Source organism: Lycorma delicatula, chromosome 9, assembly GCF_047948215.1.
Source record: "Lycorma delicatula isolate Av1 chromosome 9, ASM4794821v1, whole genome shotgun sequence".
Lineage (NCBI taxonomy): Eukaryota > Metazoa > Arthropoda > Insecta > Hemiptera > Fulgoridae > Lycorma > Lycorma delicatula.
In genome coordinates, this window is record NC_134463.1 from 18,279,111 (window position 1) to 18,351,199 (window position 72,089).

Genomic DNA, 72,089 nt, shown 5'->3' on the forward strand with positions numbered 1-72,089 from the left:
AATAACATAGCAAACCAGCAATATAATAAATTTGACAATCTATTACCTATTGCAAAACTTATGCAAACAATTTTATTGCGTAAAGTATACTGTTCGCTTTTTATACAATAATATATACATATATATAGTTAGAGACAATATTAAAAATGCGTAAAAAAATTACGTTACACATTTCTCATGTAATTACATGATATAGACTATAAATGAATGAAAATAAACGTGTGTGTATATATATAAACGCGTATAAAGTATAATATATGTTTACACACAGCGACATGGCATTGTAGCGTGACCAGGAAATATGTTAAGACAGTTGGCTGCATCGAGGGCAATACTGCAAGAGAATTGCAATACATATCGAAATCTAACACAACAGGTACTACTTACTACTACTGCTCTATCTAGCACTACCACCTCACCTACACAAATATCCATCATTTAAGTTATATACCGGTCAGCTTCAGAACCAGTTTTGTCAATGAAATATGTTGTTATATACCTTGTATTTTTATCAACAAGTAACCCCATGTAAACGTAACATGTCTATAGTTATCCCACCAAGAGAAGTGCTAATGTTATATCTGGTTAAATAAAATGTTAGACAAAGAATTATCTAACAACATATATATATATATATAAGCTCGCGTACATATAAGAAAAAAACAATTTCATAGTAAAAATTTTAGTGAATCTCCTTATCACAAAAGAGAATAAAAAAAATGGTGAATAATACAAACCTCTGAAAAAAAAATTAGAGTACCGGGTATTCATAAAAAATCTGATGTGGACACCACATGACTTCCTTGTACGGCTATTAAATTATACATAGACATTTTTTATTGCACTTCATTTAAACCTATTTCATTTGAAAGTGAGATACGATCCTCCAATTCTTTAACAAAATGCTAAAATACACAGTTGCTAAAATGTTAATTATTAACATCAAATATTTATACAATTATTAATTCAAGAATCTTACCTAAAATATTAGGGTAGAGTAAAAGTCCCTTTATTACTCTAAATAAATGTGTGTCTTATATCTATATAATATTACTCTTACGTTTTTTAAATTATTATAATGTAACCATCAACATGGACGAAGCAGGAGCGATATAAAATGCCGAATAGCACAAGCTAAACGAGCCTTCAGTAAGAAATATAATATGTTTACATCAAAAATTAATTTAAATGTCAGGAAAAGATTTTTGAAAGTGTATGTTTGGAGTGTCGCTTTATATGGAAGTGAAACTTGGACAATCGGAGTATCTGAGAAGAAAAGATTAGAAGCTTTTGAAATGTGGTGCTATAGGAGAATATAGTTAAAAGAAGAGACAGACTTATAGGCCACATACTAAGGCATCCTGGAATAGTCGCTTTAATATTGGAAGGACAGGTAGAAGGAAGAAATTGTGTAGGCAGGCCACGTTTGGAATATGTAAAACAAATTGTTAGGGATGTAGGATGTAGAGGGTATACTGAAATGAAACGACTGGCACTAGATAGGGAATCTTGGAGAGCTGCATCAAACCAGTCAAATGACTGAAGACAAAAAAAAACCATCAACAAAATGAACAAAAAAACGAATAATCAAAATTTTCACCAAATCTGATATGGATACCACACGACTTACTTATATGCCTATTACATATACATTTTTATAAAATGAAAAATACATAAAATTTTATTTCATTAATAACTTATGATATTTTTCCATATTATTTGTTTTATTATTACTTATCGTAATTTCTTTTTTTACAATCAGAAGTTAATAATTATTAATAAATCAATATATTTAAATTAAAAACAAAAAAAAGTTAAAAAAAGGATATGAAGTCTGATTCGAACCGATGTCCCTTCACCATATAAGATCCAAATATTTCAAACTTTTATTTAGCTATAACTCTGGAACCAATGAAAATAAGTACCACTTATGATACATCGTTGAAAATCTCTCAATGAGCGCTTATTACTTCAGGTAAAAAACGTTCAAAATCCAATTTTCACGTCACGCAGAGGCTAGTCAAAATGGAAAATCGAAATTTTTCGCGATCACATTACTTCCTTTACTTCTTACAGGAAAATAAAAAACATTGTTTTCCCCGAATCCGAAAAAATTATATACAAAGAAACTGAATCCTATTTGCTACTCTCAAAGTAGTTCTTTGCTACAAACGCAGAAAAAAAGTATTTAATAAATTAAGTCGGACAAAAATTAAAAAACAAAAATTCACTCCCCATGCTGCTGTTTCAATTACAAAATAATATTATTCTAGATATATGTTGCTCGTAACGACTGAGTGAGTAGCTTACTTGATTTTTTTCGTGTTTTTTCTAAATCACTTGTTTGTTATATTTTGGATTATTTATATTTGCTTTGTTGCTAAAGAATTTGTTTCAATAAATTTTTCTCTAAAATATCTCCGAAGAAAAATGAAATAGGTTTTTTGCGCGATATGTATTAATTTATTTTCCCCTCCCTCTTAGCGAATTTTTGAAAAAAAAATAATAATATCAACGTCCCAAATACAGAGACATTTTATCCAAATTTGAAGAAAATGTGTTTGATCAATCTGAGATATAAGGTCAAAAGCAATGCGATACATTTACGTACGTACATGTGTTTTTCCTTATCTAGATGAACTAGATAGATCCTAAAATATAAATATTTGCGATCATTAATTTCTCCTTTAATATAGCTATTCTAACAATTTTTTTTTTTTGGCTGATGATTTTTCCACATAAGCTTGATGCTTGTACGTGGTATATGGAAATGGAATTTTGTATCATTTTTTTTTATCATTTTTGGAAAAATGTCATGCTTGATCGAGATTCGAACTCGGGACCTCCGGATGAAAGTTTGAGATTCTACCATTCCACCACGGATTTAGGCAAATATTCGCCGGTAAAATAAAAAAATTAGTATACTCCGTCTGGATAAATTGAATAAGAAATTGTTAACAATAGTTGAAAGTAAGTAATACAAACAGGTGAATGATATTTGTAAGGGATAAAGAACTTGATATTATCTATTACGGAATTTCCAACTTGCAGGTTCTTACATTTTTCTTATGATAATTACTACACATGGTTGTTGAGAATTTATATTTTTTTTTATAATAATTACTACAGATGACTGTTGAGAAATTACATTTTTATTCTTGCAAATAAAAATGTAATTTATCGACGAATAATGGTTGTACATTTACATTTTACAATTAAATATTTACATTTTCTTGCTCATAACCAAAATCAACAAACCACTGATATTCAAAAATTTCTGTTTAAAACAATTATTTCTTAAAAAAATTGCCAATATGGACGGTTATACAATATTGGAGAACTCATAAAAAAATTTTCGTATTTTTACTTGTCTTTCAAAACTTTTAATTCGAATAAATTTAAAATGGTATTCCAAAAAAGGATAATGTTTTAGTATTTTTTTTTTTTTTTTAATTTTCAATAAAAAATATTTTATACGTTAAAGAAAATGAATTGTGTAGTTTGACAAGACTATCACTATTATGAAGGGAGCTGTAAACACATCAGTAAAAATACCTATCATACGAGTAATTCAACTGCGCATTAATTCAAAAAGTAATTCATAGAAATTAATATTAGAGAACTATTTTTAAATAGCTATCTATGTCAGTGAAATATTAGAACATGTATAATATACATTTTATAGAGATTATTTAAAAATTTAATTTATATATAACTGAAATTTAATGAGGTGTAATAAAAATCTAAATTATGTAATAAATCTTTTTTTTTATTACATTTTCTTTTTTCGTTCTTGGAAAAGGATTATTTGTTTTACTGTATTTAGCCTCAATGACTTAATACTGTTTTAAGTTGAAATATTTAATGGCATTTTTAATATTGTAGCCACAAACATTTTTATAATTTTTATACAAAATGCAATTTTAGAATTGCAACACAATTACTCGTACAGTAAGAACTTGTAGGTAAAATATTGTGAAAATTTAAAAAAAGTACCATTAAAATCAAATTAGTAATTTCAATCAATTTACTAATAGATTAAAATAAAATACAACAAAATTTGTTTAAAACAAGTCTGATTTACAGGTTGTTAAAAAATTTCATAACCTAAAATATTAAAAAAATCATAAATTTTTATGTTACCTTATATCTTTCACATTAACTTATGCTGATATTTTATTTATTAAGCAAAATTTAAGTGAAATAAAATTTTTAAATACTTTACACATAGTAAATATGTACAATCAATGTTGAGAGAACTACTAACAGGTTTTTGTTCACCGTATGGCGGCGTTATTAAATTATTCCTCTCTTATAGACGAAATAATTTTTAGACAGTATTTTTTTTATACAAATTACTTTAATCATTATATCAGTTAGGTATTACTTCAGTTAATAGTTTTTCGAAAAAGCGTTAATGAGATTTATTGTTAATTAAAAAAATAAAATTTAAAAAATCTTAATCAAATGAAATTTTTAAAATCATACAATTTTTTTATATAAGTTTTTTCGATCTTCAGCCAAATAAAAAATTGTTTAGCTTATATTTAAATGTAATAATTAATATTTATTTTATAAAATAGCACAAAGTAATTATAATACAATTAAAGATACAACAGAAAATTAAATATATTATTGTTTTAAAAATGCATAAAACAATTTTTTTTTTCAATTTTTAGATTTCGTATTTCTGAAGGTGATAACTTTTTTTGTCTTCTAAATACTAAATTTAAAAAAAAATTCTTGTCATTATTTATTTTGGTATTACATTTTTTATAGAATTATTTCGTATAATTTTTTTTTTGCTCAAGAAATATACAAAACATAAATTAAATGAGAATAATAGTAATTAAACTATTATTTTTTATTTAATATTAAATTCTGTTTTTAAGAAAATTTAATTATTATAATTGTAATTTGATGTATAATTAAAAAATAAAACGAGTAGAGACTCCATTGGCGGATCCAGGGAGGCCATGGGGGGCCATGATCTTCCCAAAGGTCTAAGGCCTTGCATTTTCAAAACCTAGTTGAAAAGAATTGAAATATTTTACCAATACTGTATTGTCAAAATAACCAATTGCAACGCTGTAATTAATGTGAATATATATTTTATTAAGGGGTGCCAAAAGGGTGAGAGATTGATATCAGCAGCTGTCAGACTCATGAGGAATGTTAGAGGTCGGTCCTAGAGGTTCAAAAAGAAGGATTATTGCGGCTGCGGTGACTTTCGCAATCATGAATGCAGCACCGGTGTAGTGTGAAACCCTTAAAACTAAACGTAATAATAACGTAGAATTAATGGTGTCTATCGACGGCTTGCACTCAGGGTGGCGCAGGCATACAGATCGGTATCGTTGGAGGCGGTGCTGGTGACAACGAGCATGCCTCCGGTAGACATGCTGGTGGTTGAACGTATAAAAAAATATGAGGGTAGAGACGCCACGGTTGTCAGGAGAGAGTCGATCGAGAAATGACAAGAAAGATGCTCCGACGCGGTTACTGGCTGATGGACCTTCAGATTGATACCGCGGATCAAGACCTGGATCGAGAGGAGACATGTGGAGGTGGATGTTTGGATGGCCCAAAGGATCATGGATCGTTCGAGGTCTACCTCCATGTTAAGGGCAGGAGTGGCTCACCTCTATATCGCTACTGCAACGACGAGGACAACTTAGAATATACTGTTCTCAGACGTCCAAGATGAGCTTTTGAGCTACTCTTTGATAGGGCTTTTCACCTGAGAAGGTGATGGAGAGTATGATCAGCTCGGGCGCAGGTTGGGATAGATGCTCGAAACGGTGTAAAAGATTTCTATCCGTGAAATTACAACAAGATGGAAGAAAATAGGGTAGTGTGCAGTCCCAAAGTGGGGGTGGAAGGCCAGCCCTCGGTGGTGGGCGGCGGAGGTCAAACAGGATCGTCGCTGCTGGGTGCTTTCGAGGTCGCTGGAAGCCCTTGTGGAAGGATCATACTCGGAGTACCCGTAGGCATGCATGGTGACGATATTCGTATCTCACTAGGTGATTCCGCCATCAAGGCGAGGGATGGGAAGGGTTTTGAGTGGGTCCCCGCCTTACGCGGGAAACCTCACTCACCTAGCGGTGCAGACCGCTGGGCGTCTGACAGCAGATTTTCCCTCCTCCAACGTAAAAGAAAAAATAGAGGTAATTAAGAGACGTCACCTGCTCTAATCTATATTCATAACGACATGCAAATTGAGTTAGATCGCGTTATTGATCGGTATGCTAACATGCGTAATCATGAAAATGAATTTATTTTGTAAGTGCACGTAAATTATTGTATTATTATTGTATGAAATAATATGTGTAAAATTTTAAATTGTAATGGATTAATTATAAATATTGAAATGAATGAAAAAATAAAAATCAATTTAATTTAAATCATCATCTTATTTTATTTTTATTCCATTTTATTTTATTATATAATTTTGATTGTTTGCATGACAGCTTTGATTTAAGCTTTTTGAACTATACAGTTCGAGCAGCTTAATTTTTATCAATCGAATTAAAATTGAAAATACTTAAGCACATTTTTTGATTTTACCGAAATCTTTTGCCTCTTTTATAGCAATAATAATGATTGGTTAAACGATTTTTCGTGTTTAAAAAGTTCAGAATATAGTTTGTATCCAATAAAAGTGTATGAAATATTGTTGTATACCCAACCCAGTAAGAAGGGAATAGGTAAATATGATAGCTTGTTACCAATGCACCCCCCAAATTCAGTTATTGGATCCGCCCCTCGTAGACTCTGCACACATGCTTGCTAAGTTGAGTGTAACTCAACTGAACGACTCAACCAATCTTCATCAAATTTTCATTTGCATAATTTCGAATATACTTCTACAACATATCTAAATTTCAATGAAATTGATCTAGGTAATTTTGGAGATTTTCGAACCTCAACTTTTAAACATATATAAATATATAAATATATATATATATATATATATATATAACAACATTAATTACACTTTGATTGAATATTTTCGTAATCCTAGTACCTCAAAACGTAAAGAAAATTCAATTTCACTATGCGAGCGAAAGTAATTCCGTACTTTTCTTCGAAAAGATGGTAAAAAACTTACGAGAAATTTATCACCCCTTAGTTTGGTCCCGACTTCAAAAATTATTAGTGAAGTTTTTGTGAAATCGGTTTGATATTTTTTATTATTTTAAAATTAATCTTTTTTTAATGATCTTACCTAATTCTTCTATAACTCCTAACCTAAAATCTCATCCATTACAAATCGCGTAGAAGCATTATTGTTCTACATCAGCAATGATATTTGTCGATAATTTACAACTATATTTTAAAACCACTCACAATTTGATAAACATTTATCCGTTGTTCAACAACGTAAAAACCTTGATGACAAAAATAAGTACCAACAAATAGAAGTAATATCGAACTGACCCTATCCCTATTGTTTTTGTTTTCTGGTACAGTAAGAAATCTAACAAAAAAAAAAAATTATTATATAATACAATTAACTATCTTCCTGTTTAACTAGAATATAGGGGTTTAATTAAAAAACAATTATCATATCCATAATATTTATCAGTTGCATTATTTCCAAATTTTTATTTTGAATATCCAACGAAAAAATTTGCTATTTCAAAATTTTTACTTTCCTGGCATCATAGCTGAAGAGCTATGCTGCAAGAAAAAAAATGTGGTAGCCAGAAAAAAGGGACCCCCCCAAAAAAGTGGGGATATTGTTGGTACGTATTAACGTGTGTTGGCGTGTTTAAATTTTAATAGCTTTTGACTGAATAAATCGATTTTGTTCAGAGATTTGTGTGTGTAAGGCAATTTATTGCTAAAATATATAATATATAGGCTAGATAGTTTTTTGAGGTGAATTTTCTCAAAATTTAAAAAAAACATAACCCCATTTTACATTAAGCTTAATACATGCTTGCATGCTTATCTTACCATTTTAAAGTTTCAAGCTTATGTGGCGATATCATCAAGCAAAAAAAAAAAAAATTTCCCCCAAATTCACCTCCCGAAAAATCTATCTTTTTACCTATTAACCGAATTTTTTTTTAGGTTTTCCTAGACATGGTAATACTGCAAGTGACCCTCGAAAAAAAACTTTGGAGATAATATTGGAGCTAGGAGACTTTTTTTGGTTTATTTAACTTTTAGTATTATTAAAAATGCAAATAATAAAATTACTATAAATTTTCATCATAATTCAATGAAGCTCCCACGTAATAATTGCGTATCTCCCACGAAAGAAAGAAATTTTAGATAAATTTATATTGGTATACATTTTTAGTGGAATTTTTATTATTTTTCCATTTAACATAGTAAATGTAAAAAAATCAAAAAAGTCTCCTGGAACGTGAGGGAACAAAAAAATAAAAAAATACGATTTTTTTAAAACTATTTATACTTTAAAATTTTAGGAGGATATTTCATTGTATTTTGTACAAGGAAGTACTGTGTTCACGAAAATCGGTTATCAGATTACAACGAAAATGTCCATACTGACCATCCCTGAATTTATTTTGACTAGTTTCGGCGTGATGTCTGTATGTATATACGTTGTCTCACATAACTCAAACACGATTACTGGGAGGATGTTGAAATCTTGGATTTAGGACTGTTGTAACATCTAGTTGTGCACCTCCCCGTTTGATCGCAATCGACTGGACCAAAAGTGTCCAAAACAGCCCAAAATCCAAAAAATTAGGTTTTTGGACTTTTTCTTAACTGAAGTAATAAGCCCTCATTTAGAAATTTTCAACGATGTATCATAAGTGGTACTATTTTCATCGGTTCCAGAGTTATAGCCAAATAGAATTTTAATTCATGAAATATTTGGATTTTAGGGGAAGGGACATCGGTTCGAATCAGACTTTATCTCCTTATTTTTTAACTTTTTTTTTTTTAATTTAAATATATTGATTTATTAATAATGATTAACATCTCTATGTACATACATTTTTAGAATGAATAATAATAATTCAGTAATAACAAAAAAAAAGAAAATATATCAAAAGTTATTTATGAAATAAAATTTTATGTTCTTTTCATTTAAAAAAAAAATGTGTGTATGTAATTTAATTGGCGTACAAGGAAGTCATGTGGTGTCCACATAATATTTTTCAGGTTTATTTAAATATATAATGATAATTTTATAATAAAACTTCATCATAAATTACTCCCACCCCATAAAAGAAATCTTACTATGAAAACGTTTTAATATATCATTATTTTTCTGCTATATAAGAATGTCAGGAAAGTATTACAACTTTTTTGTCAGCTTTTTTTATTTATGTTTTGTATCATACGAGTATAATTTTTTTAATTTGTAAAATTTTAAATTTACAACAAAAAAAGAAATTTTAGGTAAGTTTTTTTCTTAAAAGTCACTGATTTCGATGATTATTTATTACTTTATTCCTCAGGTGGTTCTATTGTAATTTTTCTCACTATTAGTTAAGTTAAAAATTAAAAAAAAAAAAAAAATTAGGATTTTTCATAAACGATTTGAAAATATTTACTCCTTTTTTTTAAAAATCACGCCATATTATTTTTATAGCCTTATATTAAAGATGTCATTGGTTGATTTTCAAACATCTTTTCCAACAAAAATTATAGAAAATTAATTGAAAAACTTTTAAAAAAAATTAAAATTGAATAATAGATGTATGAATATATCAGACAACTTTAACTCAATCTGTGTAACAAATATTTTTATCGTATTTATACATCCTTTTATTACTTTTTTTTTTAATACACAGGTTTCTTCCCTTTATGATTATTGGAAATGATTTTTCTTAACATTTTAATAATAATATTGATAAATAATAATATGTTCTTAATATTTTAATTTTTCCACTCTACCAGGAAAGTATTACCACTTAGTTGTTAGCTTTTTCCAATAACTATTAAGGTATTATTAATACAAAATTATTCTGGTTATTACTTGATTTAAATTTAAACTAATCTTCTTTTAAACATATTACTTTTTATATTAACTGTCTTATAGCCAATGAAATAATATGCATCCCCGTTAAAATACTCTTGTAATAATGTTATTAAATGTACTAATAACATAAATAAGAAAAAATAATGAGTTTATAAAAAAAAATACAGTAATTATAAATAACTAATATGATATAATTGAAAAATTAAACAAAGTTATGTATATAAAGATAATTTTACCTCTCCCCCTCAAAAAAAAGGTTATCGGTTAATAATAATTTCGAATTATCACTTTACATCAAAGAGGATTATAGGGATTTTAAACAAACAATATTAAAATAATTTAATAAATGTTAAACATCTGAGATAAATTGGCAAAACCGTTTTCTAAAATTATATCTTTTTTTCCTCTTGTTTAACCTCCGGACCGCCGTTATGTGTTGCTTTAGATTAATGATTTGTAGCGTGTGTGAAAAAAGCTATGCCTGATCGGGATTCAAATCCGGTAACTTCGGATGAAAGGCCGAGACTCTACAACTCTAAAATTATATCTAAAGAATAATATTCGAAAAAAAAAACGATTGGTTAATTCAAAAAGATTACAAAATTTAAATAAAGCCTAACATTAGCAAAAGTTTTAGAAAAAATCTTTTGAAAAAGTTAAATTTTTATGAAATTAATACTTTTATAAAGAACTGCAATATCTTATAAAAATTAAATAAGGAGATTACTATATATGTATATTATTAACTTTAATAGTAAAATTTTGAAATAACAACTTAACGATAAAAAAAGTTATGTAAATTGATATTGAAATGTTCTTCGCTCTTTTTGTGGATTAGTTGCATTTCAATTACTTTTACTTTCCCGTCTAGACAGTGCTATAGCAGAGCTATAGCTCCAGAAGGGAAAGTATTATAATCGGTCCAATTTGGGCAAGTGAGATTTTCACCGGATCTTGAGAATTTCATACCTATGGAACCCAAAAATACCGAACGGAAATTTTCCGGATGTTCGTATGTACGTGTGTATATTCGGTGTTGGCTTTTAAATCACCTTATATCTTCAGAGCTACAGGGCTGATTTTGACCAAACTTGGTCAGATTACTTCTGTATAAAATTTCTATGATAAAATTTAATTTTCGACTTAAAAGATCAAGTGGGTGAGGCTGCAGGCAAGGTCACCCTCATTATTTCGAGATTTCGCCTAATTAAGATCATATTTTTCTTAGGCACATTTGTAAAAAAATAACAATATTTGCAAAAAAAGGTTTTTCAAAATCGCACCCCCACCCCAATAAATGCTCTTAACTAGCGGCTAAGTGGATATAATGCGTCAATAGTATCCACTGTCACCACAATGATCGCTAGTGTAGCACTGATATACATAGCTATACAAAAAATATTATATTTAAATAAAATAAAAATTTTAAATTAATTTGTGAGTGTATGCGTGGTAAGCCGTGCATCAGAATAAATTCGCGTGACGGGAAAGTCCTACAACAGTGTTGCCAGCTGTTTTTTTAAATCCAACAGAAGAGTATATAAACATTAAAGTTATTTCTGATCGATTTGTACGCATCTTTTTTGAAGGTTGTTAAATATACGGTTAATTTTGGATTAATTATTTATTTGTAAAAGTTTGACGGGTTATAATCAAAAAGAGAAGAAAACGAAGCAACCATAGATAAAATTTTACTGATCCAGATTTCAATTTAATACAGTGAAAGAGTTTGGTGATCCTTTAAAAGGTTTAATAGATAGATACACTGTGGCATAGCACGAAACCGTAAAAAAACATAATTTTTTTTTAGGAAAAATATACATTCGAGTACGTTCGGTAATATTACGTAAGATTGATTTCTTCTTTTTACACTATGTTTACTACTATTAATGTATTCAAAAATAATACCATTGATTTTACAGCTAAACTATTGTTACGTTGCCATTTCAATATTCATTGGAATAATACGGTGTTGTTAACCAATATCATTAAATTCTCGGTGAAAAAATTTGTTCACCAATGAACAAGAAACCTGATTTACCCCAGTAAACAAAGGAATGTGTATGTTACAGTGAAATACTGATATCTGGCAAATTTCGATACTTTCCGGTGAATGTCGATACGTACCAAATAGGTCGGTGAAAGACCGAAATATTTACTTAATCGGATTTTCGCCGGTATATGTCGACAAACACAGATAAGCTCTGGTGGGAGTCAAAACGATAGAAAGAAATTAAAAAAAATATCACCAAATACCTAAGATATACTCTAAGGTAAACAGATTACGAGAAACTCTCATAAAAAAAAAGTTTAAACTTAAGGCCAACATAACCTACGCTCGCTAACCTAGTCTAATTAACGTTAAATATAAAAATTATATATGTTATTCTCCAACATTGGTGGCGATTAATCAAATTTACCACATTTATAAAGGATTTAATCAAATTTTCAGCATTCTATAAATTGAAAGGACTAATCAGGATTTAAGGAATATCTTAGCACCGATGAAGATAACGATAAAAATAAATGGTCAGATTATTTGTACTTGGTTCAATTTTTTTATAAAAATCCTTTTATTCAGCTTTCACCATTAGTGTATGCTGAATGCGGTGAATTTGATTAATCGCCTACAGTATTGAAAAATTTAACGTTAATTAGACAGGTTAGCGAGCGTAGGTTATGTTTGGAATAATTTTAAAGTTCCTTTTTTAAGTGGTTTCTCGTAATTTATTTACCTTAGAGATTGGTATTGGGTGATTTTTTTTTTTAATTTTTAGTTATCGTTTCGACTGCCACCAGAGCTTATTTGTCGCCATATACAGACGAAAGTCCGAATGTATAATAATATAAACAAATATTTCGGTCTTTCACAAGACTTATTTGGTATGTATCGACATTCACCGGAGAATATCGACATTCTCTAATTTTTAATCCGAAATTCGAGAATATGCCTGAATATGGGCGAAAAAATTGCAATATATGAAACCCCAAACGTTCGATTATCATTCGATTTCACTGTGCTTTTCGAACCCTTGTATCAAATAATTCTTCATGAAAATGTTCACATGTATCCAAAATTCAAGATGTGGAAGCATTCATTTTTGTCACTGAAATTTGTGAATCTTTGAACGTTATTCGTAATATTCTAATGAGTGATAAATTATATTTTCAGTTATATAGATATGTGAATAAAAAAAAATTCCCGGCATAGGGCAACAAACAACCCTAAATAAACAGTATAAAAACACGGTACTATCATCTGCTATACTATTCTGAAGAATAATTGATCCATATTCTTGTAGTTCAGTAACAGGAAAGCAGTTGATCCTAAAGCAATATATCCTAATGATTGAAGAATTTTTGTCTCCTCAAGAAAATGAGAAACGTGAAATCAATTCAAACATGTAGTTTCAATAAAATGGGAGAGAATAGCTGGGCAATTGATGAATTCAATTAAACGATTTTTTACAGACTACGTTATCTCCAAACACAGCCATAGAGTATGCGATTTTTTCAGTGAACTAGTTAAAGAGTAAAGTTAAATCTTCCCTTACAAAACGTTATAGAACTAAAAGAAAAATCTTCCAAGTTATTGGAATTTTTGTAGATATATTACATCATGTGAAGCAAGACTTAAAAACTCAGCTTAAAGATGCTTTGAATTGAAATTGTAGCCATATTTAGGATATAGTGTTTGGAACGTAACATTTTTTAAGGTATAGCAAACACTATTAAATAAACTGTGAATTTTTGGTAATAGTTCTTATTTATATACTGAGTGTCCCACGAGGAAACTTTCACGACATATTCTACTGGTGAAAATAATGAAAATAGTTCATATAAACGTAGGTCTGGAAACGCCTTGTTTTCGAGATTTTTTTTGTGTTTTTAACCTCTGGGTCCACCGTTAGGTATTACATCAGAGGATGAGATGAATGACAATTTTTGTAGAGTGTAAAAATGCGATGCCTGACCGGGATTCGAACCCGGGACCTCAGGATGAAAGGCTGAAACGTTTTTTTTGTTTGTTTTTTAAGTTACGGGTAAAAAAAAATTTTACCCAGAATTCAGCTGTTCTAAGAAGCCCTATTGTAAATCTTACGACCAAAATTATTGAACTGGAAAATATGATAAAACAGTTCCTAGAACTGTAACTCCAGTGTTTTTTTTAAGATAACCGGAGTAAAACACAAAATTCGGTGTCAAGAAACAAGTTTTTATTTTTAGGTCTGTAGTTTAACAATAGCTTTGTTAAATGACTAAAAAATGCGAAAGATTTAGTAACAAAGCTTGTAGAGAATTTAATCCTCAGAAAATTAATGCAAATACAGCCAATAAAAAATAAATAAAATCGTTTAAAAATCTATTTTATTAAAGCAAAACAGACGAAAAATTGACAGAAAATCGTATTATTCTTTCTGTACCTAATAAATATTCTTTTTTTAACATTCTTCGGTGTATCAGTATCTACGTTTGGAACGGTCATTTCCAACGTGTTCATTTTCTGTTGACGCGAAGTAATTTATCGTGTTATGATGAAAATCATGTGATTTAATTTACAATATTTTAATTATTTGATAACGTAATTGTTTTTACCACACTGTACGAAGTAAAGGAAGTATTGTGATCGCGAAAAATTTCGATTTTCAAATATCAACGGAAATATCCATTTTGACCATCCCTGAATTCATTTTGACTACTTTAGGCGTGACGTCTGTACGTACGTATGTATGTATCTCGCATAAATCAAAAACGAAATCAATCGATTGAACAAAAAGTATCCAAAAAGCCCAAAATCCCCAAAAAATTGGATTTTGGACTTTTTCTTAACTGCAGTATTATGCCCACATTAAGAGCTTTTCAACGATATATCATAAATGGTACTTATTTCCGGTTCCAGAGTTATAACCAAATAAAATTTGTAATCTATTTGTGCACCTCCCTTTTTGATTGCAATCGACTGGACCAAAAGTGTCCAAAACAGCCCAAAATCCAAAAAGATTAGCATTTTAGACTTTTTCTTAACTGCAGTAATAAGCCCTCATTGAGAGCTTTTCAACGATATATCACAAGTGGTGGCTTATTTTCATTGGTTCCAGCGTTATAGCCAAATGAAATATTAATTAATGTACCGATGTGCCCCCTCCCCTTTTAAGATAGAAGAAGAAGATACATCGGTTCGTATCAGACTTTATCTCCTTTTTTTAATTTCTTTTTTTTAATTTAAATATATTGATTTATTAATAATTATTAATTGCTGATTGTAAAAATAAAAACGATAAATAATAATAAAAAAATCAGAAGTTATTAATGAAATAAAATTTTATATACTTTTCATTTAAAAAAAATGTGTATATATAATTTAATAAGCGTACAAGGAAGTCATGTGGTGCACATATCAGATTTTTTTCAATGTAGTTTATAAAATTAAGAAAACGTTGTTATAATTTGTTATAAAAATGCGTGCTGAGGGAAGGTTAACAGATAACAGACAAGTATCACAAATTACATTACTCTGCATATAAATTTATGCAATTATTTACTAAATGTAATTATCCATTACATAAATTTAAAAGTGGTTTAAAGAAAAAGAGAAAAAGACTAAGTTTAATCTGACAGTATTTTTAAGTGTCATATTTTACAATATATATATATATATATATATATGTGTGTGTGTGTGTGTTTTCTTTTTAGAGTATATATGTTTACAATAGGATACTAAAAACCGCTAAAAATGGCATATCAGAACGCTAAATTGACACGAGAAAGTCAATGTTGTACTATTAAAGGATTGGCTAATGGATATCAGACAGTAACGGAAGAAATCTTACATAAATCGACAGACAAAGTGTAGCAAAATTTTCACGTGTGGAATTCGATACATCTCTGGGACGGCACTAACTAGATCGAAAGCCGTAGATAGATATGTCGGAACAATTACTTATAAATAGCTTTCAGATTTTACGAGTAACAAACCTCAGTGCATTAAGTTTAATGAAATTCTCTCTATATATACACATACATATACCTAAACATAAAAACATATTAAAATAAATACCTTGTAGGTATATACCGAATAAAACAGGAATTACACTAATGAACAGAAAGTATAATGAAACTTATGTTGACATAAAATGATACCAACAAAGACCAGCTATAAAACTAATTAATTTTATCACCAGTTTATATTTGTTTAATACCATATTCAGAGTAATAAATTATACTTGGTGATATTATATTTACAGTAATTATAAAATTAACACCACCATAAAATTAATTAAACTGTACCTGTCAATCTCATGCGACACGAACTTATAATCAGAACTTAATTAAAACTGCATGGATTAATAGCGTTGTTTTGTGGTGATAAAATATCACAATTATATTATTAATATAAATTCACTTTCTAAGAAGCACAACAAACACCAGAAAGTCACTTTGAATAGCTTTTTTTTAATTTAAAAATACAGTGAAAAGTAAAAAAAAAATTGATGTGGGACCACAAGAAATAATTCAATTACTATTGAATTATTATTTATCGTAAATTTTTTTTACAATCAGTGGTTAATAACTATTAATAAATAAATATATTTATATTAAAAAAAAAGTTAAAGAAAAAGGAGATGAAGTCTGATTTGAACTGATATGCCTTGCTCTTCTAAGATCCAAATATTTTTCATTAATTAAAATTTCAAATGGCTAAAACTTTGAAACCAATGTATATAAATACCAGTTTTGATTTATATAATTTAATAAAATGAATAAGAATATAAAAATATTTTTAAAAATTTACGAAAATAAATTAAATATTTCCGAAATTAAAATAATTATGAACATCATACATGCATTTAAAAACAAATTATATAAAACAAAAAACTTTTGCGCAGTTCTCGGGTAGAAGATCGAGTTTTCATTATTTTATTTTGTTTCCTTTTCCTCGCTGAAATACATACTCAGTCATCATAACCATCAAAGTAGCTAACGCTACCTGAATACACCCAACATTGTTATTAATAGATACCACAGAAAAAACGGTATCAACTTTCTAACCTGTAGCATCATAACGAACCATTCTTCTAACTTATCCTGCTTAAATATTTCTACCTTAAATTGAGAGTAACTCAAGAACGATTTAACCAATCTTTATCAAATTTTCACATGCACTTCTACAGTAAATATAAATTTTAATGTAATTCATTTAATAGTTTTGGAGATTTTCGAGCCACAAAATCTGAGCCTCTGACCCTTAAATTGAGCGTAACTCAAGAACAATTCGACTAATTTTCGTAGAAGTTTCACACGCACAACTACAGATTTCAATGAAATTGATCAAGTAGTTTTTGAGATCTTCGAGCCACAAAATTGTACATATATATATATATTCCTAAATGAAAAATATATATAATCATAATTTGTCCAGTATTGTTGATTGTATGATTAAGTAGATTATTTTTTTCAGTTGCACTTGATAAAGCTTTGAATTTAAAACGAAACGTCGTTGTTATTATTTTTTTTTTTTTTGGTGTTATTTTCGTTTTTTATATAATAACATAGTAATATTATAAAATGATTGTTTACTAAAAGTTATAAAATATATATAAAATATATATATATAAGGAAACCCAATTTAACTGAATGGTATTTTCGTACTCATACGTTAAAATTAAAGAAGATTCCTTTCCAACCCCCCACCCACTCAAACCACACGATCAAAAGTAACACCATACTTTTCTTCAAAGAGTCGGTAAATACTTAATTCTCTATTCATTAATAAATAATAGTCATCAGTAAATGTAACAGACTTATTAAAAATAATTATAAATATTAAAAAAAATAATAAAAACAAATAAAAAAATTATACTTCTTTTTAAACAATTCTATTTTATATTAATTTTTTTTTTGTTAGGGATCAGCTTTTTATAAATAAATTTATTCTATATTTTCCCCACAGGGTCAAGAATCCCATCAAATCAAAGTTCTTTATTTGAAATTTGTGAATTTTGATGATAAAATTTTATTTTCGTAATTATAATAAATAAAAAGATCTTTTGAAACTTGGACTCCCAAATTTTAAAGAATTCGGAATAAAATTTTTTTAATATTTTTTATCTAAACATTTATAAAACTAATATTGGTGAATATATTAATATATATAATAATATGATATATATAATATATATCAATATATTAACCTATAAAAGAGTTATTTAATATGGAAAAATTGTGCAAGAACATATAATAACTTTTAAAGGCTATTTTATTTTACAGTTTCATAGAATTATTAACGATTTATTTTTTTTTAACTTTCTGTTATTTATTTTTCTATTTTTTTTTTTACAAATTTGTAGTATTTTTTATTTAAAAATTTTTTCCAATTCTTAATTACTACTTTTTGACCAGCGAACTTAACTAGTACGGTCAAATATAACTTATTACTAATTCGTAGTTTTACTGATAATGATGATTTAATAACTGATATGCGCGTTAGAGCAATTTTTTTTTTTATTCTCCGTACATAAATATTTAAGTTATTCCAAAAACTCTTATGCTATTTCTATAATCATTTAATGTATTTTTCTACTTTATCATACATTTCATTATAAAGAAAAACTCTTCAAAAATGTTTAATTTGAAGGTTTGCAATATAAAGTTATTATGCTGTTCAGAAATATAATCCAATTTATAAAAGGGCAGTTTTAATTTTTTTAAAATCTATTATGGTCTTGAAAGGTAGTTATTTATTATGAAATAACTATTTAAATAGGTTTATTATGAAAGTTTATCACGTAATATTCAGGAATTATAACTTCATTACTCTAATATTACGGTTTGATAATCACGTTAATTAATAATATTCCATTTTAAATGAACATATGCAAATATCCACGAATTATATTTTTAAACATTTCACCCGGAAAACAAGCTGTGATAATCTATGAATACAAAAAAATAATGTACCATAAATATATTTACCATTGCATTTTTCTTTGAAATAAATATATTCTTCTATATCAGCATGTCAAGCCCACCAAAATGAAAGTGATATTTTAGCTTTACAAGTGGCACCTTAGCTCTATTCACCACGCGGATTGGCTGTATAATAGCTACTATTATTCTCAAAGAAAGCAACTTTGATCGGATATACAAGGTTGTGATTTATACTATAGGTGTGTAAAATTCAGCCATAATAACAAAGACAGATAGTGTAAAGTAACAAATTAATCTTTCGAGTAAAAATGCAACACAAAAGAAGAAAAATATTCCTACTTAAATCTGATAAAATGCAAAACAAAAATAGAATAACGCATAAAAAATAAAATTACAGCCAGTTTCGCATATGAAATATCATAGTAAATAGCTGAATTATTGCTTAGAAAATGGGAATAAAAATTATGAATTAATTATTACTAATTCTTTAATTTAAATTATATTTGAGACGAGTTATTTTATTTCGAAATAGTAAAAAAAAAAAAAAAATTATTTATATTAAAAAAGTGAAATCTTTCTAAGTATAAATATATATAATATTAAACAATCTGATGTGGAAACCACATGAATTCCTTGTACGCCTATTAATTTACATAAATACATTTTTTTAAATCAAAAGTATATAATATTATATTTTATTAATAAATTCTACTATTTTTTATTTTTGTTATTATTAAACTATTATTTATCGTAATTTTTTTTAGTCAGAGGTTAATAATTATTAATAATCAATATATTTAAATTAAAAAGAAATTTAAAAAAAAGGAAATGATGTCTGATTCAAACCGATGTGCTTTTCCCTATTATGATCCAAATATTTCATTAATTCAAATTTAATTTGGCTATAACTATGGAACCAATGAAAATAAGTACCACTTATGATCGTTGAAAAGCTCTCAATGAGGGCTTACTGCAACAGTTAAGAAAAGGTCCAAAATCAAAATTTCATTGGATTTGGGCTTTTTTGGACACTTTTGGTTCAGTCAATTGCAGTTGAAAGGGGAGGTGCACAAATAGATGTTATAACAATCTTAAATCCAAAATTTCAAAATTCTACGGCTCTCTTTTTTCTGTTTAGCCTCCAGAACCACCGTAAGATTGAAGTAAGAAATGAAGTAAGTCTTGTAGTCTCAGATCGGTTTTGTGCAGTCAACATCCTACGGCTAATCGTTTTTGAATTATGCGAGTTACGTACGTACAGACGTCACGCCGCAACTAGTCAAAATGGATTCAGGGATGGTCAAAATAGATATTTCCTTTGAAACCCGAGAATCGAAATTTTTCGCGATCACAATAATTCTTTTACTTCGTAGAAGGAAGTAAAAATACGATTAATAATAAGGATTAATGATAAAAATGTTTAAACTAAAACCTTAAAAAACTGATACAGTATTATGCATCAGTATTTTAAAGTTTTTCCATCCATGAAACTTTCTCGATTAATTTTTAAAAATAAAAATAGTAATTTTTGAAACTTTTTTAATGAATTTCTTAGAGTTTAAAATGTCAATAGCATAAATAATTTACAGTAGAAGTCTATTAGTCCGGCATCCAACAGTCCGGAATGCCCGATAGTCCGGCATCGCTCCGGAAAATTGTAAAAAGTTTGGTTTTCTCCAAAAGTGTGTCTTTATAGCAAATAAATACGCTCGAGAGCTATTCGGAAGTTTTCAGGGTAGTTCGGGATCATCCGGAAGCGCTCGGTATTGTTCGGAAACAATTAGCGGCCGGCTAGTCTCAGCTGTCACAACAAATTCAGGTGCAGTGCAGCTCCGTTAATCAATCACGAAGCGTCTTCGCCATTTTTTGTGCGTTGTTGTTTTGTGTCCTTTCACATCGCAGTAAATGTAACTTTTGAAACTGTTTATAAAAAAAGTTAATTTCGTTCTAACTGTACAGTGACCATGTTTTCAAAACCTAAGCCTTCGAGTTTAAAAGGAGAGAAACGAAAACACGTAACACTGACTCTCAATCAAAAACTAGAAATCATCAAACGGCTAGAAAAAGGCGAGAATAGAAATGTTTTAATGAATGAGTTTAGTATTGGCTCATCGACTATTTATGACATTAAAAAACATTAAAAAACTGAAAAATTGGCTTCTAGACAAACATTAAATAAACCAAAACTGGAACGGCTAGAAAGTGTATTGTTCAAATGGTTTAGTGCAGTACGTTCTGAAGGAAAGCCGGTAACAGGGCCAATGATTGTTGGAAAGGCAAAATCGAAAAAAGCTATATTTTTATTTATTGCATTTTTTAACCGATTTTTTGTGCCTTCCTAATCGTTCCAATTTTGGATGTGGGGAACCAATCAAAGTTTAAAACTATCGATTTTTAAAAACATTTTTAAACTTTTTTTATTGTATAATAATAAGTAACCAATGCCAGGAAAGTATAACTTTGTTATGAAAAGTTTTACACGCTACACGAAACATTCATTTCATCATTATTCATCGGCAGTTGTTACAAGGTTCCCCCCAAAATAAAAACAGAATTCGGTAGGCTTAATTACTCTTAAAAATAATTCTTTTTTAAGAACATTTCTTTTTAGTCGGCCTCCGTGACGCGAGTGGTAGCGTTTCGGTCTTTCATCCGGAGTTCCCCGGTTGGAATCATTTTCACGCGGTACAAAAAGTTTCGTTCATCTCATCCTCTGAAGGGACTACCGGGACTACCTATAGTCCCGGAGGTAAAAAAAAAAAAAAAAATTAAATTAAAGACCCAGTCGAACCAATTAAACGGTAACGGTTCCTGGTTATCATCCCCAACCACTTTTATAGTGTTAGGTATTAATTAATAACACATCCTGATCTAGACTTCCACGAATATAACAAACTACAGGTATAATCATAATATGAACAAGAAACATAGTCACCTACGGGCTCCGATTCAAGTAGTAGTTATGTAGATACTTCCAGAATATCATACGAATCAGTCAAATTATACTTTTTATTAAATTCATAAAGTTATATATTCGAATCGGTTTTTTTTATGACTCAGTAATTTTTTCGACTATCTGTTTTCTCGGAATAATGTATAAATATGTTGAATGTCTGTATGAAACGTCTATAATTGACTTGAAGGAGAGAAAGTTCAACACCCATTAACTCTTTTATATTCCGTTTATTATCTTTAGAGATGAAACAGCTGCCGATGGATGATGATTTTATTTTTTATTCATTATTTTTTTTATTCATAATCTGTTCAACTTATGAATAATAAGCAACCTCATAATCACATTTATAATAGATGAGAATGGTATATATGACCTGTAAATGAGGTGTACTCTTGCTCTGACTCAGGCCAACCATTCCTTCCAACCATTAATTGAACCCCAACCACCAAAGTACACCCGTACCCACTGTCTATTATTTATATTCGATAAAAGTAACTTATGCTACCTTTACTACGGATATCAGAATTTTCGACTTCAAAAATCAACTATTAAACTGGTAATTTGAGACGACGATTTTACTACACACCCAATGGGTTTGAATGATAATGGAATTAATCTTTTTTTATAGCGTTTGAAAAATTCCATAACCAGGATTCGAACCCGGAACCTCCTCATGAAAGACAGAGACGCTACCACTCTACCATGGAGATCGTTGTTAAAAAATTAATTGCTTACCTATAATAATTATTAATCAATCTAACCTCTCAAAACACATACTCGCACGCACGCACACACACACACACACACTTTTAAAAAATTTCAAAAATTAAAATTTTGATTTTACTTTACTGGCGTCATTGCTTTAGAGCTATGCTGCAAGGAGAGTATGGTAATCAATAAAAAAAGATTATTAAAATAGTATATGTCTTTTTCATTTTTCAACAATTCATGACCCACGAATCTAAAACACAAAATTCCTTTCTGCAGTAAATGCATCAGAAGGGCGGATTTGCAGATTTTTATTTAACCTTGAAAACGTACCCAAAAACCACTTTTTTGCCTCCAATTTTTGGTTCCTGTGAACCAAATCATTTGAAAATCAAAAGGGTTCTATTTCTAACAGGTTTACATCATTTAACTAAAGTTTCATTAAAATCGATCAAAAATTGCACCTAACAGAACAAAAAACACCTGAAAATATACCCAAAAGACCCGTTTTTTGGCTCTTAACTCCGATTCCTGCGAACCGATTCGCTTGAAATCAATAATCATCTATTCCCAATAGGTTTACATCACCCCACTAAATTTCGTAAAAATCTATTAAGATTTGCGTCCGGTTGAGCGGACGATAAAAATCTACACATACACACATATGTATATATAACATTGCAGAATAGTGTTTAGGAGATTCCAAAACGTAAAGAAGTTTGGTCCTCTCCCTCGACACTCCCTTATTAAATCTGACCGGGCGCAGTTGCGATTTCCTAATTCTTTGGAAATCAGCTAAAAAGGGGGATAATGTTCGTAAGTGGTTTGGCGTGTTTGAAGCTTAATATTTTTTGTCGGGATAAAACGATTTTGATGAAATTTAGTACAGATATTTGTGTAAATGGGACAATTTATTGGTTTTCAGATCCTAATCTTCGGGAGAGGGTTTTTTTTGGTGGGATCAATTTTTTCAAAATTTTTCAAACATAATCCCACTTTATATTAAGCTTAATAGATATGTGTATACTTATCTTACCATTTCTTTTTTTTTTAATTTGCCTCAAATTTCCCTCTTTTCATAAAAAGAGAAAAATGTATCTTTTTTCTATTGAATATTTTTTATCGAATTTTTTTTCTTCTATTCTTAGACAAAATGCAAGCAACGCAAAAAAAACTTTGGGGCAATACTGTGGGTGGTGAGTGGGGGTACCGTTCAAACTATACAAATATCGATTTTTTAATTTTTTCAATTTTTTTTTGGTATATGTAAACTTTTAATATTATTAATGTATTATTTAAAGTTTGTTATTAGCTTTAAAAAAAAAATTTGCTATGGAAAAAATAAAAATATTCAGTTTTTTAAAAAGATTATTAAGATTCTATTATAATAATTTTAATTTAATTTCCTTTTTTGACATAGAGCAGGCATTTAACAAAGTTTGGATACCGGTCATCTTTTCAAATTGAAATCGTGACTACCACAGCCGTACTTTTTAATTCTACGCAGCTATCTAGATGGTTGCTTCTTGCGTGTTAATTACAATTAAGAGATGTCAGCGTTTTTCGATAACAACTCAGGGACTCCGCAGGGCTCAGTTCTAGGGTCGGTTTTGTTCCTGTTCTCCACTTCTGATCTTCCTACTCCAGCTAATGTCACGGCTGCGTCATACGCGGATGACACGACGATCTTGGCGGTTGACGATAGCCCGAGCTGCTGCCTCGAAGAAATTGCAATCTGCATCCATGCAGATTGCAATCGCTGATTGCAACGCTGATTGCATCAATGCAGATTGCAATTAGCGTTTGATTACGTACATGGAGGAAAAAGGTTAATCCAGCGAAGTCCAGCCACGTGACGTTCACGATGAGGAGGAAAGATTGCCCTGCGGTTCGGTTAAACAAAGAATTTCATTTCATTATCATTCATCAGCAGCTATCAACCAGAATAAAATGGAATATAGAGGAGGTAATTGCTGTTGGGCTTTCTCTTATTCAAATCATTTATAAAAGGGTATTCTATAATCTATTTATTATTCCCAGGGAACAGATTGTAGCCATTTAATTATCCAAATAAAATGAGCACAACTATAATAACTAAAAACGTTACACACACACACACACACACACACACACACACGCATGCATGCATGAATAGAATGTTCTTGATTATTGTTTAAGATAGTTTGGAATACGTTTAAATGTATAATTTACATAATTTTAGTAATGAATTATGATTAAAAAAAAATAATATTAAAAAAGTAAAGAAAATGAAGGATTAAATTAAAAAATATACTTTAAATGAAATTTTAAAACAGTAATGCATAATGAGTTTCAGTCAACAGGAAAAATATTAAACAAAAATGATTTTTATGATTAATATATGGTCAATTTAGCATGTCAAATATTAAAATATGTTTTTAACATAGACTACTTGTTATGCTATACATCTCGTTAGTGTTTCAACGAAACTTGTTAGTTCAATAATATTAATAACAGTACTTGGTTGAATATTGCGTAACGAAAGCAGATGATTCTGCCTGCCTTAATCTATTATATAAGGTAATGATGTACAAAGTATCTTTTTTTCCATATTAAAAGTAAATTAATAGACAGGAATAGGAAGAAACAAACATATGAATGTTATGTTTAAATATAAAATAAAAAAATAATGAATAAATCTTATTAATGATAATTTAAAAGTGAATGGTAAATTTATTGAATTTCGTTAAATACATTCTAAAAATAAAAAAATTTAATCCAATTGTGTTTTTTTAAAAACAAAACTAATGACTACAACCTAATGGGTCAACGTACTATTACTTCACGTAACAGAATCGATTTATTGGTAAAAATATTAAAATTAAAACAAAAAAACAACTGAAAAAGACTTCCTGTGTTATAAAAAATGAATAAAATAAAAAAATTTGTTTTAATTTTTTTTTTTTTAAAAAGAAATTAAAGCAGATTTTTTTTATCGAAAAAATTAATAAATAGTTTACAAATAAGAAACTTATTAAAAATAAAAAATGCAGAGCAAGTTGTTACACAGAATATTTTCAAATCGTTTATGAAAAAAAAAAACAAATTTTTAGTTTTAAAATATTTTCCTGTTAAGTAATAGTAAACAAAATTACAACAGAACCCCACTTTGGGAATAATCATCGAAATCAGCAAGTTTTAAGAAAAAAGTAACCTAAGATTTCTTTTTTGTTGTGAATTTAAAATTATACAAAATAAAAAAATTATATGATACAAAATATAAATAAAAAATATACGATATAAGTAATAATAAATAAATAAAATGCTGACAACAAAGTTATAATACTTTCCTGGCATTATTAAGTTATTCTTAAAAAGTGGAAAAAATGATAAATGAAAAAAGTTACATAAGATTTATTTTTTGGAGTGGGTGTAATTTATCACGAAGTTTTATTGTAAAATTATCATTATATCTTTAAATAAACAAAAAAAAACAAAAAAAATCGGTATTTTAGAATTGGTTTTTTGACCCTCTCCAAAATCAACTTCCAAGAAACTTTTTTTTTATTTTTCTATGTTTACTATGGTTAAATGAAAGAAACCAAAATAATCCACTGAAAAATATCCAACGAATAAAAGTTTTTTAATTTTTATTTTTTCGGGATTTATTTTTTATTTTATGAGGAGTGAATTTTGATGAAATTTTATTGTAATATTTAAAAGTTGTTATTAAAAGTAAAACCAAAAAAGTTTTAAAAAATCGATATTTTTAAATTTTGATCGGCTTTCCCAAATCCAGTATTGCTCCCAACGTAATCTTTTCGGGGTCACTTGCACCACTAAAATGCTTAAGACATTAAAAAAAAATAAATAAATTAAAAAAAAAGTTAAAAATTTGCAATAAATAAAAACACTTTTCCATTTTTGGGGAAAGGGAGAAATTAAAAAAATGGTAAGATGTACTTATGCACTGAGTTTAATATAAAGTGGGGTTATGTTTGCAAAATTTCGAGAAAATTGATTCCATAAAACTATCTTCCCCACTCGTGAGGATAATTACCCCAAAATTTTACCAACAGTTGTCCCGTACACACGACAATCAATAAAATAAATAAATCCCCCTTCCCCTTAAACAATAAAATCAAATCGAATGAGAACCTTCTTTTTTCCGGAATTCAGTTTAAAAAGTGAATTAGCATAAAAAAAAATTCTTCCTTCCGTAATATAATTTTGAAATTCCCGCCTTAAATGTATCGAGGAATTAAAATGAATATTTTAAATTAAAATATTATGATGCAAATTTCGTTACAAAATTTATCTTTTATCATGTATACATGACAAAAAGATAAATTTTATCTTGTTCAAAAGTTTTTGATATGTAAGTAATTTAAAGAAATTAAAATTATTACGTTCAAGGAAAGAGTAAAACAGGTGACATTTAAATTATAGAGGACATACTATTCTATTTTTACTAGCAACTTATTATTCAGAGTTATAATTTTAAATGTTTAATAAAAGAGAAAGAAAATGCTTCTTTAATACTAAAATTAAATTTTAGTAAACATGTTACATGTTATACACAATCTGTAAGCTGTAACGTATTTATACTCATTTTGACCAATTGGTTACTACTACTACTCATAAATCCTTCAATATAAATAATTGTCAACATTACTGTAAAAAATTCTATAAAACTTAAACTTGTTAACAGCAGGAGTCAATGATAATTTAATATTTATTTTTATAACTGTTAGCATGTTAATTTTTTTAATATACTAACATATTTTTTTCAAAAAGATGACAAATTATATCTACTGACTTGGAATAAAAAGGAAAACCTATTAAGTACGTATCACACATGAATTCTATATAATATATAAAAAGTTAACCAAAATTAAATTGATATATTAACGCTTTATAATAAATACTGTAATTTATATCTAACACACAAAAATCTGGCGTGGACACTACATGACTTCCATGTACGCCTATTAAATTACATATTCATACTTTTTGCTGTACTTCAGTTAAAATTATTTCATTTCAAAGTGAAATACAATCCTCCAATTCTGTAACAAGGTTGACAGTTACACAATTGCTGAAATATTCGTTTTTATTAACACAAATATTTATACAATTATTAATTCAACACATGAAACACAATCATATGAAATATTAGGATAAAGTAAAGTCTCGTATTACTAGATCAGTATTATTTGTATCTTCGTGAGAATTGCTGATTAACAAAACTTTTAGATTTCTGGTGCGTTGTATAATACGGTTAATATTAATTAAAATATTCCGTTAAGTAAACTCCTGCACACTGGTTACAAATGTTATTTTTGACTTTACGGTGTAAAATATTCAGTTTTTATTACTGGATTATTTGGTGAATAATCAAAAATAAAAATGAAACAATCATAAGGAAAAATAAAGATAACATGAAGAAATATATCTCAACAAAAAAAAAAAAAAAACGACAAGAAAATGAATATAAAGAGGAAGAAAATGTTAAGATCAACGAAAGAATAAAAAGATTAAGAGAGGATGATGAATATAAAGAGAGAGAAAATTTGAAAACTAGAAACGTGAACACAAATTGAGATCAGAAGAATTATATCAAATCAAACAGCGATTAAATAATTGGCAACAAAAAACAAATAATATGATGGTCAACTACGACTTAGAAAGAATATTGTCCGACAATATCAGAGAAGTAATGAACTAAAAAATAAGAATTTTTTGCAATTTATTAAAGATCGGGCATGTACACCTCAGTGTTCTGTTGTTCTTGTGAGGGTTTATTTCTCAGAACTCTGTAGTTAACTTTAATGTGGATAAAATTAAAGACAAATCCCAGAATAATTAAATAAAATTAAACAAGAAAATCCAAAAATAAAACGAGTCTAAATTATAATTTTCAATTAATATTAAATAATCAAGATGTTTCACCAAATCTGTTACATATACGCATATGTAATAATGCCTATTAAATTACACATATTCAAAAGTACTAAAATTTTATTTGACTACTAACTTCTGATTTTTTGATTTTTTATTGTTATTATTACATAATTTTATTTATTTTAAAAAAACTTCTTACAGTCACGCGTTAATAATTATTAATAAATCAATATATTTAAATTAAAAAAAAGTTTAATAAAAAGCAGATGAAGTCTGATTCCAACTTTATGTGCTTCCCCTTATAACATCCAAATATTTCATTTGGCTATAACTCTGTAACCAACAAAAATAAGTACCAGTAATGATATATCGTTGAAAAGCTCTCAATGAGGGCTTATTACAGTGGTTAGGAAAAAGTTGAAAATAAATGTTTTTTTTTTTGATTTTGAGATTTTTTGGACACTTTTGTTTCAAACGAATGCAATCAAAAGGGGAGGTGCACAACTAGATGTTACAACAGTTTTAAATCCAAAACTTCAACATTCTACGGCTAATCGTTTTTGAGTTATGCGAGATATATATGCACGTACAGATGTCACGCCGACACTAGTCAAAATTGATTCAGGGATGGTCAAAATGTATATTTCCGTCGAAATCTGAAAACTGAAATACTTTTTCGATCAAAATACTTCCTTTGTACAAGTAAGTAAAATCAGGCAAATTATTACATGTAACAATACTTTGCATAGCTATTGTCATTGCAAAACCTTTCAAAAATCTAAAATTTCACTTTAATAATTTAATTTCGATGTAGAATTCATTGTTTTTTTAATTCCAAACAAAATGAGAGAGGTATTTTATTCACAAAACTGCTAGTACGAATATCTATTCTTTTTAATCATAAAAAAATTATTATTATTATTTTATAATGAGACTAAGATGATATGAAAAAGTATCCACTTCTCCAATCACTAGTATTTTTAAGCAAAAATAACTTACTTTTAAATTAGTTTTTGGCTATTCTTGTTATCTAATCAAATATTGAGTTCGTTTTATAAACTACATTTACATTTCGGACTTATAAGAGGAAGGAAAGGAAAAAATCATTAAGTTTGGTCATTTTTAAACAAATCTTATCTACATTAGAATTATATCGTTGATAATAATAATGTTTCTTAAGAAATCAGCTTTCTCTGTGATTGAATATATCCGCGAAAGAACATAAACACGAACGCTCGCACACGCAAATACATACACACGCATACCCATGCTAACAAACAAATAAGGATACAAATGTTAATCCAAGTTACATCTTCCCTTGAAGATTGTTCTTTGTTACAAAGAAAATAAAAATAACACCAAAAGTGTATGATTTATATTGAAAAAAAAAATTAAATCTCTTTTATTTCTTAATTTTTTCTAAAAAAAAAAAAAAACTGTTGCAATGTTGTTTCAATGAAATAACTTCTTTTTTTTGTAACTAATGGAGGAAATTAATGAAACCCAGGTGAAATAATCTTAATTATTTTTTATCCATTACGAAATTCGTACAATTATTTTTTATGAGCTTTAAAATTATTCTGTACTTACGTATTAACGCCACCGCAGCTACAGCTTTATATAAAACAAAGTAGTCAATCGGATTTCGGTAGAAAATGAACAGCCTCTTAATTAATTTTAATAAATGGTTATTTATATTTATTTATTTTATAAATATAATTTAACCAAACTTAACCTAAGGTCGCTTCGTTGGCTAACCTTGACTAATTAACACCGTAATTTTTTGAGTATTTATTTAATAAATTAGTAATTATTGCAATTATTTATTATTTAAATAATCAAAACACTCCTGTTAATTAGTCAAGGTTAGCGAGCGAAGCGAGCGTAGGTTAAGTTTGGTTAAATTATACAGGATCATTCACGGGAACCGGATGTTTTTGAAGTGGGTTGTACTCGGCCGTTCATGGTGGGAGGGGCACGTGGCTGGTGTCTGACGTTTCCTTTGATCGTAGCATTTACATTTTAGTCGTTGAGATGGAACAGTGGACGCTAGAGTAACGCCTGTACGCGTATGACAGTTTTGTGCGAAATGACGAATCCGTAACTGCTGTTCAGCGAGATTTCTGCCGTCAGTTTAATATCAATCGTAATGCAAGTGTCCCTTCTCGTAACACAATATTGCGACGGGTAAACAACCTTCGAACAAGCGGTTCAATACTGAAGAAAAAACCACCGGGTTCCCGACGAACTGCTAGCACTCCGGAGAACATCGAACGAGTAAGGGAAGCCATTGTCAGAAGCCCACGCCGCTCTATTCAGAGGCATTCAGCAGCGCTTCAAATGAGCACAAGTACGGTAAGACGAATTCTGCATACAGACTTGCATTTCCATCCTTACAAGATAGCCGTCATGCAGCAGTTAAACGAGCAAGATTTCACGCAGCGATTACAATTTTGTCGACAAATGCTTACCTTTTTTGAAGAAAATGAAAATTTGTTATTGTTAATGAGTGACGAAGCCCATTTTCATCTGAATGGTTCGTCAACAAACAGAATTGCCGGTATTGGGCAGAAAGAAATCCACATCAGCTTCACGAGATTGAGAAGCTTCACGAAAAATCACATCAGCTTCATAGCCCAAAGGTGACTGTCTGGTGTGCAATAGGAAAGGTCGGTGTTATTGGATCATATTTTTTTGAAGAAAATGACGCTGCCGTAACTGTAACAGCTGATCGTTACATTGCGATGTTGAATACGTTTTTCATCCCTGAGTTATTGTATTTAGTTATATGTATTTATAAAATAAATAAATATAAATAACCATTTATTAAAATTAATAAAGAGACTGTTTTGAATCTATGTTAAACTCTATATCGGCCCATTTTCCACCGAAATCCGATTGACTACTTTATTTTAAATAAAGCTGTAGCTGCGGTGGCGTTAATACGTAATTGTAACTCATACTAATTTTCATAATTCTATATTTAAACAAGATTTTTTAATAAATTTATCCTTTAAAAACGATGAATCTAATGACATCATCTTTGACAGGATGACATAAGTTTAAATTTTATTTTTTAATTCTGTTTTTTACTTAAATATTTATTCGTTTAGGAGTTTGATATTAAATTTATTTAATGATTAAAATCAGCAACAATTAATTAGCCTGATAAAACGCATTCCCAATATCTGCAACCCCATTTAATCTTTTAAATGGATTATTGAATTTTTTCCGAGTTTAAAATAGAGTAACAATGAAATTTACTATTTGTTTATTTATCGGTTAATAATGGAGATACCAACTTGATTTTTGGTATGTTAATTTTCATGTAAGTACTTGTATCTAAAAAGCAATTGCTATATTTTTTGACATTCCGTGTTTAAAGGATTAAAATGGATTATTGAATTTTTTTTGAAACCCAGCTATTTTTTTAATTTCACGGAAGATATAAAGTTGAGTTTTTGTGTATGTAATCACCATGGAAATACCTAAAATCCAATTTCTTGATTTTTCAATATTCAACCTTTAAAGACATGAAGAAAAGTAAAAACATTTTTAACAATGATTGCAAATTTTCCCCATTTCCTAATATATTAAAAGTGATATTCAATAAATTTGGGCATGCAAAATACTTTTCAGAAAAATATATGAAAATATTTTCGGATTTTTAAATTTTGATTTTTTTAGCCACTGCCACTGTTACTGTATGTGTGACTGGTTGTAACTGCCTCCGGTTACTTGACTAAAAAAAAAAACATAAAAAATTGACTGCTACGGGAAACACAAGGAACCATATAGCGCGGGCGAAGCCTCGACGGAGATGCTAGTTTGTTTATAAGTTAATTTAAAATCTAAATATATATAAAATAGGTTAAGTTCGTTTGTGTACGGCTTCAAAAACTCAAAATGTTCTGCACCGATTGAGCTCAAATTTTAGCACGATATATAACCCGCATCAAAGATTGTTTTCATCTATTTTTAATAAATCTATCTATCTATTTTTAATTTGTACATTTTTAATTGGGCAATGTAAACAAAGGAAAACCAATCAGATCAATTCAAGATGGCCGCTGTCAAACACAACGACCAAATTTCTTTGAATTATATTTAACAGCTAAAACATCTGTATTTTATTAAAGAAAAGCACGATAAAAAAAAATTAGCACGATATATAACCCGCATCAAAGATTGTTTTGATCTATTTTTAATAAATCGATCTATCTATTTTTAATTTGTACAGTTTTTTAATAAATAAGAGGCTAATAAATCAGATGGAAATCTAAACAAAGGAAAACCAATCAGATCAATGCAAGATAGCCGCTGTCAAACACAACGACCAATCACAAAGAGCCCGTATGGTCGTTGCCAATGTAAACAAAATCACAACTGATTAAATAACAAATTTCTTCGAATTATATTTAACAGCTAAAACATCTGTATTTTATAGCTAAAACATCTTATAACCCAGATAGACTTAAAACTATGCAAACAAAAAAAACTCGAAATAACCAAACACAGAAAATAATATCCCTACATAATGACCAAAAAATCCTTTGTTAGGTTAAATATTCACTTTTGTCTGAATTAAATATTCACTTTAATCGAGGTACTTTTGTATGATCGTATCGTGATTGAGCTGCGCCTTTCACCAAATCGTAAGTAGAGGTTATGTTTTATATGAGAGATGGTCATAAAAAATATTAATTTTTTATAATTATTATTTAACTAATATTTTACATATTTATTTAAATTCATGTATTTAGTTAATATTATTAATTTTTAGCCACTTTTCAATACTGTCTGTCCTGTGTCTCATTGTTGTCGAGCTGCAGCTATGAGTGAGAACCATGAGAGATAGGTGAAAAAAGTTAAAATAAATTTTTTTGGCCTTTTCAAAATGAAAATTTTCGTTGTTAAACTTTTTGTTCTTTCTGTCATGGTTTTCTACCTAGAGCTGTGAGAGCCATACGAGGTTATAATCTTATCCCTTCCTTCTATTCCAGTGAAAACCGAAATAATGCCTCGCAGAATTTCGATTTTGGGCCGTCGCACTCGCCGCACAGAAGGATCAAGAAGACGGCTTTCGAATATGACTGAGGAAGAGCGGGCATCCGTACGAGAGAGGAACAGACTAAGCACCATCCAGATACGTAACGTGAAACCAGCAGAAAGACGAGCAGCCAGGCTTGAGGATGCACGATTGCGAGCACGTCAGTTGCGTTCTGCAGCAACAGATTTAGTTCGTTTTCAACGGAATGAACGCGACAGGGTGAGGATAGCTGAAACACGAACCAAATGAAGAGCTGATCTGAATCTGCAATACAATCGTCTTGCGTTCCGGTACAATCCAGCTGTTGATTATAGTTGGCATGTCGTCGGCATGTTGTCATTGGCCAGATGAGTCATGTCTGTACCTACTGCCAGGCTGTAAAGTTTAATAATGAAACGAAAGGGATGTGTTGCGCTGAAGGAAAAATCAAATTGCCTCAACTTGATGCACCACCAGAGCCATTGAATACTCTACTTGCTGGATCTACCGCTGAATCGAAGCATTTCCTATCGAACATCAGGAAATATAACTCCTGCTACAAATAACGTCATTTGGTGCGGAAATCGTGACTACTCAATTCAAGCCAACTTTTAAAATCAAAGGGGAAATATATCACAAAGCTGGCTCCCTGCTCCCGTTCACAGATAGTGACCGTAAATTCCTTCAAATGTACTTCATTGATGTTGATACAGATGAAGTCAATGCTCGTTGTGGAATACATACCTCGCTAAGAAGATCCATTATTTCGAAGCTACAGAGGCTCCTTCACGAAAGGAACAATTTGGTGCGTTTGTTCAAAACGGCAATCGATATGATGCCATCAGATACGCACAAGATTGTCATTCACGCAGACAAAACGCCCGCTGGAGAACATGTCCGGAGATATAATGCTCCAACTATAGACGAAGTAGCAACTGTCATAGTCTGAGATCAGTTCCAACCTAGAGATATTGTTCACCATCGAAGAAACGATCGATTGATAAACGTGGCAGAAACTTCGCTGTGCCACAGCGAAGCGTGGCAGGGCAGCTAGTATATATATAAAATCGAAAACGTTTTGTTTTATGAAAAATAAAACCAAATTTTATGAAAAAGCAAAGTTTACTATTCCAATACTGCAAAAATATGGTAATTTTATGCGAAAATTAATAATTTAACTATAGTTGAAAAGAAATTCAGATAATGTGGTTCAAAGCCAAACACTTAAGAAGTTTTAAAAAAATTACACTATATTTTATTAAAAAAATTATTTAAAAGAACCATTTTATTTAATAATTTTTTTCTTTTCTTGCTCGATGATATCGCCACATAAGCTAAAACCTTGTGCGTGGGATATGGAAATATAGCGTAAGAAAAATGCCATATCTATAAAATTACCTAACCCCTCAAAAAAAAAAAAAAAAAAAAAAAAATATATATATATATATATATATATATATAAAGAATTTGCATTCACAATATAATGAAGAAAATAATTTCTCCCTAATTTATTGGCAGTTAATTAATAAAAGGATTAGTGTGTAAAAATGTAATAACATAACTAATACTGTTAGATACGTAATTTAACTACAATATTTATTATTTACAAATATGATAACAAAAAAAAGTTATTACATAAATACGAGTTCGTAACAAATATTTCATTTTGAAATTAAAATAAGTTTAAAAAATTGGATTTATTATTTACCATTTTAAATAAAAAAATTTTGAAATTGGTAAAATTAAATCGAATACAAAGCGGTATCGAACGATATAAGTTCGATTAAATATACATATATTTTAATCGATAGAAAACATTCTCAAAGTATTTTCATTATTTCATGATATATAAATTGCAGAATTTTCTGGCAATGACACAAAGAGACTAAAAAATAGAAAAAGTCAACGAGCATAGATTTATGAAGTATTACAAAAAAAAAAATATAAGAATATAATTTAAGAATGTTAAAAAAGAGATAAACATTAAAAATTAAATAAACACGACCACGAAAAAACATTGCTGACAAACACTGTTCTTTAGAATAATTACTAATAGAGGTCAACTAAAGAGCGTGTGGATGACAATTTTGTACATTTTTGTACATAACATAACATAATTTTTTTTTTTTTAATTTTTAAAATATATATTTATATAGCCTAAGACGCTTCCGGTTAGGTAAGCATTCCAACTCGGTGTCATCCATCTAAATCAGTCAACCGTTAAGCTGCTAAGGTGGAACAAACCTACATACACCCTAAATACATTACATTTCTTTTTGGGGAGTCGTGTAAAAACACTAGTAAGACAACAACTTCATAGATATGAGATACGAGGTTTCCGAATCGTTCAGAATGAAGCGTTGAAATGCGAGTTATTAAATCTAACTCATTTGTATATTCATTTATGTAGCCTATGACACTCCCGGTAATGTAAGAATTCCAACGCGGAGTCATACATCGAAATCGGTTCAGCTGTTGAGCTGCTAAGGTGGAACAAATATACATACCCATATACACCGTAATTACATTATACTCCTTTTTGGGCAGTTGTGTAGTAAGGTTTATTACGTTAAAAATAATTAAACTTTATAGAAGGTTAGAGAAAAATGGAATTACTTCATTAAAATTATTTTAAGAGTGTTTCTGAAACAAAATTAATAGAAGAGAAATATTAAAATTTCATAAAAAAAACACATAGTGGGCAGTAAAATAGAAGTAAAATTTATCGCATCGATAAGGTGGTGAGTTCAAAAAAAAGAACGACTGATATCTATTCAAAATCGCTTAAATTATCTTTATACAATAAAATCAAAAACTGATTAAAATTATGTAATAAAATAAAACAATAAAAATAAATAAGCTTTTTAACATGATATAATCTGAGTTAGTAGCCCAACAATGACCTTCAAATTATATTTTGAAAGTATTAACACCAACATTCAACAATGATTTTAGATTAGTAATAAAGATAATAATACAAAAATTGGTAAATAAAATAACAATAATAAATAATATTATAAAATAATCTTTAAAATAAAATACATTATTAATTTGTAATTTATAGAAACTTTTTCTCCTTTTTTTTTAAGACGGTCATGAACTTAATGGCCATGAAAAATTCATAAATTGCGACATAATTGTTTAATTTTAACACGTTTTTTATGTAATTTATTTTATTTTTTACTTATTTTAAAACTGGTTTTTAAATTATAATGCGATTTTAGTTTTAATTATTTATTAAAGAAACAAATTAACATAATTTTCTACTTAGAAATTTATTAAATAGATAATAAATTTATAAAAGTAAATATAAAATAATTATAATTTCTAAAAAAATTTAATTAATTGCAATTAGATTAAAGATTAAATAAATAACGGAAATAAACAAATTAAAAAAAAAATAAAAAATACTGTAACATAAAAAGTGCGAAATACTGGAATAAAGCATAAATAACACTGGGAAACAAAAAAGAATTTTTTTTTGTCTCAGGAAAAAAATTATGTAATTCTGAGTATTTTTTCTCCTGAATTCAAATATGATATCGGTTTTCCCCATCACGCAAGGTTTCCGAGAGACAGACATTTAAAATTTCAAACATTTTAATACTTTCTACGTACTTAACTATACTCAAACATTTGATTAACCTAGAGAGTAAGAAATTACGATTTTCTGCTACATTTCGCCAGTAGAACATCCCTCTTGATGGTCCAACAATAATCGGCCAGAATATTAGGATTCCATTAGCCTTGATATCTCTTTTCCATAGCTGAAACCTCCTGATGAAAGTGTTCCCCGTGCTCATTGCTCACTGCGACAAGATTTTCCGGGAAGAAATAAGAACATATTACAACCCAAATTTTTATAAGATCGTTGACATCACGGTAATTTTTTGATTTCCCCAAAAAACTATGAGTAACATTTTTGAATGCCTGCCGAGCTGTTTTATTCCAGTGGATTAAATAGTTCCTTAAACTTTTCATCGTGCATTAGTGATCGTATTTGTGGACCCACAAATATTCCTTCTTTAATTTTTATATCACTAATTTTAGGAAACTTCTGTTTTAAGTACATGAAACCAGGAGTATTATCTACGGCCTAGACGAAATTCTTCATTAATTCTACTTTGATATGTAACGGAGGTAGATATACATTTTTACGATTACACAATGGGTCATGTTTCACATTTTTCTATTCATGAATGAGTGATTCGCGTTTAGGCTATTCTTTTCTAATGAAATGGTTTTTTCTGTCTCTACTATCCCATTCACACAAACTACTAGTACTTTGTGTAACCAAGCTGCAGACCAAGAATAAGTGCAATTACCTTCAAATCACCACAAATATTCCATTCATACTCTGCATGTTGAAGCTTTTCCAATATAAATTTTAAGTTTTCATATGTTTCTATCATACTAGCAGAGTGAGCCACAAGTACTGATGGGAATTTATTGCCATTATGCAGAAGCACAGGTTTTAAACTAAATTTAGAGGAATCAATGAACAAACGCAATCCTGTTGGGTTATGTTCATTACAAAGTGTTTCCATAAGAGAAGAAATGTCATTACGAAACACTAAGCCATTTTCTTCAGAAAAATAGTCTTTAAATTCAGAATGACGATTACGATAAGTAAATATCTTTGTTTTCTTTTGAAGAAGATTCCATCCTTTTAGCCGGGAAGCAAGCATTTAGACTGTTTACTGGATAACTTTAAATCTCGTATGAGATCGTTAAGATTTTCTTGAGTCGGTAAATGAGGCTCAGATAAACTGCTTCGTTCAAAAGTTGTATCACCTGAATCTGTTTCTTTTTTTTCCTTACTTCCATCAAAATCTCCCACCAGAGCTCTTTTCATCTAACGTCACATGTTCTGGAGGTCTGCAGTGTGTGAAAAAATACAAACTTGAATAAAAATTGGTTTGTTATACTGCTGATATCACTAACAGTAATTTTGGTGGTGTAAAGAGAAAGGGGAATGAAAATGTATTCAGAAAAGTTCAAAGTGATTTAAACGGACCTATTTTAGGAATTGGTTGTTCAGCCCACATTGTACACAATTCAGTACAAACAGTGTATGATTCTCTATCCCTGGGCATAGAAGTTATTGTTATAAATATTTTCACATACATACAAAAAGAGTAACGAAAGTTAAACAGTTCTGTGAATTTGTGGAAACAGATTACAAAAAAGTATTATCTCATAGCAACACAAGGTTCCTTAGTTTATTACCTACAATAGAAAGAATTCTTTCCTTTTTTGATGGCCTAAAATCATACTTCGTATCTTGTGACAAATGCCCAAAATTATTATTTGATTTTTTTTGAAAATCTAGAAAGTGAACTGTTTTTGAAATTTATATATGGTACTCTTCAGTTATTTAATAATGTAGTTCTGAAATTGGAAACTAATTCTATCACAGCAACAGAAGCATTTCAGACATATTCTGAATTAATTTGTCAACTTTAGAAAAGAAAAACTCACAAATTTATACCATCTTCTGCCAAAGAACTTAAAAGAAAATAATCATTCAGGAACAAAAATTCTTCTCAAGAGTAGAAAAGTTTTATAATTCTAATATCCAATACTTAGACTTGTGGAGAACCAGTTTTGATAAAGTAAGCAAGTTTCAGTGGATAAATTTATGTACTGAAATTGCCTGGTCTGATTTAGAAGAGATTGCATAAGTTGTTAATGAAATTATAAAAGATTCCATAAATATGGATGACCTATTTGATGAACGTACATTGTTGAACCAGGTAATTCAAAACCAAAGGGTAGGTTGTGGTTCAAGTTCTGAAAAAGTACCAGATACTATTGAAGAGAAGTGGAAAACAATTTTTAAGGTGTTCGGAAGACTGATATTTCATGTTGCAAATATTTCTAAAATGTTTGAGTTTGCGATGTCTTTGCCTGGGACATCTGCTCCAATTGAAAGAGTTTTTTCAATTACGGGGAACATTTGGTCTGTAGAAAGAGGTAGACTTTCAGTATCTACTGTTAAACATCTGCTAAACGTTAAAATCAATTTAGAACTTTCTTTTTGTGAATTTTATGATGCAATTAAAACAAACAAACCGTTTATGAAAAACATCGTGTCTAGTGAAAAAAAAAATACAACTGAATAAATAATGTTTAATGATTCAGTAAACTGTTAAGACGGTTAATTAATTTCAAAAATATGTCCTGGGTTGGACTCATAAAAATATGGTAAAACTATTTATAAGGTACAGTGAAGCCAGTAGATTATCGGACATGATAAGCGTGTGTTGTCCAGATCCAAGAATTAATAAGGCAAGAAGCTGATTTCATTTTCAGTCTCATTATGGGTGACGAGGCCCACTCTTCTACCTAAACAGATTTGTTAACAAACAAAATATCCGAACTGGCGGGACAGAAAAGCGGATGATAGTCTCCAACGTGAATTATATCCCGTAAAAGTAACGGTTTAGTGTGGTGTAAACGGGAAAAAATTCTTGGTTCTTACTTCTTTGAAGATGGGGCAGGAAACGAACCTTATCGAAGAAAGATATCAAGACACACTCGACGATTCCGCGCTTCCAGCAGTCGAGGAAAAACCAGAAGTATTGTGGCAGCATGATTGTGCTATTGCCCATTTAGCTCGCCCCACAATTTTTTGAAGGAGATTAATTTTGTAAAATTCTGAAATCGATTGGCCAACATCTTACATGGTATTGAAAAAATAAGAGAGAAACATTACGGTAGGTGGTTGTGCGCACCTTCGAAAGAGCGAGTCATTGTAATGAGTAAAAGTATGGATATTTAACGAATCTAATTTTTATTTAAACTAAAATGAAATTTATTTATTTTTTATTAAAAATAACTATTTGTTTGTAAAAGAATAAATACGAATGAATAAAAAATGAAAAAGTTATTTTGTTTTGAAATGGTCTAGTGATTTTGTACATCTGTGGAAAGAACTTAAAATTATCAGCATTTTATCATAATTATAAAGCAAGTAAATAAGATTCAGAAACATCAGGAAGGATATTACGTGATTTCTATTTTAATTTATCATTGATAAACGAATTGTATGAAAGATAAAAATCCAAATAACTGTTGTCCTTTCGTTTAGAAATATAAATTATCGTGTAATAATCCATGGTAATATCCGGTTGACAATAATTTATGTTATACATTAGAAAAAAAAAGCCTAACGGACTTTATAAAATCAGAAATATATACACTATAAATTTTATTTATAATGATTTCAAAATGTTACATAAAATATATTTATTCAACACATGCGCACTAGACGGCAAATTAAATCGAGTCGGCCACTCCTCACGCACGCAACCAACTCGTGAAATCACGATCAGCTTGCCGAGATTATGATTAATAAAGTAAACATAAATAATGTTAATTATGTAAATATAGAATTAAAGACGAAAAAATTTCATGATATGCATAGAGATAATAATTATTACGTTTTTCACGATTTACATAGAAAAAAATCTAAGAGATAGAGGGTGAATCCACTGAATAAAAATTGTATGGAGTTCATTTTTAATAGCTGTAACATGAAAGTGCTCATTTTGAATCTTAACTTATATCCTAATGCCTTCGTCACTGTATAATTTTAGGTAGATTTCGTAATAAAACTACCTATTATAATGGGTACCATGATTCAACTTCCGGAAAATTTTGACATATCTTTGCGTTTCACATCCCCCAGACACCAAAACCACCGTTAGTTCAAAAGTTTTATATATATATATATATATATATATATATATATATATATATATATATTTAACTTTCTTGTGGACTAGATAACTGCTGTAATTTTACACCAATCGCTTTCAAATTGATACATAAAATATAACAACCCAAAATCTCGGTCGAGTTTGTTAATGGGCAAAATCGGACGATTGGGGTGGAATTGGGGGTCTTTTTAGAAAAAAAATATATTGCTATAACTTTCTTATTAAGTAAAATATCTAATTTAAAGTTCCTACTATTCTTTAGATAAGGACCTAAAACTTACGTAGGTAAAGATTGTTGATATAACCAACCATTGGCTTAGGGGGATGGAAAAAATGAGATTTTGAAGAAAAAAAAAATCATACCTCCCTTAATAGGCACAGTATTGAATCGGTTTAAAGTGATCGTTAGTCCTCTAAGCATTATCTAAAACTTTTGTTTAAAACAAGCTTTGATATGACCAATTCTTACGACAAGGGAAGACCAAAATGTTGCTGGAATTGTAAGAAGATGGGGCTTGCACGCTAAACATGTGAACCTTTTTTCACATCCAACCATTATCGTATTGAGTAAATTTGAAGTTGTTCTTAACTTTATGATGGAAATCTTTTTTATCCCTACTCTTAGCTCCGGTGAATTCTACCTCCGCCTTCCGGCGTGCCGAAAGGTATTTTTCTTGTAACAACAAAAAATTGAAAACTCAATTTTTTTAGCAAAAATCATAAAACTTTGTTCAATATTGCTTTTCTTTAGTTCGATATAATTATTTCTAAAATATTCTAGCTTTTGAATAAATCCTACAAATTTAAAAACCACCAAAATATGGTTTATTTCATTATTTTACGCAAGTCTCTTTATAGCAAGTAATTTTTTCACTTTTACAAATACGAAAAAGTCATACTGCATAAATGTGATAAGGTGATATAGAGAAGAAATTCGTACAATAATTACATCCTTTTATAATTCCTACTGTTTAAGCTGTTCCCAACATAAAAAAGCACTTTTTCTATGTTAAATGTGGTCATTTTTGCTTGATTTCATCCTTAATTGGAACTATTATTAATGCTTCATAATATTATTTAATTTTTCAATATAATCGATTAATACCACGCCGAGTACAAACGATTCTTAACTGAAGCGAAAAAGAATTAGAGATGTGCGAACAGTCAAAATCCGAAAATTATCCTATTTTGGCTACATCGTGAGACAACCAAATAAATATTTCCTGTTAAATCTAGTTGTCCAGGGATAAATACCGGGATATTGTTGTCCAGTCAGATAAAGGACATTGTAGCTAAAAAAATATAAGACAGTAGTTTGGAATGTCGAGTATATCTCTTTTCAGGAAAACGGTGAATAAAATTCTGAACGGCAACAAGATAACCATAGTTCGCTGAGCGGATTCAGCACAAGATGAAGATGAAGAAGAAGAAGAATACACAAACGTATACTCACAAACTTAATTTAATTACTAAGATTTTTTTATCGTTAGATATATGAATCTCAAAAGTCAAGAAATACCAAAAATTCGGGATGTAGTATTTTTCTGACCGATAATACGAAACCGTAGGCAATAAAAGATAAGACATCTTTCTGTATTTTTCCATACTTGTCTGAACATATTCGTAATATTGTAATACATAAAAATGCTAAATTAGATTCGTTTATCAGTTTACCAGCCACAAGAGAATGCCATAAAACAAAGCCGAAAAATTGCTTCATGATTTTCCCGGCTACGCCAGTCAAGTCGTACAATACCTGGGCAACGTTTTTTATTGGAAAATCTTTCCGGCTTTGTCGGAAATTCTTTGTAATTCAATCACTAAAAGTTTTATTTTCATAATAAACGTTTAAATATAAGTAACAAAAAACCTTTTCCAAAATATTAATAAAAGGTTAGGCTCCCACATCAATGGGGTTTTTTATTGATTATAATTATTACCAAAATATGATTTAAGCATCCAAATTTCAAATAAAAGGATTTTTAATTTTAAGGGCCACTTTAAGAGCCCCCAAAATCAACATCAGAGATAGTGTTGTACGAGTTTCACATTTTTGATCATACAATATTCCTGGAATATTTATATTCCGGGCCATTTAGCTTGCAAACTGTAGGAAAAATGACTTTTCACAATCGTATAACAGTATCTCTGATGATTAGTCGTATGACCTTCAAAAATATGACCTATGATAAAAAAAAATTTATATATCAATGCAAATTTTTCTGCTGTTTTCATTGGTGGAGTCAAAAATAGGTCATTCCTTAGGTCGAAAAAATGTGGTAACCTTGAAATATATAAAATTTTTAAGTATTTAAATCCAACAAAATAGATATTGTCAAATCACAGCTGTTTCAAAGATATACAGTCACATAAGTATATAGCCCAATATAGTGACGTAGGAACATGGTAACTTCATCGCCCAGTGTTTATACACTGCAGATAGTCTGGGCGAGTATCAAGTTCAAGGTCAAATTCAAGGTTACCATGAGATGTTCCCTCTAATCTGAGTAACTTTTGTTTAGATCATTATTTGATTGTACATATTTTACGATAAAAAACCTGGGGCTGTTTAAATGAAATACCCTGAAAAAAGGTCCGTGGTCATATTGTGATCACATATTTCAATGTAAAATGTTCTGCTATTTTCATTAGTGAGGACAAAAATAGGTCATTCAATTTAAAAAAGATCGTGTTAAGCTTGAAAGAAGGTCAAGTTCAAGTTAAAGATCAAATCCAAGGTCACCATGAGATATCCCCCTTCAATCTGAGTAACTTTTGTTTACATCTTTTTTTCTATTGTGCGTATTTTACGATAAAATTACCTGAGACGATGAAAATGAATCGCTATATGCACTGAAGGTAAAAAATCTGCTTTAATAAAGTTTTCTCTAAAATGCCTCTGAAGAAAATCGAAATTGTTTTCTCGCGATATCCCCCGACCTTGAACGAATCTTTAAAAAAATTAATATGATCAATGCCCCATTTATATTTGAGCTAAATTTAAGGAAAATCTAGTCGATCAATCCTGAGATATAAGGCCAAAAGGAAAGCGATACGTAATACATACGTACTCACATAAAACATGATCCTAAAACGAAAAGATTTGCAAAAAACTCGATTCTCCGTTTCTGATATGATCACCATACTTTACCCTTTAACATAGCTATTCTAGCTATATTCACAAGATAAATAAAAAAGGGGCTATGTTATTTCTCATTTCGATTTCTACTTCTGTCATAATTCACCAAATTTACTTAATGATGTAAATTAGGTAATGTTATAAATTACAATATAATCATTTGAGACACAGAAAATTCTAGTATATAGCTTATAAATAAAACTAAAATAAATTCATTTCAACAAAGAAATGTAATATTTTCATTTCAATTTAATATAAAAAATTAAAATATTAATTACATTTCATTTGTTTTGTATGCTGATATTTTTAACCTTTACTAAACTTACTTAAGAAGACAGCGGAAACCCCTTTTATTCCTTACTTTTCCTTGTAAGTATAAGAATTGTTTTGTTCCTGAAAAAGGCTATGCCACTTTTAAGTACGAGTATTAACTTGTCAGATCGCCTACAATCTTTTGCTTATACCACTTAACATACATACATCAAAAATTGTTTTTGATTATTTTTTAAAGATATTAATTTTTTAGCAAATCAGCAATTTAAACACGGTTAAAAGTCATATTAAAACAAAATTTGTTATATTTTATTTATAAAGATTAACGCAGCAGTTTTGGTACGTGTCATTAACATAGATACATACATAATACAAAGGTAAGTAAATGCATTACTTTCATTCTATAGTCGGGTAAAAACAATTAAAATAAATAGAACAAACGTGTTGTAAATAAATAAACATGTTACGTAATACTTACTCTTATTTCTTCATTATAAGGGAAAAAATTTAACTCTTAATAATTTTTATAAATCACTAATAAAAAATAAATAAAATTATCAGAATTTATGACATGAAATATAATGAAAACATTTTAATAGTAATAAAAATCGCATAAACATTTTTATTTTAATACATTTTTAATCACTCCGTAAATTAATATTTAAAAAAAACATTAAAAAGAAATCGATGATAAATCTTTGCTGTTATTACCTAACTGTAATAATAACATTAGATTTTTTTTATTTTATTTAACTATTTTAAAATCTTTAATTTACAGGTAGTAATACTTAAAGTTAGTTACAGGTAGTTAATATATATTCTATTAAATGAGAAATTTTATAATTAATCTATAAAATAAGAATTAATTTTTACATTTTATAAAAATTTAATGCTCTTTTTTATGAAATATTTATATTTAATAAAACAGTAGATTTATACGATAGTATGTAAATAAAATTCTGTTAATCACACGTTTATGCAAATTATAGTTATATTAACTAATAGTTTTTTTGTAAAAGCTGTTCAGATTAATGAAGGTAAAATATTATAAAATTTATTTTTATAATTCTCAAGAACAACAAAATATATATTAAATATACCTATACTAAATCTTATTGGTTCATTCCCTATATGATTCCCTATATGAATCTAATAATTTATCATCCAAACCTAAAGTATTACAGATAAATCTTATGATAAAATATAACATCATTTACAAGTTTCCTTGTAAAAGGAAACTTGTAAACTCTAAAGGTGGCGAATGTTTGAAATTTGACTTGAAATTTTTTAAGGAAAACTTATTTGTTAATCTTCCTTAAATGGTTTGACAACGCATAACTATTATTAAAAGTGGTTTTCGGTAATTGTATGTAAAAAAAAAAAAAAATAGATAAATCTTTTATTATAATAGGTATGTAATAATACATTATATGTATGCAAAACTATAGGGACTGCAAAACTTACCCTGGAGCAGACATTGATAGCGACCATAATTTGGTGATAATGAAATGTAGATTGGGGTTTAAAAACCTGAAGAAAAGGTGTCAGATGAATCGGTGGAATTTAGAGAAGCTTGAGGAAGAGGAGGTAAAGAAGATTTTTGAGGAGGACATCGCAAGAGGTCTGAGTAAAAAAGATAAGATAGAAAATGTAGAAGAAGAATGGGAGAATATTAAAAAGGAAATTCTTAAATCAGCAGAAGCAAACTTAGGCGGAATAAAGAGAACTGGTAGAAAACCTTGGGTTTCAGACGATATATTGCAGCTGATGGATGAACGTAGAAAATATAAGAATGCTAGTGATGAAGAAAGTAAAAGGAACTATCGGCAATTAAGAAATGCTATAAACAGGAAGTGTAAACTGGCGAAAGAAGAGTGGATTAAAGAAAAGTGTTCAGAAGTGGAAAGAGAAATGAACATTGGTAAAATAGACGGAGCATACAGGAAAGTTAAGGAAAATTTTGGGGTACATAAATTAAAATGTAATAATGTGTTAAACAAAGATGGTACACCTATATATAATACGAAAGGTAAAGTCGATAGATGGGTGGAATATATTGAAGAGTTATACGGAGGAAATGAATTAGAAAATGGTTTTATAGAGGAAGAAGAGGAAGTTGAGGAGGATGAAATGGGAGAAACAATACTGAGATCTGAATTTAAGAGAGCATTAAAAGATTTAAATGGCAGAAAGGCTCCTGGAATAGACGGAATACCTGTAGAATTACTGCGCAGTGCAGGGGAGGAGGCGATTGATAGATTATACAAACTGGTATGTAATATTTATGAAAAAGGGGAATTTCCGTCAGACTTCAAAAAAAGTGTTATAGTAATGATACCAAAGAAATCAGGGGCAGATAAATGTGAAGAATACAGAACAATTAGTTTAACTAGTCATGCATCAAAAATCTTAACTAGAATTCTATACAGAAGAATTGAGAGGAGAGTGGAGGAAGTGTTAGGAGAAGACCAATTTGGTTTCAGGAAAAGTATAGGGACAAGGGAAGCAATCTTATGCCTCAGATTAATAGTAGAAGGAAGATTAAAGAAAAACAAACCAACATACTTGGCGTTTATAGACCTAGAAAAGGCATTCGATAACGTAGACTGGAATAAAATGTTCAGCATTTTAAAAAAATTAGGGTTCAAATACAGAGATAGAAGAACAATTGCTAACATGTACAGGAACCAAACAGCAACAGTAGCAATTGAAGAACATAAGAAAGAAGCCATAATAAGAAAGGGAGTCCGACAAGGATGTTCTCTATCTCCGTTACTTTTTAATCTTTACATGGAACTAGCAGTTAATGATGTTAAAGAACAATTTAGATTCGGAGTAACAGTACAAGGTGAAAAGATAAAGATGCTACGATTTGCTGATGATATAGTAATTCTAGCCGAGAACAAAAAGGATTTAGAAGAAACAATGAACGGCATAGATGAAGTCCTACGCAAGAACTATCGCATGAAAATAAACAAGAACAAAACAAAAGTAATGAAATGTAGGAGAAATAACAAAGATGGACCACTGAATGTGAAAATAGGAGGAGAAAAGATTATGGAGGTAGAAGAATTTTGTTATTTGGGAAGTAGAATTACTAAAGATGGACGAAGCAGGAGCGATATAAAATGCCGAATAGCACAAGCTAAACGAGCCTTCAGTAAGAAATATAAGTTGTTTACATCAAAAATTAATTTAAATGTCAGGAAAAGATTTTTGAAAGTGTATGTTTGGAGTGTCGCTTTATATGGAAGTGAAACTTGGACAATCGGAGTATCTGAGAAGAAAAGGTTAGAAGCTTTTGAAATGTGGTGCTATAGGAGAATGTTAAAAATCAGATGGGTGGATAAAGTGACAAATGAGGAGGTATTGCGGCAAATAGATGAAGAAAGAAGCATTTGGAAAAATATAGTTAAAAGAAGAGACAGACTTATAGGCCACATACTAAGGCATCCTGGAATAGTCGCTTTAATTTTGGAAGGACAGGTAGAAGGGAAAAATTGTGTAGGCAGGCCACGTTTGGAATATGTAAAACAAATTGTTAGGGATGTAGGATGTAGAGGGTATACTGAAATGAAACGACTAGCACTAGATAGGGAATCTTGGAGAGCTGCATCAAACCAGTCAAATGACTGAAGACAAAAAAAAAAAAAAAAATACATTATATAAGTGGTGTCAGGAATGGATAGATATGCTAATTATTATTGGATAAAAGAAGGATTGTTCCAGGATTTGGCTCGACGGATCAGGGGGAATTGTGATAAAACTTTGATTAAAACAGTATCATAAAATATATAATTAATTATAGGATAAAAAATAAGTATAATTAAAGTCCTTATTAATTATTTAGAAACACATTTTTACATATTAAATAATTTACAAACACATGAGATGGTTTGCTAATGATAGGATAATTTTAGCTGATGACACGCTCAAGTTTCAAAGAATGATATTAACCCTAGAGAAAAGAATGAAAGAGTATAAAAATAAATATAGGAAAATTTAAAGTAATGGAAGTAAATAATAAAAAGGATTTAGTGGTAAGGACAAATGAAAAAAAAACAAAAAAATTATAAACATTTGGGTATTATAGTGACAGAGAATTGGAAGAGCACAATGGACGATAATGAAAAGGAAGAGTGACTGCATTGAGTCTTTTGAGATGAGATTTATATAATTCTCAAGTAAAACTGGATAGATAAAGTATTTTTACATTAAATTTTATCGGTACATAAATTTCATAACTCCATTTATAAGTTCTCTTTAAAAAAAAATACAAGAAAAAACCAATATTTAAATAAAACGATTGTCAGAGATTTGACTTTGAATTTTTTTTTTAGTTGGTACTTTACTTTTTTATATAAGATTAATTACAAAAAAAAATTGGAAGTTGGGACTAATTCCACTTTTTAATTAAGTGCAACGTATAGACAACGATAAATAAGGTGAGGAATGAGGAATTAATGAACAGGAAAGAGCACTTATGCGGAAAGTACACAAAACAAAACGAAACATGTTAGGACATGTGATTAGAGGAAATGAAATTTTGATGGTTCAGTAGAAGAAAGTAGCAGTGAAGAAAAAGAATGATGTTAATAGATGAGGTGAACAAAAACGAGAAGGCTTGGAACAAGTATAGATGGAGATTGAGCGGTGGCGTAAAGTTCTGCAAGCAGAACTACAGATAAAATAATAAAAATATAGTGCTAAGAATAAAAAACGATACCTTTCGTTACCACCGATATTTCCAAACCCTTTTTTTCTTTGCAATTCTTGGATTATTTTTTTCAAGCTTATAAGTAAATCCCTTAGAAGCATTACGAATGGGACGTAGGTTAACCTTAGTGTTAAGTCAATTATTATAAGAGTGTTCAAAAAGTGATGCAACCTTATTGGAAAATGAGTAAATTACAATAGTTGTTGAAGGTTGCCTCTATTATGCGATACGTTGCATGCTCTTAAACACATATTGTAAGGCTTATTGAGGAATTGCAGCGACACATCGTTCAAATTTGCTGTACAATTCGGAAATAGTACGAGATTGAGTTTTATAAGTTGTATCCTTAAGCAATCCCCACAAGAAAAAGACAGGAAGGGATAAATCAGGAGACTGAAGGAGCGACAACCCCTTCGAAATCACTTTTTTCCATGAAAATACTGATCCAAGAAAGTCATAATGTTGTTGGCTGTATGAACCATAGCATTGTTCTGTTGAAACCACGTGTATTCTAGCCTGTTTGCAGGTATAGTGTTTACAAATTGTTGCACCATCAGTATCTAGGGCTCGCTGTTCACTGTACCATGAAAGAATTTCATGAATATTTGCCTACGTGACATTGCACACTAAACACCCACTTTTTGTCCGTGCAGAAGAGACTCGTACAGCTGATAAAAAGATTTTTGGTACACCAAATGCGTGAGTTCTTTGCATTCACGTATCCATCAACGTGAAACCATGCCTCATCAGACCGAAACCAATCAACGAGTTCTTCCCAATCTGGCGTTACAGATGACATGAATCGCTGACAGAAAGCTACACGTTTCTTCAGGTAACAATTCGTGAAAAATACGAATTCTGAACGAAAACACTTGAACAATGCCATGTGGGCACTATCAATTTGGAGACCAGACTGGCTAGATAGGTGTCGCACAGACTTCTTGGGACTAAGAGAAACGCACTTGTATGTCGATCAAATTTCTTGGTGTTAGCACTTTCGGTCAACCACTTTTTGCTGCATCTGCCACGTTCCTTGTTTCTTAGAACTTATCATACAGGTGCTTGATGAAGTACTTGTTTTATGCATCCACACCGTACTTTTCTGTGAAGGCATTCTTTGTCTGGGTAATGAATATTCTCAGCTGCATTCGGTAACACATTTTTCTTCAATTCTCCTCTATTAAACCAGCAATAAAAGAAGGAAGCATTTTTCCATAAGGTTGCGTCACATGTTGAACACTTTGTTCAAAGGATATTGAATAAGGTTTCTCTTATAAAACTGGTACTGGGAAACCCGGCATACGTCACTCCCGAGAAAGAAACAGCGACTTGCAAGAATTTCAAATATTCTTTGTCAGGTTTCACCTAGAGAAAGTAGAAGTGAAGTGGTTCCTTGATAATTAATTGAACTAAATACAATAAGATGAATTTGTAATAATTACTAATTCATCATAGTACAGATAATATTAAGTCGAAGTAACATTTTCTGTTTGTTAATTACTGTGCCGACTATGTAATAAATAAACATAATTATTTTAATAGAAATCAATTCTGATCGGTGCCCGTTGTATCTCTGCTGCTTTTGATACATGTGCTATAAGAAATACTGGGATATATTAATGCACTCCTTTCTGTTATTGTACATAACAATGAATTAATTGTTACAATGGAGTTACATATTACGCCATAATTCAGAAGAGAAAAAATGATTTTATTTGATGGTCAATAAAAAACATTAGTGGTACTTTTGTGATAAAAAAAAAATTATAATAAATTTGTCTTATTCTTTCTCATCTCTCCAACTCAATAAAATAACAAATATTTATAAAGAATTAGTTTTTATTTTGATATAAATATCTTTTTTTTACGTGTAAACTATTCTTGTTTCATTGATTTATGTATTATATTTTCTTCTTCTCACGATTTTTTTTGTATATTTTTCTCTGTACTACTAATAGAATATATACGAAGGCTGCGATTCCTAATCCATAAAAATATTTAATTTTTTTAATATTTAAAATCAAAATATCATATTTATCAATTTAATTTATAATAATTACAGGAGTAGTATTACAATTTAATTTAAAAATGCTAATAAAACAATACATATGATTAAAGAAACATTCTCAAAAATCAAACTTCAAGACGAATTGTCAGATCTACGTATTTTAAATAAAAACTAGTGTAAGACAAGACAATGGACTTTCCTCAATATAATACAAGTGCATTCTTTAAAAAGTAATAAGAGATTGGGCAAAAGAATTTATAAACCTAGACCTAACGAAACTAGGTACAAAGTTCCTATAGGGAAACTAGGGACAAAATTTAAATGACTACAGGAATTCTAGGACCTAGGAATCGACATTTTGGATTTTACAAGTGATTTAGTATTTTTTAGCAAAAATAGAAAAAGAAGAAGCAAATGAAAAATTCCAAAGCTTAGAAAAATATGCAAATAGAATAAATTTACAAAATTCATATGAATAAATAATATGTGAGTCTAGAATTCAAATTAAAAACAAAAAAATTAAAGTAACAAATAATAAAACAAAAAAAAAAAAGGGTAAATAAATTCAAATATTTAGGAGTAATAACCCCAATAGGATAAGAAAAAAAAGGAAAAGAAGGTTAGAGTAAAGAAAATGAAAATAGTTACAATTTAATTGGAAACTTGTACAATGAGAAATCCATTTAAGAAGAGCCAAATTAAGACATTATTAAACAATCTCCTTCCAGAAACCTTATATGGATCAGAAACACTACAACATTCTTTAGCAAACATATAAAGTTGAAAAAATAAATCCTCAGAAAAATATATAGTCCGAAATAAGAGGATGGAATGTACCAACTAAGAAAACAGAAGAATTATAACAAGAAATTGAAAATATTGAAACAACAAAGAGAAAAAGAACGAGAAAATGTTATGATCATCTACGTAAAAAGAATAATAATAATAATAACAGACTGAAAAATAACATTTTTAATTTTTTTAAGCTTGATGGTATCGCCACATAAGCTTGAAACTTGTGCGTGAAATATTGAAATGGAATTTTGTAGCATATAAAAAACGCCGTACCTAAACCGGGATTCAAACCCGGGAGTTCCGGATAAAGACCGATACACTACCACTCTGCTACGGAAATTAAATATAAAGAAGATTATAATAACGAAAAAAAAAACAAAAATGATGAAAGAAATACATTTTTGGAAATTGGTTGATGAATATAAGTTTTAAAAAAATAAATCTAAAAGAAATCTCAAATGAAACGAAGAAACAAAAAGCAGAGATGAGGAAGTTTTGGGAAAAGAGAAGAGCTAAATTATGTAAAAGTGATCCAAAGATGACCTGAACGAACAAAAAAATAAATAAATACAGTATTATCTTTTCTTAAAAGTTGCAATCCCCCGGCTCGCAGAAACACGAAAAATTAGAACAAGCCGGAATTATGCTGGAGAGGATCATAGATAGAAACACATACAGAAACAAAATAAATAGATGGGAAGTTAAACCAGAAGCGCCGAAGCCTAAAAAACATCGTCCGAAATGGTTTGAAGAACGGAAGAAGGCCTTTTCCGAAAGAATGAAAGAACTTTGGAGGGAAAAGAAGAATGCCAAACCAAAGAAATATGAATCATGAATACTTAACGTCTTCCATTGGGAAGTTTTCGACTTATAATAATAATAATTATCTTTTTTTTTTATGAACAAGTTTCCAACTATCTAAAAAAAACTTTTATTGGTAAACATAAATTTATATTAATAAATAGTTTATATAATTTCATCCACAATTTAATTATTTACTACCATTAATTTTACAATTATTGATTTTTTTTATTATCTACGTTTTGTTCTTTTGGAGAGAGCTCCCGTAGATTTAAATATATGTATATGCCAATCTCCGGCGGAGATTAGCTTTTCGGCTTTTCATCCGGAGGTCCCGAGTTCGAATCCCGGTCAGATACGGAATTTTTCATACGCTACAAAACTCTATTTCCATATCCCACGTTACAAGCTTCAAGCTTACGTAGAGATATCATCAAGCAATGCCATATTCCATACGATGTGTTTAAAATATTTTTTTTTTTGTTCTGGAAAATTGCGTACATAGTTCAAAACGTTTGCTTATTTAAAAAAAAAAAAAAAAAAATCATCATACACCATATATCAGACGCCCAATTAAGACGAATCATTTGGAAACTGTTACATAAAAATTGGTACAGAAATTTTTAAGATTGAAAAAAAAGAAATATTCTGTTGTAAATTTTACCATCTTTTTGAGGTTATCGGAAAAAACTGTTATAAAAGTTCCCGCGATATAATATGGAATGCATATAATTTCCAATGTTATAATTTAAATTAATCCGACTGAGTATATTTATGTAATTTATATTCAGTAGCATTTACCTACTGCCTGTAAGAAAAAAATATAATATTAGTTATCAAAGGTATTTATCAATACTCATAACGCATTACGAGTAGGTAATTTGGGAAATCGTCTGTATCATATAACAAAATATATAATTATGATACAAAATAATACAGCATGATACTTTATTTAATAAAAAATAAATCAGTACTAATCTACGATTCTTATCGCGTAATTAGATCAATTTATTCATGAATGAACGAAATAAAATAATAGTAACGCAAGATAATTCTATGCGTAATTATATTGCGTAACAACATTTAAAATCGTCGTTTGTAATCATAACATAACGTGACGCATGATGCAAGCACGATTGTCAGTGAAATGTTGCGGTGAAGTAAGATGAAGTGAGGTCCGTTAGCTTTAATGCAGGTATAGATGGAGGTCACAAGGCCGACCTGAATTGACCGCAAGGTCGTTACAGATAGCGATTGCCTTTACAATGATTATCAGTTTGCTTATAATATTAAATAAAAAAAAAAGGTAAAAAAGAAAAGAAAAGTAGATTATTTTGTTGATAAATTCCATACACACACAACACACACACACACACACACACACACACACACACACACACACACACACACACACACATATATATATATATATATATATATATATATATATATATATGGTGCAGAATGATAGTTTTTTGCTTTTTTAACGACAACCAATCATTCACATACATTATTATCTTCTAATAATTCACTCATTCAACTAATATGACGATATAATAATAATAATTTTAATTCGTATTAAAGAAAGGAAATAGAAATAATATTTTACCATATATTAAAATATTTTTCTATGTTGTAGCCTATATTTTTAATCTGAATTATCAGAAACAGCCAAATTACCAACATCTAAATTAACCAATATCTAAATCAAAAAAGGCTGGATCTATTTCCAACCACAGTAAATTTAAATACATCATATCATTATCCTGCAAAAGAGAAAATTCTGGTATAATATTTCTAGGTAGCAGTTGATTATAATCTGCATACCACAGATATGCCATACAAATTATTAGTAAATATTTTATTATTGTTATTTTTTGTTTGTTTGTTTAATTACGTTATATGGATATCGACGTCTAAGGTCAAAATAAATCACCATTAGGATCGTCAGATGTAAAGATGTATGTAGGGATGTAAGATGTATGTCTTAAATTTTAATAAATTGGATATTTTTCTTAGAATAATCTTTTTTTATGTAATTTTAAACTTTATTTTATTAATACCTATTTATTATTTTAAACTTTATTTATCCCATACCTAGGCTTTTAGGAAAAGTAGAGCTAAGTAGTTTCTCGTTATCATGAATATTGAACCGAATACATTTTCTCATTATTGGGAAGACTACCCAAAGGGTAGTCTTCAAAGGTATTGTGCGTATCATGAACATCATTATTCTCATAGAAAATAAATATAACATGTTTGTCTTGTTATATCTATCTCTCTTAACCTAAATGTTACAAGTAATTTAAAACAATAAATTAATGTTTCCCTAGCTATTTTGAAAAAAAAAAATCACAACTCAGTAGTAGAAAAATACTAAATAAATAACATTACTAATTTATTAGTCCAATCTTCGTGGCGGAGTGGTAGCGTCTCGGTCTTTTATCCAGAGGTCCCCGGTTCGAATCCCGGTCAGTCATGCCATTTTTCATACGCTACAAGATAAAATTTCCATATCTCACGTAGGACATACTTCAAGTTTATGTGACGATATCATCAAGCCAAAAAAAATAAAAAAATAGTATCAATACGTTAAATAAACTAAAGCTTATAGTTGTTACATTTATTTATTTTTAGAGAAGAAAGAATTGTTTTCTTTATGACAAATATGATTTATTGAATTGTTTTGATTTTAATAAAATATCTCTCTCTCTATTTTTCTGTTTAGCCTCGGAACCACCGTATTACTTCAGAGAATGATATTTATGATTGTAAATGAAGTGTATTCTTGTACCGTCTCAGGTCGACCATTCTTTGGGACTCACGTTTGAGCGAACCCAATTTTTATCGAGGCATAGTAGCATCAATAGCTATCTATGCGGTAGGAGGAGACGGTCGTCTGAAAGCTGCCAGTATTGTGAAGAGCGGGATACCGCAGAACAAACTGTCTTCCAGTGCCCAAAGTGGGAGAAAGACAGGAAAGAGATGCGGACGCGGTTGAGAGAGGTTACCGCAGATAATATAGAGAAGGTGAGGGGAAGTGGTCAATAGTCAGTAAGGTAATAGGGAACATCATCCGAAAGAAACCGCTGGAAGAAGATGGGTGAGGGGTGTTACCTTATGGCAGGAGGACAGCCCCTTTCAGGAGGGGTGGGATGCTTCAGCGTCCCACCTTTACCTTCAATGATTGAACGGGGACTCCTGGGGGTCCTTTGGTTGGGGAAAAGAAAGACCGTAAACCGGTCTGGGGGCCCGGATTGAAGGCAGGCGCTTATTAAAAGACCGAGACCCAGCCACTGGAGAGGGTGCTGCCAGGAACGGCATAGCCAGGTCTGGCATGAACTCCCAGGGGAGTAGAGGCAACTGGCACCCTCAAGGTCGTGTTGTACGGGATCGTGGGTCGGGCCTTGAGAGGAAGAGAGTTAAAAGAGAAAAAAAGGTCGACCATTCCTGAGATGTGTGGTTAATTGAAAACCAACCACCAAAAAAACACCGTTATCCGCGATCGAGTATTCAAATCCGTATAAAAGTAACTGCCTTTACTAGGATTTTAACCTTAGAACTCTCGACTTCGAAATCAGCTAATTTGCGATGACGAGGTCACCACTACACCAACCCGGTAGGTTAATAAAATATATAACACGGTTTTACACATAATAGAAGAGTAATAAAAATAAATAATTTTTTTATTTATTTATAATAACTAGGTCGATAAAGTACTACATGAAATATATATTAAAACAAGTGGAAATAAATTAATAAGTGTACTAATAATTATATTATAAAAGATATGGTTTTTTAACATATGACTATATTATAAAACTTGTAATAATAAAATAATAATAATAAATGTGATAAACAAGGTTGAATATATACAAATATAAAAATAAACAGATTTACAGGAGGAGAGAGAGAATAAAGTAATTTATGTGGTGAAACTTGATTTATATATATTTAACTTTTTCCTCATTATGGAACGTAACGTGATTAAACTTCAGATTTTATTTTAATTACAATCTTTGAAACGATGTACAGTTAGAAATACATTAATATAAAAACATCTGTATGTAGCAATTTAAAACTTTAGTTACAGGTAAAAGTAAACCAATTAATAATTTATTAATTTTAATATATATATGAAAAATAAAAGTTTTGAAATTATACTTCTTTTGGCACGTTAAGAGAAACTAATCAGAGTGTATTTTCAGCAAGTTACGGAAGTTGCGCGCGCCGATGTAACACACCATAAAGATTTGCGCAGGCCCAAGTGGATCAGTTTGCACGCACATGCGTGTAGTGTCTAATTCAGTCAGTCGTTCAATGCAATTAACTGATTAGCACGTGTTGGAAACATAACAGATATTGAGTCGTAAAAAATAAATATTTATATATATGGATTTCTGAAGACGGATATCTTAAACTGTGGATATTGTTCATTATTCATAAAACTTTATTTATATTGCAGCGTATATTTACTTTCTTTTTTTTTTTGTGAAAATTGTGTATAAGATTTGAGGCTATATTTATGCAAGTATTATTTTATGAGTAAAATTATATTTTTAATGACAAGAAAATAGCACACATTAATAAATTTTTAAGTTTGCATAAATAATTTTAAATTTACCAAAACAAAATTTTTGATAAAATACACTTTTACGATAAAATAAAACTATTTATATCATATTTTTCATATCATAAGCCGCTGATAACCCTCGGGCTTATTCAGTCGTCATCCGAAGAATTAATGAAACTAAACTAATCGAAATGCATTCGATGAACTTTGTTTTATATGACAACGAATTACTTCAGTACTTTTTAATTACATAAAAAACTGTATAAAATAAATATTATTTAATTTAAGTGATATTTATTCAAACTTTATTCAAACATGGTATTTAATGTCGTTTATCGATTGGTTGACTAAGTTCAAATTTGTTTGAATGCGTAAAAATTATTTTTTTTTCCACGCCAATGAAGTATAATTTTTTACGCGCGTACATAAGTATACACGAGCTTTTTTTTATAAAAACATGTAAGATATAGAATTATCCATGAAATACTATAAAATACGAAATAGTAGTGACTCCCACTACTATACGAAATAGTAGTGGGAGTATCCCACGAAATAGTAGTGGGAGTGGCTTGTTGATATAACTTAACCAATACCATCAGAACAGTTATTGTGGGCTAATTAATCTACCAACCAATCAAATACAAACTTCAGTTCTGGATGATAAAAAAGTACTTTTGAAGTCATTTAACTGCTACTGACGAATCGTTTTATTTTTCCAAATATAATTATACTGTGTAGGCTGCAGAGTACAGAGATAAAGAAAGGAAATTAATTAATTAATTATAAAATACCCAGAAAAGTAAACATCAGGGTGATTTTTTTATTTTTGTCTTCGCATCGTAATATCTTTTAAGAACAATTTACAAGCTAAATTTTAACAATGGATTTTAATTCTTCTTCTTCTTACTATCTTGGCTATGCGTAAAACCTGTACTAACACTAACCAAAAATAATAATCCCTCCTCAACGGTCTCCCCACACTTCTCTCTCCTTTTGTTTTATAATTAATTACTTGCTTAACCCATTTATTATTATTATCCAGTCTAGATATATGCCGAAGCCAATTCTCCTCGAGATGCGCAATTCGTTCATTAATAAAAAATATATCAATTCTCTTCTTATATCATCGTTTTTAAATCGGCCTCATCTAGAACAACCTTTTACCGATCTAAGAAATCGCATCTCTGCTGTCTATACTTTTGACTTAGTTCTCGTGCGATCAACCCATACATACCTCACTTCCACACATTAATAGAGGAACAGCCGTTTGTGTAACTTCAGCATTCGATCAGTTCTAACTTTATTGCGACGGGATCTTCTTATTGTTACGCACATATTTTGAATTTTATTTTCTACATCTACATTTGATCTGAAGCTGATATCGCATCCTAAATATTTTATTTCCCCACTACCCTCCAACCATAGATAGCGAGCATACCCGATCGCCCATGGCGGCATCCGGTAGTAGACCCAGTAACAAACCACGGATTTTTTAGTTTTAGTTTTTCCTTCTAAAATATTTATGGTTACAAAATGTAAAGATATTTATCTGTTTGCTACTTCTGCTTCTTATTATTATTGTGGTGAAAAAATAAAAAGGAGATGTATTTCTTATTTTCTTATACTTTCCATCAAGGATTAAGCTAATTCTGTCCCATTTTTAAAATAATTAATATATTTATATTTTCAATTTTTGTCTTATGATTCTTCATTTCATAAGAAACATAATGAAGAAACTTCTAATAAATTCTATTTGGAATTATTCTAGTACGTTTTACTTTCCCGGTTGTAACACTAAATAACTATTTATAACTGGTCAAATTTTGCTTGTCGGGATTTTTGTCGATCTTGACGTTTCATGAACAAAAAAAAAAAAAAACATAATTTTAGCATAGTAAATTTTTGGAATGTTATATCCGGTAGGTATATATCGCCAGAGACTGTGAAATAATTTTTATGAAATTTGTCATGATTTCTATACATGAGGATTAATTTCATTTAATTTTAATCAAAATAGGTCAAGAGGGAAGGACAATATGGATCTTATTTGTCTCATACTTCTGATAGAGTTTGAAGTGTAGTTTTTCAATCTTCTTATAGAGAAGTAGACAAAAACCATTTTTTTCTTTTTTTTGCGTCTGGGCGCAAAGTCTTGGGCGTTTTTTCCAGGGGTGGGGGAAGATAAGCCTAATTATTTTTGTTTTTTTATCATTTATCGTTTTACTTGATATTTTCAGAATAAAATTTTTGTTATTAGGTAATAACAATATAGCTAATAATTATTATTATATTTTCTGCTAACACTATAATTTTTATGTTGAGTATTGTCTACCTTTCTTAACTTTATAATTTTATTACATGTTGACGCGTTTTCGAATAACTTTATTGTCAAAACTTATTGTACTGGTACTTAAAAATTTTTCTTAGTCTTTAAATAACGTTTAGTCAGCGCCCCTCATCTGGCTTTTTTCATGCTAATTAGCGGCTTTTAGATACATGATAGCTAAACTGCATAAATTTCAATTACAGAAATCAGCACATAGAAAAGAGTTAAACACTATTTTCCATATAGCAAAAAATAACGGCTATAAAAAAGAAATGATCAGAAAAATGAATAAAAATAGAGATTAAAAGAAAATAGAGACGGTAAATAAATTTTTAAATGGTGTAAATAAACATTTACTGGAAACGAAATTTACTCAATTTAACAATTCTTTCGTAAATATAATATAAAATTGTCTATAAATACAAAAATTGCATTACAAAAGATTTTTAAGAGTAAAGTAGAGAAAAAGATATTTATAACAGTAATGGTATATACAAAATAAAATGTAAATGTAATGCAACATACACTGGACAAACAGGATGAAAATTAAAATTAAGATATAGGACACACATGAAATCTTTAAAAATCAAAAACCCGATTCTAATTATGCACGTGTTTAATAAAAAAAAAGGACATACCCCAATGGAAATGGAAGAATTAATGAAATTTAATTCACAGTTGTATTAAAGAAAGAAGAACGAACATTTTAGAAGATTTAGAAATTTTAAAATTAAAAAGTAACAATAAATCGATCAAAGACAAATAGATCAAGAATCAAGCGGATGTTTTTTTTCAAGAATCTCAATTTTCTGAAAACAAGAAATAGATAAATAAAATTAAAAGATAAGTATAATCGTTAATAACGAATAAACAAGAAGAAGGCCAGATAAAGCATGACGCCAAATAAAGAGATGAGAGTTGACTAAATGTTATATAAAGACTAACAGAAATTTAAAAGTACCAGTACAATAAGTTTTGACAATGCAGTATTTCCGAAACGCGTCAACATATAATAAAAGAATAAAGCTAAGAAAGGTAAACGGTACTCAACGTACAAATTTTCAGAATTGATTAACAAATATTTATGTAATTTTGTATAACGTCTGAATACAGGTCATTGATTTCAATGAATTTTGATTTGAATCAATTAAAAAGGGATAGGGGATATGGTCATCATGGGTTCCGTATATCAAAAGTTTTTCTGAAAGAGTAGAAAAAATCTTTGATAATTCTGAATAATAAAATGTTAAATATTACAAAATTAAGAATTAAGAATATGGCTAAGGAATAGCTTTATTATTCTATTCATAAAACGAAAAAAATAAATAAATTTGCCTACAATCTTTTAGGTTGAATAAATTTTATTGGTGTTAAGTTATTTTTCCGGATTTTGTCAAATAACTACACCAATTAGGTTGGCATGTCCAGTCAACCGTTACTACTTAACTTAAGCGTAATTTATTTAAACCAGAGATAACATTTATGATTTTTATTTTAAATTACTATTATAAAAAAAAAACCCTATATATTTTCCTTTAATAGGCAGGATTTCCTGCCATTTTAAGCTAAGTGAGACTCTTAAGTTAGAATTCTTACAATTAAGCAACATAAAGAATTCAACACTGCAATTACCAGCTCAAGTTAACTATTTAATTTCTATTTTTTTTTTAATTTTGTTTTTCAATGCTTAATTTTATTTGTCACTATTTTATTAAATAAACTTTAGTTCCTTTTTTTAGATTTATTTTAATTACCTTTCTTTATTTTTATTTCACCACATTTTTTATTTTTTACATAATTAATTTACTTAGGATAAATATATTCCATTTACAATATCATATACTTAACACTAAGTTTTTTTTTATGCATAAACTCGCCGAAGGCATGCGTTCCATTCTACTTCATATTATATTATCAAAAAGATCAGCATTATTGTATCGTCAATCATTTGTCAGAGTGTCTTGCAATTTTTTTTTTAAACATTAGCCCACCGACAATCTACATTTTGCGTGTGGGCTTGCCTCACAGCATCAATAAAATTCAATCCTGTGGCTTACTATATAGTTTTCATACAGCTGGGTTATAAATTGGTCGGCTCTATACGTCCAACAATAAGGTTTTGCTCGAAGCAAAATATCGATTTATTATTAGCAATAAAGTTGTAGAGAATCCGTCTAGCACAAAGCAATCGTATGTCTTACAGTATATGCAACCAAAAACCTACTGATTTAGTAATAATGTACATTGGTTTTGCTTTCTTAAAGTTAAACAAGTCTGTTTTATTTCCCAGTACGAATTCGGCACACCGATCACCAGTCGATTGTTTAATAAATCTCACTCATAGATTTCACGTAAGTATAAATTCCAGTTATTAAAAATACAGCCATTAATATCCACTCGCTTTCACAAAATGTTATCGATGTATATGCTTAGCTCCAGCGATAGATAAAATATCATTTAGCAAACTAAATGAAAATTTTGAAAGGTTTTTCTTCTCTAAGTGATTTAGACTCTCAGCAGTTTTTCTTCAATAGGCTCATCGATCATTATCTCTATTGTAAAGCTTTTATTTATGCGTATTTAAACAAAACAGAGAATTACGTAAAAATCCTGTTTTAACAGTAAAAACTACAACTACATCTTTGTTGGGTATTCATGATTCGTTTTTAAAAAAAGACTTATGAGAATTACGATTTAAAATTTAACTAGGTTAATTAAAGTCCATATAATTTTATTATTAAAAAAAAAAACTGACGAAAAATGGGAATAAAAATGAATTTTTATTTAATTTATATTAGAAGTGTAAAAATGTAATACGTATTGAGATTTCATGATCAAACAGATATACTTTATATGTCGTTTTATGAATGACTGTACATGATTAAAAGAAAATATCCCTAAACTGATTTAATTTTTTTTTCAACATTTCTGATAATTGTGAAATAAAAGAAAAATGTGACGTGGACACTACATGACTTTCATGTACGCTGATTAATTTACATATACACATTTTTGCTGCACTTCACTTAAACCTATTTCGTTTGAAAGTGAGATAAGATTTTCCAATTCTTTAATAAAGTGGACAGTTACACAACTGTATTGTGGTGGACACAACATGCATCAAATTTGTTTGCGATGTCCATATCAGCATTCTGTATTAGTTTATATATTAATTTTGTTTCACGTCGATCAAGTAGTTATGTAGTGTAACTGAGAACGTGTCGGATCCGTAACCATCCGCACATCGCTTCGAAATCGACTTCATAAACATTATTTTTATTTTTTATTTAAACATATTGATTTATTAATTATTAACCTCTGTAAAAATTTTTGAATTAAAATGAAAAGTACATAAAATTTTGTTTCACTAATAACGTCTGATAATTTTTTCATATATTTATTTAATGTTATTATTGAATTATTATTTATTGTAAACATTTTTTACAATCAATTATGAATAAATCAATATACGTGTATTTAAATTAAAAAAAAGTTAAAAAAATATATTTGTATGAAATCGAATTTGAACCATTGTTCATCTGAACCTTCCCTTGAAAGATCCAAATATTTCATTAATTAAAATTTGATTTGGCTGTAACTCTGGAACCAATGAAAATAAGTACCACTTATGATACATCGTTAAAAAGCTCTCAATGAGGACTTATTACTGCAGAAGAAAAAGTCCAAAATCCAAACTTTATGAATTTTGGGCTTTTTGGATACTGGTCACTGGACGGACTGAAAGAGAATCACTTCGGAATTAGAACGGAAAAATGTTGTAAATCTCCCAAGGAATTACCCCAGTAAATTCTTATCAAACTCACAATCTACAAAAGGATCCGAATTTAATTCCAAACTCCGTCTTAAGCATAACAAAAATAAATATATAAATAAAAGTAAAAATAAATACACCGCCATTTAATCATAAAAATTCAGCAGTACGGGACAAATATGGAGGCTTTGAGATAAATTGGGGGATAGAAAATCCCCCGGCAGAATTACGTTCCGTGATTATTGACGGGTCGATGGATATGGCTTTTTCTTCTACTGAAATTAGTATTCACAATACAATTTAGTTGAAAAAATTCATAATTTATTATTAAAGAATCAATCTTTTTTCTATAATCAGATATGATCGTGAACAAAAATAATGGGAATCAAACTATAAAAAAATAATTTTTATCATCATTAAACAAAAATTATTTTGATTTTATTTTAATGAATAAAGGCCATAACAAGTTATTACTGTTTCTAACAGCGAAGGAAAGTACCTTCAAGTTAAAAAAATATATTCATAAAATCATCAACACGCAATTTTATATACAATTTACAAAACCATCTACGTTAAAACTTTTTAATGAGATATGATAAGAATTCAATTAAAAATTTTATTTGCTTTTAGCAAGAAATCTAATAGAAACAGATAACCACTGTTATATTTGCATATTTAAGTATTACAACCAGCAAAAAAAGTATACTTAGCAGAATATAGTTATCTAGTAACTACTATTCTATATATAACACCAAGTGTAGAATTGATATTACTGTGGTTAAAACACTACCGCAATACAATTTACGTATGGAACAAAATTGAATAAATGGCTGACGTATAATATTCAAATTAGTCGTTAATTATTTACCTCTGTGAATTATATAGATTACGAAAATGATATTTTTGCTGTTATAATACTATTTGATAATAATAAAATGGGTGAAAGGCACAGCAGTAGAATTATTATTTCAGATCTACTTTAGTTTAAAAAATTAATTAAGTTATTATTATTATTATATTAATAAACCTGTTCTCAATTTTTATCGATTTATAGACATTTAGATATCTTAATGATAATGTACCCATTGTGTGGGTATATAAAAAATTGACAATTAACTATTAATTTACTAAATTTTTACTAATTTCTATCTGTTGCGTAGTTTATTACTAATTAATAAATAACATTCATTTATAGTTTATAGTAAGAGGAAAAGAAATATTAAATAGAAACAGCAAATTTTGGAATTTATTATAATATACAAAGTGATTTACGAGAAAGGAGAACAACGACACTCTTAACGAACCGTTTCTAAACGTATGTTTATTTGAACTTGATTCTTTATTTTCACAATCAGAACATGTCCTGAAAAATTGTTACATTTTTTGTGAAATACTCTGAATACAGAGCTATTCAGGAGGAAAGGAAAATAATCTGAGATCTGATTCTAGATTTTTAAATAAGGATAAAGGTTCATACAAAAGAAAACGCTTTATTATCGAGTTACGGCTAGGGAAAAATTTCGTCCAGATTTCAGTACCCCCGGTAAGGTGAGGTCATAATGAAAATTTTAAGGTATTATTTATAAGGGTGTAAACTTGGTAGTTACTTATGTTTTTTAATCTGAAATACCGAATAAAACAAATCCTAGAATTGTATTCCCCATAGTTTTTACGACATTCAATTTAAAACAATAAAATTCGGTGAAAAAAAACATGTTTTTTTTTTAAATTTGAAGTACAATAACTTTGTTAAATGATTAATAAATGCGTAAATTTTATTACAAAAACTTGTCGAGAGTGTAATTCTAAGAATTAATTTATTAAAAACTATGAAAACAAAAAAAAAAGGATTATTATTAAAAACAAAACAGAAAAATGGTTTTGAATTTGTAAAAATTAAAAACAGTTACTTTTAGTAGAATAAATTAAGATTTTTGAAAAATTAAAATACTTTTAATTTAATTAAAAAAAAAAATACTCATTAATTTATACTTTTTTTTTCTTTTTTCTGTTTAGCCTACGGAACAACCGTTACTTCTTCAGAAGATGAATGAGGATATGTACGAATGTAAATAATGTGTAGTTTTGTAAAGTCTCAGGTAAACCATTCCTGAGGTGTGTGGTTAATTAAAACCCAACCACCAAAGAACACCGGTATCCACGAGCTAGTATTCAAATCCGAATAAAAGTAACTGCCTTTTTGCTAGGACTTGAACCTTAGAACTCTGGACTTCGTAATCAGCTGATTTTTTCCCCCTACATCCCCGAGCCGGACATCCAATTAAGTATACTCGACTCGGGGACGTGTCGTTTTCGGATCTTTTACTTGCCTGCCTCTAATCTCCAACGGAAGAAACCAGGCCCGGCTATGCCGTTCCTAGCCCCCCCACCGGAGACCGTGTCTCGGTCTTTCCTTTTGCCAGCCTCAAACCGACGGCGCAGGAGCCAAAGCGTATACGGGAACCCACACCGCCGGCCGGGTGTCGGTCTTTTCATTAATTCACACCTAACGGACCCCAGGAGTCCCCGCTCCATCACGGGAACCCACCCAATCAGCTGATTTGCGATGACGAGAGTTCACCATTAAACCAACACGGTAGGTTCAATTAATTTATACTGTATTAATTTACAATAAATGTTCGAAAATTCTACTATTGACATCGATGCACTTTTCAACTCGTTTCCTTACAATTTTGGTCGCCAACCTATATCTTTGCGTTTCTTTATGAGGGCAGCAGCATTGAGAATGCGAGAGATCAGTTTATCACGTGCGATTACTTTTGTTTGTTTTATTTTTAGTAATAACATTTGATATCTTTTTTTTGTTTTTAAATTATTTTATTACAACAGTTTTCTCAGAATTAAATACTCTACAAATTTTGGAAATAAAATTTGTGCATTTATTAATCATATAACAAAATTACTGTACTTCAAAACTAAAAAAAAACTTGTTTTTCGTTACCGATTTTGGATATCATGACAACTACATGAGAGTCAGTACAGAGGCACGTTTATTAGATTTGTTATTACTTACGAAACTATCAAGTTTACCCCCTTATAAATACTACCTTTTTCCTTCCTTTCTTTTAGTGAGTCGGAGGAATCTCAGTTACGGGGAAAGTGTTGGGTTCGCTAACAGGTTCCGCCAGATTTTATTAAACTGCGTATTTGTGCCTGCGCCCTATAGATTAAACCTCCTATCTCACCAACTCCCCCTCACAGGACCGGACCGGATCCGCAATTAAGTAAAACTCAGCTCCGGGAGGTGCTTCATGCTCAGGGGATCGGGAGTCCCCGTGCATCATCACCGTCATCGATTCACGCAAGCGCGGACTCGCGACGGCTCCGCAGGAGGCTGTCCGTCACCCCGTCGTTCTCCGGTCGATTTCTTCTCTTCAGACTTGGAGATTTTATTCTAGGCATTTATCTACATAGCAGTCATTGTGAGTAACCATTCCACTATTCGGTTTTGATACCAGGAGAAAGTTATTCCAGACTCCACCGCCGTCGCCCAAATCAAATCATGAGCAGGCGAACACCTGTTTGCATTCATATATAAGCACCTCATTTGTTGCGCTCACACTGTCGGCCGCTCCCCCTATGACCGGCTTTGCCATATTGAATACACCTTGATTTTTCCTTACAGTCTGCCTAATGGTGGCCAGGTCCACTACAGTTATAGCAGGCACGGCTCCTGTCTATTCCCTTACATATGGACGCCGTGTGTCCAACCTCCCAGCCTCCGGCCTCTTGATCTCAGTTCGGCACGACTGCCAACTAACGAGTATCCTTCCACCCGCCGTTAGTCGCGTGCTTCACCCGGCGAGAGAACCACAGTAGCGATTGAGTGCAACCAAATGCTGGCCTCAATGACGTAACCTTGGCAGAGGTGGCGTCATTCAATGACTTCTTGACCGTCCAGGTCTTTAATATGTATTACATCTGTCCTTAGAGCTCCTTTCTCAACCACCGTCGCACTAGGAACAAATGTCAGGATTTTGTCTTTTAAAGCCTGGGGCGCTCTTCCTCCGTCCTTTAGTTTGACTTCCAGGTCCTCTTTCTTTTCTGTCCTTTCTAACGGACAGGATATCCTGCCTCTTCAACCGACGTCTTAACATTCCTAAGAAGGTTAGCGTAGGTGCCGTCCTGTTGGCGCACCTCCATCGTTGCCGTCCTCTGAAACAGTATTATAAATAAAACCTTAACAATTTCATTATGATCTCGCATTAACGTGGATACTGAAATCTGGACGAAATTTTTCGCTAGCCGTAACTCGATAAAAAAGCGTTTACGGACATACATTTGTATAAATTTTTTCTTTATTTTAAGCTCTAGAATTAGTTCCCAAATTATTTCTCTTTCCTTCTGAATCACTCAGTGTATAAAGTGATTCATGAAGAATGTAAGAAACTTTTAGGACATGTCTACAAAATATTTTAAGCAGTTTATTTAATTTTCTCTAAGTCGGAATTTTTGTAAAATCGTTTGTTTTATAATATTGATAATTTTATTTCGTTAAAAAAAATTATATATATATACTGTATACAGTATGTATAATATTATTATATAATACAATTATAACATATATTTTATACATTATTTATATAATATCTAAATAAGTATATATATATGTATATATGTATATATGTATGTTTATATAGAACACGTCAACCACATCATATTTTAATATCATATTTTTTCAAACCTGAATTACACACGTTGAAAATGATTGAAGTTTTTATTATAAAGATAAATTCGCATGAAAATATCGCATTGAAAAACACGGTACAAATTTACAAATGCTGCTTATTTAATAAAGAAATACAAGAGTATATTTACACTGACATATCTAATTTACATATTAATCGATGTACCTATGAAGATCTTTCTTTTCAATAATCATTGAAAATGTTTAGACTTGAAGAATTCATTAACTTCAATTGTTGAACGAAGTAAAAGTCCTATGAAAAAAATAAAATGTAGGCTAATTTAGTTAATCCATAGAAAAATGATATAATAAACCTATTTTTCAATAATTTAACTAAAATAGCATGTGTTTAGATGCCGTATAGACAGATAGCTGAAAACGTTCATTGTATATAGATCCGACATTAAGTATATCCATTTTTTTGTGCTATTATGTAACCAATTTTTTTTTTGATACCGTCGAACACTTTCATTCTATAAGATGTAGGTCATCCCCATAGGGAGATGACCTAAGGTCATTATGGAATGCTTACTCGTATACTCGTATACGAGTACCCTTATTGTTCTCATACGAACAGATTTTAGTATAACTTTAGTTCCTCATCCATGAATACTTGAAGTCTTAAGGAAATAATTGAATTCGATCCCGTTATAACGCGGTTCAAATTAACGCTGATACTGTTACAACGATATACAGAATTTTCCGGGACGTATACCCCGAACTTTAAGTACCGATTGAGGAGTCCAAAATGAGTAGAAAAGTTCAATCGACATAAGTCCTATTTTGCTTTGTTTTCCTTCTGGACGCCGTTTTATGATTTTCAACAAAAAATTTATTTCCCAGGGACGAGTAAACCTATTTAAATTAAATTTGGCAAATCTAAGACTAGTATCTTATTCTACTAAGTAAAAAAATTTGAAAACGTTACCTTCAAAAATTTCAAAATGATAGCCATCTTAATTTTTTAATCTTCAATATCTTTGTAATTATTTATTTGAACAAATTTTTACTTATTAAAAAATTAAGAATTTTATTTTGAACAAAATGACACCTCATTTGTAAAAAACCGTTGACAAACAATCGAGTTATTGTAGACAATTAACTCGGTAGCACGCTTGCTCACCGTAATGCAAGCTGATAAATTTGATTATTTACTATCATTATTTATTATTAACAATTTTTATTACATTTAGTGGAGGAAATAAAAACCGGCAAAAAATGCAAGTGTTGTAATAAATTAGTACTGTATATTATTTTACGTTATTATCAATTCAAACCAGTTACTAGAATGCTGAATTACTAGAATTTTCATTTATTCTATAAAGAATAGTACTTAAAAAAAAGCAACATGAAAATGAAATCAAGGTACAAAAATATTAAATATTACACGATACATACTCACTCAGTACTGTATTTTTATTTTTCTATAACATTCTCAATTTTTAACTATAACATGGCGTAATATTTTAATTTTGTTTCAATATTAATTCAATTGATGGCTTCCGTGACGCGAGTGGTAGCGTCTCGGCCTTTTACTTGAAGATCCTGGGTTCGAATCCCGGTCAGGCATGACACTTTCACACGCTAAAAAAATTATCACTCATCTGATCGTCTGAAATAATAGCAAACGCTGGTCCCGGAGGTTAAAAAAAAATAAAATAAAAAAATATTAATTCAATTAGTTTTTTCGTTTATCACTTTATCTTCGAAACAACGCGGTTAGCCTACAACGCGGGTACAATAGTTGTCTCCAGATGGCCACGTTTTAGCGGGATCGTCCATATATAAATAATACTATGTACCTACGTATCCTTCTGAAATTTTTCATAACTAAAACTGTGTCTTTTGCTTAGAAGGGGATCATGAAATATCAAGATTTGGAAAAAAATTTGATTCGATTAGCATACTACTTCCTTTATTTGGTAAACTATACAATTAAGCAATATAGCCGCAAAATTAGTACTTAATAAAACAAATAAATTAGTAGCAGCAAGTATGCGATGGCAACATGATTCAAATTTTCAATATTATATCATTTTTACCCGTGATAGAACGGAGGCTGTATATACGTTTGGAGTAAGAGGTTCTTTCTTTCTTTTTCTGTTTAGCCACCGGAGCCACCGTTAGGTATTACTTCAGAGGATCAGTGAGGATGATATGTATGAATGTAAATGAAGTGCAGTCTTCTACAGTCTCAGGTCGACCGTTCTTGAGACGTGTGGTTATGAAACCCAACCACCAAAGAACACCGGTATCCATCCACGATCTAGTATTCAAATCCGTATAATAGTAACTGCCTTTACTAGAATTTGAACCTTAGAACTCTCGACTTCGAAATCACCTGATTTGCGATGACGAGTTCACCACTAAACAAACCCGATGGGTTAGGGTAAGAGGTTGCGTGTGTGTTGTGCGTATGTCTGTTACAATTTTCCTAAAAAAACTACTGGACCAATTTCGACGGTTTTTGCGTTACGTAGGTATCACTTCAGAGCAGGTTCTTAGACATGTTTCACATTTATAGTCCACCAGGTACAACTGTAGTAGATATGTTTCTCTAGAACAGCTGGGCCGATTTTGATGCGGTTTTTTTTCAGATGAAATCTAAAAAACTTCTCAATTATGCCAAGAAATATGGGTAAATATTTGACTGTGATTGATCGAGTAGTTTTTTACCATCGTCGGAATGGAGACGGTATATGTGTTTGGAATAAGAGTTTGACTGTGTGTTTGTGTGTTATATCTGTTACAATTTTCCTAAAAAAACTACTGGACCGATTTCGATGCGGGATTTTTGCATTACACAGGTATCACATCAGAGCAGGTTCTTAGATTAGTTTTACGGTTATAAGCCGCCAGCAGGCGCTGTAGTAGACATGTTTCTTCAAAACGATTTTCTGGGTTTTCAAAATTTTTAATTTTGTTGCTTGTTATTGACTTCAAGGTATATATCATTTTTAAAAAAAAATTTTTTAAATATTTCATTCCATTTTACGAATTTATGAATTATTTAGTTTTTTTTTTAACCAATAATACAATAATAATTAATTATAATATAACAATATTATAAAAAAATATGATTATAAAAGAAAAGGTTATTAATGGTTTGAACTGGTTATGCAATTACGATAACAACTGTAAAAAAAAAAACAACATAATATTAAGTAAAAGTTACATTTATTTTTTATTAAAATCTATTATTTTTATGATGAAAATAAATAGAAATTATTAAAAGAAATACATATAATTTAATTAATTAATAAAAATAAAATGTCTATAGGAAAAAATGTTTTATTATAGGGAAACTTAATAGTTACACGTTAAAAGTGTACTTACAGGATTTTATATACGTAATTAACGAAAGTTAAAAAATATATCTTTTTTTTTTAAATACTTATAAGTTTATGTGTGTGTAATTGCGTGATTCATTATTATATATATATATATGAAATATATCATACTCGTATAATGATTATTATAAAACAAAGAAAACGTTATGTTGCGGTTAATAAACCATTAAAACGTTTTTAAACTTCTCAAGACGACATGATTATTTAGTTTGAATGTCGCTTTAAAATATAATAAATGAAAATTAATCTCAATTAATTGCGAACGGTAACGAATAAAATTAAAGCACATCCCTTACAATAATTTTTAAAAACTTTCTGTTTTAATCGATTTTCCTATTCGCCATACACGCAAGCGAATCATCCTATGCGCTTTACACATACGTATACACGAATTATTCTCACATCTACAAACATATATATATATACATA